The sequence below is a fragment of the Polistes fuscatus genome, unplaced genomic scaffold (genome assembly GCF_010416935.1).
Source record: "Polistes fuscatus isolate 324 unplaced genomic scaffold, CU_Pfus_HIC Scaffold13, whole genome shotgun sequence".
Taxonomy (NCBI): domain Eukaryota; kingdom Metazoa; phylum Arthropoda; class Insecta; order Hymenoptera; family Vespidae; genus Polistes; species Polistes fuscatus.
The window spans coordinates 3,719,228-3,791,316 of record NW_025113031.1 but is presented as its reverse complement, the minus strand read 5'-3'; the positions used below and the strand labels follow the sequence as shown (position 1 = coordinate 3,791,316).

The following is a 72,089-nucleotide window of genomic DNA, read 5'->3' as shown; positions in this document are numbered from 1 at the left end:
GTGCTCGAAAAATAAGAAAAAGGTCTACACGAGGAGAAAGTAACACGTTTGCGATTAGTTAATATTGGAAATGGGTCTGGATGTTTGGGAAGTGAATAGAAAGAGAGAGATAGATAGATAGATAAAATAAGAAATCTCCAAGGATAGGAGAAACGAAGGGACGAAAGCAATCAAGATGTATTTCCATCGTAAAAGAGAGTCTTGGGCTCCTGTTGGCGTGACGGCTAAGAGATTACTTACTTGACCTAATACCTCTTGGCTGGTTGCATCGGTGGGCTCTCGCTCGGTTACACAAGCCCTGCTAATCTATTCTACCCATCGATCCTTCCACCACCACCTGAGACACACGCCTAGAGGATCCTTTCGACGAAGGACAAGGATGAACATCTCCCTCGTCGCGTACTTACAACCCGACTCGTGTCCTCCGTCGGGCCGACGCGTCTTTCGAGATAAAGAAACGTGACTCCTCGTGTCGGACTCGATCTTTAACGGATCCTTCCACTTGAAATTCTAACTTTCAGCAACTTCCAAATGATAGATCATTCTTAGAAACCTAAGATAAGAAGATTTCTCTCTCTCTTGCAAGTTTTTCGAACTTCCTAATTCATCGTGTTCAAATCAAAGAATGTATAATCTAAAACAAATTCAAATGGTATGCGTACTTGAATACATTTATTATATTATATCCTATCACTCGAGACACTAGAGAAAATTTCTATAATCGTCCAGGCAATATCTAATCTCCAAAATTTCTACTTTGGCAAACGCGTCGAGCCAGCCGTGTGACATAGATCATCGTATCTCTTCGTGAAATCTGACCGAGCAACGATGTACATTTGCGTTAGAGAATGAGAGGGAGAAAGAGAGAAAACTGAGAAACGCATATAGAGTCTGTTAAATGCAGGCGACGACGAAAGGTGAATCTCGAAAGAAGAAGAGGAACGAGACGAGAGATAGAGGATGTGTAGAGAGGACTTCGTCGTTGCTAGTAAAGCTAGCGAGGAACTTGCAAAGGGTATTGTTAGTGTGTGCGAAATATATATATATATATATATAGAGAGAGAGAGAGGGACGGAGGACAGTTCAGTGTTATCAGATCGAGGGCGGCTTCCGAGGCATGCTCAAAGTGCTAGACTAACCGACCGACACGACTCTCGACGTTCCAGCGAGTTGCCCAGGTCGGTCTCTGCGAGAACAGCCGATTCTAGCCCGCCTCATTACCGTAATTAGCCCCGGAACCTCGATGCCGATCTCGCTGTAGTATCTTTACAGGCGAGCAACTCCCGTTGGCTACTAAAACTGCATCCTGAAAGAGACAGAATCGCGCTAATCCAGAAAAACACTTGCCCACCTAACAGAGAGAGAGACTTTATTTATAGCTTTCAGACGATCTGTCCAACTGCACACATCTCTTTTCGGTATAATATTCTGAGAAATGATTCCGACATTCGTCGGAATGTAATTCAAAACCAAGGTTTTAGAATTCAAAAAAGAAATATATACATATATATATACATAGTTAGGACATAGTTTGATCGATTAATTTCATAAATATCGAGAACTCGAGCTATTACGAATGTTCTCAAGTTAGCATGATGTCGAGGTCGCCATGCCGATCTGCGAATAGACTTAAACGAACGGTCGTTTCTATTTCCGAGCTGAAGCGAATGAGAAGAGAGACGAGTGGAAAGACGTGCTAGAGAGATGAACGTTACATCACGAGGATGTTCTAACGAGAGAAAAAGATAGAGAGAGAGAGAGAGAGAGAGAGAAAAATAGATGAAGAAAAGAAATACATATACATGCATACGTAAGAACACGAGTAGATCAGCAGATGCAAATAACGACGATGACGATTAGCGTCCGGTGACCCAACGACCCCTTACTCGGTGGTCCAATTTGCGGCTGCTTTGTCCAATTATTCGCCATTAACCACAAGCAATGCTGCTCGCTGGCGCAAGACTCCTACGCTGTGTTTCCCTCCGCCCTCTTACTGAAAGCTTACCAAAGCACCCTTCGCTACTTCTCTCTCTCTCTCTCTCTTTCTCTTTCTTTCTTGAAAAAGTCGAAATCGTCAGATTCTCCTTTCGATAGGTAGTAGCGAGTCGAGATTACGAACGACAGGGCGAACGCGTAATACCGGTCGTTTCGACGTGACCCCTTTGCTTAACCGGCACTCTCGGAGGAAACGTGGCCGGCCGTACGACGGCGATTTGCATGCGAAAATAAGCACTTCGAGAGCTCGAGTAGAGGTAATCGCGATCGATCCTTTTGAAAACTTCTCTCTTTCTCTCTCTCTCTCTCCTTCCTTTCCTCTCACTCTTTATATTCTAGTATAACTTTACTTTTCCCTTTAGTTTCTCTAATCTCGCTTGAAATATTTTGTCCATTCCCCTCTGTAATCTATTTATATATTCTACTCGTAATATCGTATCTAAAGTATAATAATAATTTAACGACACACTCTCTTGACGTTTCTAATCCAACATAGAAATATGGCTAAATTGTAAATTAGAATGTTACAATCCGTTGAACAATTAACAAAAAGATCATGGATAATAAACCGTCATCCCTTAAATCCTATCACAAATTTCAGCCATCCTCTGAGAAAATAAATAAAAGAATAAATAAAGGAAGAAAAAAGAAAGAAAGAAAGGAAGGAAGGAAGGAAGGAAGGGCGGAAGAAAAAAAAGAAATAAAAAGAAAATAGAAGTGGAAAGAGGAGGAGGAGGAGGAGGAGGATGCTGCAGAGATCCACGCTTGGACGGATAACGTCGGAGGTAAGAATTCCGAGAATTCCGGTCAATTTTAACGGCGCAGGCGCCAGGACTCCGTGAGTCTTGAATGAGCGACTGGATATGGTCATGGAGGCCCACTGAGCTAACAAGGTGGGCCCGCCTCGCGTAATGACAGGTTTCGCACGGGGTCCCGCACTTATTGCCTTTTATTTATTTTTAATCTTTCGCCAGCAAAGAGAAACGAAGAGACGAAGACGAACGAAATGGATAGACACTCTCTCTCTCTCTCTTTCTCTCTTTCTCTCTTTCTCCCTGATGGATGGACAGCTCGTAGTGTATCGCAGGAGGCAAGGGAACAACATCCGGGCCTAAGGGCTCACCACGACCATCACCACCACGTGAATGGTGGAACTTTGAGAGACGTTGGCGTGCGCGCGCGCGCGCGAGCGAGAACGCACACACAACTTCGCGATTCATTAATTTTATTGGTTTTGTCGACGACCCGTCGATTAAGGACCCATCTTCGCGATTCCTTCGGATTTATGAGCCTCTCTTTTGTCAGCCTGATTTCTACCATTCGACACTTTCTTCTATCTTTCTTTTTATCTTTTTCTTCCTTTCTTATATATTTTTTTCTTTTTTTTTCCTATTGCATCGTAGTATTTTTCTTTCATCTGAATGTTTATTACTCGTTTATTTACTCGATCAAATTTGAAAAATCTTATTTCCTTTACCACTGCATCACGTCATCTTCATTTTCTTCTTCATCATCATCATCTTCATTTTCTGATGGTTCTTTTTTATTCTTCTTTCTTTCTTTCTTTCTTTCTTTCTTTCTTCTTCTTCTTATTAGACGGCGTCGTCCCGTCGGGTAATTTAAGCATTCAATTTACGAACTCTCTTCGTCTTACGTTAATTGTTCATTTTTATTTTATTTCTTTTTTTTTTTTTTGTTAAGAAAGAAAGAGATTTTAAATCTCTCTTGTGGTAGGTCGGTCATCCTTGCTTATTACAATTATCAACGATCAATGAAATTATATCCACATAATGTCTGAGAGAAGATAGAAGTATATTGAAATTTTGTAGATTAAAAAAAAAAAAAACCCCCCCAAAAAAAAAACAAAAAAAAAACAAAAACAAAAAATTCCAAATAAATTATAAATAATTGACAAAATTATATTCCTATCGTATATAATACGTATTTGAGAAAATGAGTAAAAGAGAGAGAGTAGGAGAGAGAGAGAGAGGATGAGGATCTCCTCACTGACTCGCGTGATTTGAGAAAAGAATAATTAGGATCAAATTGAAAGATGTCCTCGAAATCGATCGATAGTCTTCCTCGCGTTTAACGATTTCGTCGAGTTCGAACGAACGCGTTCTTTAACGACATCACCGTGCTGAGGAACCACCACGAGGTAACGTATAATCAACACATTTTTATGTTCCACGGAGGAGTAGGAGGAAGAGGTAGAGGTAAAAGTTGAGGAGGAGAAGAAATAGGGGGTGGAGGAGGACAACAACAACGAAGGAACTCCGAATGGTTCCGCACGGCTGCTGCTGATGCTGCCGTTTTTTTTCTCGCGAGAAGCGAGAGAGTGAGAAAGAGAATGAAATAAAGATGGAGAGAGACGGGAAAGGAAATTACTCGACCACCTTGGGCGCCAGCACGGCCGTCGCACGCGGAGAAGAGCTCCTCTCGCAATTTGCCAATCCAGGCCCAGCCCAAACCGTGGATCCCTCATTTGCATTTTACGATTTTTCGAAGTGAAATTAACGCGGCGCCTACCTCGTGCGTGCCTATTCCCATTCATCCTTTTTTCTTTTACTTTTTATTTTCTTTATCTTATTTTATTTTACTCTCTCTCTTTCTCTCTCTTTCTATTTTTCTCTTTTTTTTTATCTTATTCGTTCTTTACATTTTTCTCTCTTTTTTACTTCCGGTTATATCCTTTTAACACGACGACTCAACTTTGACTGACAATGAAAGTAAAACGCAAAAAAAAAAAAAAGATCATTATAGTAATAGATTAAATGTATTATTATAATAATTGATTTATTGTGGAAAAGCATTTAGAGAGATATTACTTATTAATAAAATAATTCGATGAATCTATTGTTTTCGAACATTAATATTATCCTGAAACAAGACAAATTTATAAATATATTATAGTAATTAAAGAGCAACCTGTTAAAGGTGTTAAAAAAACAATAGGCGCGAATGCGGTTGCATGGTAGGTCCCACGATGCCCTGAAATATACAGCAGATGTATTAGTGTATGTTATAATTATAAATAATTAATAAAAATGTATAGATGTAAACGTGCTGGCAAATTACATAGAAAATAATGATTATCTTTTGATCGAGAATTATCTCTTTGTCGAAAGACAGATTATTCACTATGCAAAGTTATCGATTCTATTATATTATAATACCATGCCGTTGTAATATACCAGATTATGATACTATCCACACACAATATGTATACCTTTAGAAATGCATTTATATATGCATATATTTTAAAAGGCAACCATATAAGGCGCTCAAATAGAAACAAATCAAAAAGGTTTAATGTTAAATCCAACTGTGACCATCCGTAACAAAAAAATTCATTATACAATCAATCCACAATAACCTAACATATAAACTCTCCAATTCTAAGATGCATTTTTCAATTGAATTCCCTATTTATTTTTATCAAATTACTATTTAACGTTACAATCAAATAAATTTCTTCAAAGATATCTATTAAAAAGCCGTGAAAAAAAATAACAGCCCGCGAACTTACGATTGATATTTAGAAATCGATCGATTTGTTTTTTTTTTCTTTTTCTTTTAGAAGTTTTGGAATTAAAAATTGTGACTTTGTGAAAAATAATTCAAATAACATTATATTATGTTCTTATTTTTTACAAGTAAAGTTAAATGTTTTTCTTAATTATTGAAGTCATAATAATTAGAAATAATCACATAAATATATTTGAATAATCTATCTATTTATATACTTTCTCATTTAGGCTGATATTATTTTTCACTCCTTTTATCGATTAAAAATGATAATAAAATCTCTTAAAAAAAATTCATCTAAGCAGAGAGCTACCGAATCTGTTTAGTTTCGTCAGGCGTCGATTGAGACGTCAGCCTCGAAGCTTGTACAGACGTCTCTTCGTCTTAGCTCTTGCAACAAATGCATCATTTTGAAGTAGTTGTCAGAGCAAGAAAGATCGACCGAAAGAGGAAGATAGAGGGAAAGAGAGAGAGAGAGAAGGGTGTAGAGGATGCGTGACCAACGCGGTTACAGACTCACCAGACACGATTATATTCCCTCTATAATTGTGGAGCACGGAGTAGAGAGATTTCTCGGGGGGTCACGACGAAAAGAGAGAGAGAGTGAGAGAGAAATAGAGAGAGAAGAAGCTGCCTGAAACAGTTCCGTGCACGAGCCTTGTCTCGCGAACTGCACCAAGCAGATTGAGATCTCCTCTCGCGTCCATTTCGAAGAGCTGTGATTACTTTACCCAGCCACGGATCACGATGGGATATTAATAACCCTGCACTAGCCGACCCCTCTGCACTTGGACTCACCAACACCATGACCGTGTACTAACACTAGCATTACCTAGTACCAGTACCAACGTTATCGAAGAGGAGAACTCTCTGGATCAGGCGTAATGGCCCCGCCATTACTACGCTCTCGCTAACGTTCATACTCGATTCTCTTCGTTATTGCATCTACGAGAGAACGTGTATTGGTAAATATCTATAGTGAGAGCTCTGATGATAGCTTGCTAAGCTAGGTGGTCCCATCTCTGTCAAAGTTATTTTTGGATTTTTTTTTTTCATTCATTTGTAGCAACTTTATAAAAATCGTGGAAAAAATTCCTATAAGTGTGAACTAAACTTAAAGAAGACTTGAATCGTCTGAAATCATTTAGAAATGATTATTTTCACGAAGATTTATGCCATTGTCGAAATAATTACCGCGTAACGAGCATGATTCGTATAGATGCCAGTCGTTGGTTTAGTCACGAACAAGCTAAGACTCTCCAGCATCCTCACAAAAGATCATTCTATCTTTTTCTTTATCTTTTTCCTCTCTACTTGCTCTTCCTGATCCCTACTTGCTGGTGGTCCCTCACCGAAGGAGTCGGATCATGGGCAGCTTCAAAGAAAGCAATCCATCGATATCGACTCGAGATCCCATCGATTTCTCTCAGATTATTTATCTTTTAGTAGGAACAAAATGATCTTCCTCGTTACAATGTTTTGTAAAATTATTATGTACAAATACAAGAAACCCAACACTGGGATAAAGTGTTTGTAAATATGCTATTTAAGGCTAATACGCAGGCGAACACGCAGGACTAATAGTAAAATACCGAAAGTAAAGTACCGAAAGTAAAAAATGAGAAAAACGGAAAGAAAGAAGAAGATAAAAAAAGAGAAATAAAAAATGAAATAATATAAGGAAAATAAAAAGAAGAAAAAAGATGCACGGATGAATATTTGCACACATTGCTGTGTTTAAATAATATTTACGAAAAATATAACTGGCGCCAATGCGTCTCTCTCTCTCTCTCTCTGGAATATGACGAAATAACTCTCGAATGTTTGATTCTCATTTTTGCGGTTTGAGGTTTAAATGTGCTCTGTTTGATATTTCTTCAATACGTATCGTTGTCGATCTTATTTCATGTTCAATTCGATCTTTATATATCTTTTGTGCGGATACATATGTATATTCCTGTATGCACATATATGCTTGCACCCCTTGCGCGGTGCAATACCAAGAAATGATTCTATTCGAGAATCGAGAAAAAAATGTCTCGATGGCGTATGTCAATGGTGATTTCGATTCGTATCTATCACCGAGGCAATAAATTATATTCCGGTTTTATGATAGCAAACTAGAACGAATTAGATTCGTTTCGGTTTGTTTCTTTTGTGGATTGTGTAATAATTCGACAGCACAGTGGACAATAACAATGTTTGAATCTCCCTTTTCGAAATATCTTGAATTATCCGACACTGGTTTTATCCGGGATCTATAAATGTCACTATGTGACTATTAATATACAGGATTATATTTTTAATTAGAAATTTAGATAAGTTTATCTTCTATGTGTTCCTATCCGTCGATGATTTCATTTGATATATAATTTTGTATGTTTTATTTATCACATATATAACAATATTTAGATTATACAATTGATTTGGATGATTAAATGTTAATAAATCATTAAAAAATCCATAGACATATACTTGGCTAAAATAGGATAAAAGCTAGAGATAGTTGTTGTTGATGAAAAATCTATGGATAGCTTATCAGAAATAGGAAAACTATGAATTCTGGGTGAATTCATAGACGGATAGGAATGTGCAATATTGCTGGCAGTCTGTCACACATTCGATCCGGTCAGACGAGGGCGCGATACCGAGATCCACCCCAAGCATCCCTTGAAACCACCCCCTCTCGTTTTATTACGTGCATCCTGCTTCGTTGCCGCCATCACCGGTACCCCTACTACCACTACATTGCATTGCTACCACCACTACTAAAAGAAACCCTCTCTCATACTAACCCCCCATAGATGCTATGGTATCAAACAATAAACTACGGGCCGTTTGGGATTTGTCGAGCGCGTATTAATCTCGTCGTATTTATGTCGACGTGGAATAAGAGCTACGTGACCCGCCAACAAAATTCGAATTTCTGGCTCCTGTCTTTTCGAACGTGTACGAAACGTCGATTAGATGAGCAAGATTAGACCTAATCGAAACTATTTCTCGATATTATTTATACGTTTAATCGTATTACAGACTGATAATTACTTAAAATGTAATTAACAAATTCATTTTATTGATTGTTCCGTTGTCTCATTGACTTTCGTTAAATGGATTAATCAAAATTCAATAAAATACATATAATAATTTACTAATATGAATGAAATATGACGCGATCTTCTTGAATTATTTGCACATAGATTTCATTAATAAATTCGTAATGAGCCTGTTTGATTAGCTAATACTGGCGATGCATTCGATTCATGAAAATATAATAGTGCAATTAGATAAAGAGACGTTTAAATAAATAAATGTTCTCATCAGATCGTTTCAATGAGATCGTATATCTTCGAATAGTTGTAACTATAGTTGCAAATAACATTTTTCTAATTTCGTCTATCTCGTATAATTGTGTGTGTTTTTTTTTTTTTTCTAACGAATACTCCAAATTAAAATACAAATCGCGTTTCTCGTTTATCGAATCGTCGTTTGATCTCCGAGTTGTTCGACTTAACGACTAGACGAGGCAAGCATCGGAACTATTCCATCGAAGGACGATCCTGCAAGAAACGTATTTTTACGTGACGAGTTTACTCTTCTTTAAGAAAAAAAAAAAAAACAGAAAAAAGAAACAAAAACCCGAAAAAAGATCTCTTATAAAGCTTAATCGTATCAACTCGAAGAATTCGAAGAAAAAAAAAAATCACGTATAAATACTACTTAGTAAAAAATAATATTGGATTGAAGAAAATTGTACCGTTAATAGAAGAATATGTCTTCTAGAAAAAAAAATAATGTTCGCAAAGAGAAAAATGTATCAAATTTGTATAATATTTAAAACGATCGTCCCCGATCTCATCAGTCTATTCTCGAAAGGATTTTTGAAAGTCAAGGAAGAAACGTGATTCGAGCTCATTCAACGAATGTCCTCGCCAGAAAAAAGCCCTTGGCCGGTTAAAAAAATCACGCATTTGTATTCCGCAGAGATTTTTCAGCGGCGGCTGGACAGTTTTCTCATTTCGTTTATAGCCGGCTATAACATAACTCCGAGACCTACACTACTACCATGACTGCAAACTATACTACCACATAGCCATGAGGAACGGCAACACCAAACCATAGTGTTGTTTTAGGCTTACTATAATATTTGCGTAGAACGTTTTAACCTAATCATATTATATTATTATTTTATTTGTTGGATTAAGGAATACCAGAAGATATTTTTCGATTGAAAACAAAAAAATTAGTTTAATTTAAATCCGATTGGGTAAACCTGAAATTCGATTAAACATTGAATAAAACACTGAAAATAACTTTAATAACGAATGATTATCTAGTGTCTCTGAGGGATATGAGAAATTCTTTTCTTAATTTTTTTATAGAAAAAACGGGTGAACAAGGCAAAGATCAAGATAGTAGACAGGTTCACGCTAAATGGCGGTCAGACGAGGCATGTCGCACGCCGTGGGGTGTCCTCTTCAAAAGTGCCGACTCTTTTGCCCTTCTTCCTTTCTTTTAAACTCTTCTCCGTTCGTTTCTTTTTGCCTTCTTTCTTCCACCTAACGATTCGTCTACCTTCTAACTAGCTTCATAAAAATCCCCGATATTCTAATGTCACTTCTTGTATATTACGTATTATAATTTATAAAATGATCATTAAATTAATCAAATGTGAATTTTTTTTCAATCAATTGTGAATCTCTTCAAATTCGTTATACACTTTAGAAATCATTCCTTTCTTTTTTTTTTTATAGAAAATTAACATTAGCAACTCTCTCTTCAATCACGAAGTAATCATTTATCATCCATTCTTTTTACTAAATAAAGCAGAAAAAAGGATAGTAACAAATAATCCGTAGCCCAATTAAAAGATGCATTATCCATCCGGGTATACTGTCGATGTTAAAACAATGCTAAAACTCTCTACGAATGTACAGAACAGATTATATTCGCAATTAGCAAGGCCAGCAGCCATTTTGGTTACGAAACTATTAAATAATAAACGAGAATAGTATTTTCGATTCGTTCTTTTTACACATATTCTATTTTATTATTTATTTGTTTATCATTAACTTAATCAGAAAGAAAAAAAAAGAAAGAGAGAGAGAGAGAGAGAGAGAGAGAGATGTGTTTAATATTATTTAATAAATATTTCAAATATGTTATTAAGTAACTATAATTAACTACAATAAATAAAATATGCTTAAAAGAGAGGAAATTTAAAGTTTCGAGGAAACAGAATACGCATCGTTTTCTTCTTTTCTCTCGATAAGTTTTTCCTATCTTTCCCTCTCTTGCTCCTCACTTCCGAGTCGTTTAACAAAGTAGCCCTCTTTCTTTCGAATAAGAAAGAGGAGGGTTTCTCTGATCGATCGTTCACGCGAAAGATCCCGAAAGGATAGAAGGACGAAAAGGGAAAAGATGCCGGAAAAAAAGTGTCGGACTAGACGCGTAAAAATGTGATTTCGTTTCTTTCTTAAGCTCGTGCATCGCTTATTATGCGTGCAATTAATTGAGTACAATAATTAATCATAATTAACAATAAATAAACCATAGATTTGTTAGATTAGAATCAAGAGTGTGCGTTTTTCATTTTCTTTTTTATTTTATTCTTATTTAATGATTTAACGAAATTAAAACTGAAACGTATTTGGTAGCACAAGATCGTTCGTTAATTGAACTTAATTTATAACTGACCGTACGTCTAATCTGTCATCATAGGTATTAGAAAAGCAGAAACGAAGCTGGGACTTCTTACGCAAGCGACTACTCCCGCGAGAGAGAGACGGAATAGTAATTAAAACGTAAACGGTAAACGATCAATTAAAAAACGAGGAAGAGATCGGCGAGCTTCGTCTACGTCGACTTCCTTTCGTTACTAACTCAAACTGAATTTCAATTTCCTTTTCGCGATAAAAAAAAAAAAACAAACCAATTAAAATAAAAAAGAAAAAAAAGGAACGAAAAATAGGACGAATAAAAATGTGTTCTCACCGATCAAATTTGGATATTTTTTTTGCGTTTCCTCTTTTTTTTTTTTTGTCATAACTGCGGCAACGCGAGGATTGACGAAAAAAGAGAGAGAGAGAGAAGAAAGTAAAAAAACAAAAATAAAAATATGTATTCTTTCAAAAGAAATAGATAACAACGTTAAATTCTCACAATGGAGAAATTTTCGATGTAACAAAGGTGACACAACGACGATGGTGTGTCTGTCACAAACAAATATAACAACGAAAGAATAAAAAATAAAAAAAAATAGAGTAAAAATATAAATATTAGAAAAAAAAGAGGAAATCTCCATTGTATACGAACGGATAAGCGATATAAAAAAGTTCAAGTAATGCTGCTTCAATCGTTTTTTCAATATCACCGCCGTTACACGAGTTCGAAACTACCTATCGCTATGTGATTTCAATTTTTTGTTTATCCTTTTTTTCTATATTTTTACTCTCTCCTGAATATTTTCCTCTTTTTTTCTTTTTTAAAGAAAACAAAAAAAAAGAAATAATTATAATCCATTCGCGTAAACTAAGAAAATCTACTCACAGAGGTGTAACAGAAGTATCAAAATTAATGATAAAATGAATAGATAAAAGATAGGGGAAGGGGGAAAGGAACGAAGGGAAGCTCGCGAAATTAGGATACCAGAGTAAGATCCGATCGATCTCGATCACGTCTCGTATGTCCTTCCAATCGTTAATTCGACTTGGCCGAGTGGAAGTGGACCCCTTCTTCTATCTTTCTTTCCTATACGCACACATACGCGCATATGCATCCATACGTAGATCCATCAATGCATACACATAAGAAAGAGGGACAGAAACGATGACATTCGAAGAGAAAACGAACTACGATACGTGGAAGGAAGAAGCCTCGAGATACGAGAGAAAAAGAAATAAAGAAAGGAGGAAAGAAAGAGAGGAGAGAAAGAAGGGGTGGCGAAGAAACGAGGGAAGGAACGATTCGGAATCAGATATTATCTTTGACGAGGTTGCTCGGAGGTGGAAGGGAGAAACCGAGGGGTCCTTTCTTGGTGCCTCGCGCCAAGATACGGATCTCCTTGGCGCCACCGTCGGGGCCCTTCCAGAGACCCAACGAGAGAGAGAAAGAGAGAGAGAGAACGGTCCCCTCTCGTAAGTCCTTTCCACGGGGCCTCGTGGTCGGCCTTACTATCGAAAAGACCGCCTTCGAGGGGCCTTAAACGCGGTTTAAGCGTAACCGATACCCCAGCAGGGGGTCACCATTCTCTTTCTCTTTCTTTCTTTCTTTCTTTCTATCTTTCCTTCCTTCCTTCCTTCCTTCCTTTCCTTCCTTCCTTCCTTCCTTCCTTCCTTCCTTTTCTCTCTTTTTCTATCTCTTTCCTACCTTTTTTGTTTTTGGTTTCTCTCTCTTTCTCTTGCTCTCTATTGTTTATTATTTTCTTTACCTTTTTTTTTATTTTCCATTTCATTAATCTTTCCGTCTTCTTTTTATTCGTTTGTTTAATTTTCATTTTCATTTTTCTTGCTGCATTTTCCTCCTCCGTTCTTCCATCTTATACGTTATTTAAATAACACGAGAGAGAGAGAGAGAGAGAGAGAGAAGCTTTGAAAAGCCGCAGGGTTGTTTGTAAAGGAGAAAATATGGACAGAAGAATTGTCTATTGGTTTATAGTGATTAATAGACCCTTAACTTGGACAGGAATAATGTTTCTCGTTGCTTGAAGAAACGTAAGAGAGATTTGTGGGACGAGCTGATCTATGAACGACGTAAGCTCGAATGTTATTTTTTCTTTTCTTTTTTTTTTTTTTAAATTCCCGTCGTCAAAATTGTTCATATAAACCGTTGAGAAAATGAAAGAGGAACGTCTATTTTATTTTTATGATTTTAGATAAAGACGATTAGATGTTCAGATAAATTCGTACGTGAACACGAGAAACACGGAGTTTTACAAAAGGGTCCAGAACGAATTAGAAGCACCGTACTATAGTATTAGAGAGACACTCTCTCTCTCTCTCTCTCTCTCTCTTTCATTCTTAGTTAGATAGATGAAGGTAGCCAAAGGAAGGTGCCAGTCGATGGGTGTAAACCCGAGATAGGAAATCTCTTGTCCTCTTGGAGACGAAATCTACCGACTCCAACGAGTTCTCTCGACGGTCACCGTCTTCTCAAGCGGCTTTTTAATTATCCACAGCCTAAAGACAAAGGTCGTCCGTTCAACAGCGGCACGCGGTCCTCAGGTAACGCCTCGTCAAATCCGTTTCTTTAATTTCTTTCTTTCTTTCTTTCTTTTTATTTTTTATTATTTATTTTTTTTTTCCCCTAAGAGATGAGAGAATGTGAAAAGGCCGACTCTACTTTTTCTCTTTATCTTTGATTATATCTCGAGAAATCAATTTTCATTCCACATTTTTGTCTTTATCTTAAATCAATTTTTCATCTAATAATAATAATAATAATAATACTAATTAATAATCTTTCCTGGAATATAATCAATTTCGGTTTTATATAAAAGAGAGTATTTAAAATGTGAGTATTAATGAAAAGATAAGAAAGAAAAAAAGGGAGAGAGAAAACTGTGACGAATGATTGTCCCAGAAGATACTCTCCGATGAAAAGGGAAAAAGATAAAGAGAAAAAGGTGGAGAATAGACATAGAATGGCCCTAATCTTTACGATCAGTGTCCGATAGCAACCTCTAGTGACACGTTTTTCAAAAGGTACCTAACCCGGTTATTAAGGTAGGAGGGACGAGAGAAACGGTTCTAGAACACGATGGTACGATGACAGGAAATATTTACAACGTCATTCGAAACTAAATCTTCTTTCTCTTTCTCTTTCTCTCTCTCTCTCTCTCTCTCTCTCTCTGAAACTTTAGTCGATAATAGTCACGATTTATTTCATCTCTCATTCATTATCGAGTTTTGATAAGAAAATAATTGCGTATAAATTGTTAAATCGATCGATTAAAAGGAAAAGTAGAGAATAAAAAAAAAAGAAAAAAAAAAGAAAGGACGATATATATATAGTAGACTCATTATATGAATAATTAAAATCTTATTATATAGCGTAATGCCGCTCGTTATCTAACCGGTTCCATTCGATGCGGCCATCTCGCGAGATAAACTTATCCGTCCTGTAAGACCGACCTCGTAACGAATCAATTACACGCCTGAGATACACACGCGTGGTCATCCATTTTGCGCCATAGTATAATTCGTTCGTTCGTACTTTGGTTTGGTCATTGGTTGGTTGGTTGATTGGTTGGTTCGTTCGTTGGTTCGTTCATAGATTCGTTCGTAACGTTCGTTCCAAGTTTGTGTCAAAAGAGAGAGATAGAAATATTTTCGAGATGTTGGAAGATAGGAGAAGGAAAGATATCGAAAGAAAGAAAGAAAGAAAAAAAAGAAATAAATGTCGATGCGCGCTACGACATCTTACGATTCGATATTAATCAAAAGCCCAACAACATCGTACAAACTATCGTCAATGAATTATTCCTTGTTATTTTCATTCACTTTATACATACATATATATCCGTTCTTCCTACGTAAAAGTGGCGACAACGCGCATAAATCTACGACAAATTCTTTCATTTTCTTTCTTTCTTTCATTTTTTCTTTTGATTTAATCCAGCATAGACATCGGTACCGCATTGTAGGAAACATATATACCTATGCATTTATGAATATATGTTGATACGAGTAAAAAAGACAAATAGAGAAAGAGATTGAGAGAGAGAGAAAGGGTTGAAAAGAAGCCAAGTACGCAACGATTCTTACTCGATTGCAGTCGAACGATCTCTCGAACGAGCAACTACGATTTACTCGTTTTCTTATCACCATGAAGCATGATCGGCTATCGTCGGTAGCTAATTCGCGTGATTTTCTTTTCTACTTTTATATGCATATAGTTATCCATGTAGATTTATAGAGGAATACATGCAAACTACAGAAGCTTAGAAAGGTTCTTGTAAAGATGTTAATTTAAATATCGAACATTCGAGTTAGAAACTCCTGCTAATCATAGCTAATAGGAGGGACCATGGTACAACGTTAGAAATGATTCTAGAGAAAGGAAAACACGCAGATAAATCAATGAAAAAGATGGATATATCTGTGTATAGATTTTGAGTATAGTTTTAGTTAATGAGAGCATGTTTGTAAGAGAAAGAGTAGTAAAAATTAGAAAAAGAAAGAGTGAAAGAGGGAGAGTAAAGGCGGAAAAGGAAAAAAAGGGGAAAAGAAGGGACTCTCCGTAAATCTTCCATGCGTGTAACTCATCTGACGAGGAAGCCGCGACGCTCTCGTTGCGAGGCCGAGTTGTTTATGCTTTCCTGTGCACCGCTTTCTGAAATATGCAAATCGCGAATTCGCATAATGGCGTTATCGCGGTAGGATGCCGCCGACGGCGACGCCGGCCAACGAGATAGCTGAATTCACCCAGAGCAAATTCCTCTTTCTTTTTTTTTCTCCTCTTCTTCTTCTTCTTCTTATACATTTTCTACATTTTCTATTTTAACATGGACTTCAAACGACGCCATTGGTCTGCCTCCATGCTTCATTGATTCAACCGTGAGAAAATAAGTCGCCATTTTGTACCTTTCCTTCACCTATAAACGTAATTTCTCGATTTTTTTTCCCTCACATTTCTTACAGTTAATTTTACTAATTATTTACGAGGAACGTCATAATTTTTCTTTTCGATCATTTTGTTTGCTTAAATATGAACACGAAAAATTGCATCTCTCGTGCTAGAATCGCGACGATATCTATACCGTGTTTCATCGATAAACATTATGGAACGAAAGATTTTCCGAGTTAAAAAGATTGAAAAATAAAAATCAAATTATTTTCTTACGTAAAACTAACAATAAGCAAAATAGAGTTGAACATTTTGTTACGATTTTATTCGAATGCGCTTTTCCCTGGTCCGTTCGTAATTTTCCGTCCTTCGTCCTTCGCAGCAACGATGCTTGCACAGCTCGGTCTAGGGGATGAATTTAAGGGTGAGTTAGGGGGTGAGTCGGCGCCGCACCCCAAGGCACACTCTTCCTCTCCACGCGAGGTCCTTAAACCGGCAGCGTTGAGCTCGACAGCGAGCGCGACACGGGGACGTTAAAATTTAAGATTTCCGTCGACACGCTGTGTTCCATAAATTTTCTACGCCCGCTCGACAACCATTTTTCTTTCTCTTCCAACAATAACTAACGCAGGAAAATCAATTTTTATTATAATTTATCATTGTTTTATTCAAATAGTTCTCTATTCTTTTAACCTTTACTCTACACCCCCCACCCCTCGTTTTGTATTTAATTTTATTCAGTTAATAAAAATAATTATTTAAATATTAATCTTCCGCGTTTAAATAATTATCCCTTATTATAGATTATCGCTCTCTCAAAAATTTTGCTATAAATATTTCTAAAGAATTTAAAAAAATCATTTTTTTTAAATCTTACTTCACTATAATACTTAATTAATTTAAAAAACAATCTTGGTCGATAAAAAGATCATCAAAGTTACCAGTGCCGCCCTCCTACGTCGATTCCTTAAAAGCAAATAGGCTTTGATTCGGTTTATCAACTAGAAGGTAGATTCCTTTTCTCGATAGTCGAAAAGGAAGATTTTTTTTCTCTAGAATCGGTAAGGAATATTCAATTTTACTTACCAGTAGTAAGTACTGGTGGACCACAAATGAGCGATAGTAGGTACTTAATGCGATGACGGTACAATACTATCAAAGAATACGGTATTCTTTGATAGTATATGTATATTATTGTAATAGAATTTTAAATAATTATATTTAATTTTTAATGTATAAACACATGTGTGTGCCTTCAGAAATGCATTTATTTGAAATAATAGTCATTATAAGGAGCTCAAGTAAAAGGAAATCAAAAGAAGTAGATGACACATCCAACGATGATCACCTGTAACAAAAAGAAAACTATATTAATCATACAATCAAGTGATACAATAGCCTGACATATAAATCGTCCAATTCGCAGATGCACTTTTCAATTGAATTCCCTATTTACTTGTATCAGATCTCTAATTACCGTTGTTGCAATCAAATTAAATTTAAACGCGTGATTTTACATTTACATAAAATAAATAAAAATAAAGAAATAGGAAAAGTAAAAATACTAAGTTACTAAAAAAAATAATATCTATTAATTATTATGAAAGTCTTTTAAACTGCATTATATATGGAGAAAAAAAATTGCAAATTTAATAAAATACGATCACAGTAAAAAATTTTAAAGACGAAAGAAGAAAAGAGAAATTACTGTAATATTTACCGAACGTTATTTAGACTTTAAAATTTAATAATACGAAAATTTTAATATTTTTGACTCTAACTAAACACATATGCATCTTTTTGACGATGTAGACACGAATTTGGTGTCCCAAGGAGATGGAATGGTCCATCATCTCCAATTACAAATACAAATTAATGACGAGCAAAATGTAATATAATAAAATATAAAATATGACTAAAGAGCTATTTTCGAAAAGTTCGAACTATCTGTTGAACTTTGAAAATAACTGAATAGTCTATGTAGTTGCCCTCTTCAGCCACATTTAAGTGGGGGCCTCTTCGGCATTAGCCTCTTCGGCATTTAGCCTCTTCTTTCTTCATCCCTGAAAACTGCATTGGACATTTTCAACGTGCAAGAAAGATAAGATATCTCATATCTTTTTTTGCAAATTAACTTTTATTTCGTTTATGATTCTAATATGGAATTATGAAAAAATTAATTTATATTTATGTTAATTATATTCAAGCTCGTATAACCATGAATGAACTTAGAGTTCATTGCATAATATTACACGAGCACATTTAATCTAACGTCCAAGCAGACAATTTCCCTCGATGACCTAATAACACGTCGCACTTTTAATATCAAATAACAAAATTCAATTGAAATTAAATAATGCAACAAATGTAATGCATTTTCTTGCAATATTTTCATTTCATTCATTTGTTATATTGAACTATATCAAATATTTTTCATTATAAGAGAAAATCGCTATTGTGCGAAGTGCTAATCACATAATACTTAAAACTAAGTATCAAATTCATCAAAGTATTTGCGAATTCGTTCGAGTCTATCTCGTTCGAGATAGAATCGAAATAGAAATGAATCTTTGAAATTGTAGCAAATCCCTTTGAATCATGATACATAATGAAGATTACAGAACAGTCACAAAATAAATTTACAAAGCAAGCATATTAGAATAAATAAAAAAATAAATATTTTTGTAACAGTTCTGTATAAACCAGGCGGCGAAATTTCCACTCCGGAGTGGAAGCGAACCTCGTGCCTTTCCTGGATCCTACCTACTTAAAATTAAAGTTTTCACATTCGCTCAAAGAAGTATGCTACCTGCCTGCCAATTACCCGTATTTAAAAAGAGCAAATACACATACATACCCACCCACACACTCCACGATTCTCTCACATACCACCAGGGTGCAAAAGCCTAAACTAGAGAGCATGCCCCGGGGCACCTCCGACACCCTAGTTCAAACGCGTTTTCTAAACTTATGGGAGTACGTACCAATGCTGTAATCGTCTGCCAAGGCTAGTGATTATTGCATAAAAAACTACAGCAAAAATACAAGTATACACTAGTATATGTGCATACTAGTAATATACGAGTATATTAAAGTTTCCACAAATAAATGCGGTAACTCTACTATGCAAAACGATTGTTAAAAAAAAAAAGTTCGTATCGTACGCGTGACTCTACAAGTTATTTTTATTCAATAACTTTAAAAAATAAAAGCGTAGTACGTATCGCGAAACGATGTACAATGCACACACCTAAACGCACACACAGGTGCAACGTACACCGTGCAATCACTAGCACAATGACAGCCGCCAATAGGGGAAAACTTAAAACTAAACCTATACTAACCGTTTCTCACCTATACGAGTAGCACCTGGGCACAGGCATAGATGAGAACGCAGAAAGTATAGGGGGGAGAAACGGGAGATTAGTATATTAGAAGCTGAAAATCCTGATCTAAAAAATATGATTAAAAACATATATATACATAAGACATAAATACATTTTTATAGAAATTTATCTAAGCGGCTAAGGACTCTACAATTTATTTGATAAATATTATTTTAATATCTTTTAATATCTTTTAATATATTTTAATATATTTAAAAACCTCGGACGACTCCTTTCATTAAGTTGGCTGTTCTAATAAAAGAACTGGGCTTTGAGCCACCACTTAACTGCTAGAATCTATCCGTCGCGAATGAGTTTGTTTCTTGCTCATTTATTTTAATATCGAAGTATCGATATATCAAAATTAATCGCGATTAGATAAACTAAGTACGAAGCAATGCATGTAAGACATTTATTACATGCTTTTCTGGACGAAAACGAGTAAATAAATGCTCGATTTCACACTACTAACCACGAACAAAACACGTAATAAAAAGAAAGTGCATTAATTATTGCACTGTTAATTAAATGAATTTAACCGATGAGACAAGAAAACCTATCCTGAACTAATATAAAATATACAATACAATATACAATATAATATACAATTTTCATGAGTAACTCCTAGAAAGGAATTACTCATGTGCTCGTCACTAATTTATTTAAATAATTACAACCAGTAACTCGTGCCGATTAGGACCTTTCATCCTCGACATGATTGAGCACCGGAGGGACTTTAAATTTTAACTCACGGCATAAGAAGTTCTACGATGGCTCCAAAACACTCCTACTTCGCAGCAAGTATTGTAGAATGCGAGTATCGAAGATCCATCGAAGATCCATCGAAGATCCATCGAAGATCCATCGAAGATCCATCGAAGATCCATCGAAGATCCATCGAAGATCCATCGAAGATCCATCGAAGATCCATCGAAGAATTCATTCCACATCTTTGATAAGGTAGAAAGTCCGTCGTCATATCTGTAAAATAAAATAGAACAAAACGATAAGTTATCTGCAATATAATCCAAAATCATATAAAATAAAATCGAATAAAATGTAAATAAAAATAGATACTTACAATGCATTCCAATGGGATGAAATTCAATTGCACCATGGCGATGCACCTCGCGTGAATCTAAAAACGCGGTATAAACGAAAATAAGAAACTATAGATGAGTTTCTTATCGCGAAACCGAAATTTTATTATACGACGAACAACACTGATTCTAATTCGCGTTTGATTTTAATTTTTTTACGCCCGATCACTGATTCTACAACTTTCAAAGACTGCTTTGCACACAGTCAATGCAAGTAGAAAAATCTTCATTGATGCACTGATTCTAATACGCGAACAGTCTGTGCGACTGTTTAAAGATAAAAATACAACTTTACTCGAACAAACTCTAATGCAATTACTGCATTGGTCGCAGTTAATTTAATATATAAATTTCAAAAATAGTTCGCGAACGCGACGGAATTGAAAGAAAACGAACGAACGTGCTTCTAATCCGTGATTTTAATTATATTTAACGATACAACACTCCCGTATATTGCTTCGCGCACGATAGCAATGCACGAACACTTGCAACACTTCACAAACACAATTCACAAACACTTCCAACACTGATATATTCCCATGATGATCTGAAACAGAAATAAAAACAAAATTATAAATATCATTGTTGTAAGTAAAAAAATTATTATAATTATTGAGAAAGTGTTTAAAATAAAAATTGACTTACGTTTATTCTTCATTGATGAATGCACGATGGGTATCCTACCCTTAGGATGACGATGAGCACACGTTTAAACCGAATAAAAGAAACTTACGGAGTTTCTTAACCGAGCAAACGAAACTTTAACATGCGACGATCAACACTGACTTTACTTTCCGATTCTTTTGTATTTTATTTTTACGATGCAACACACGAGTACCTCATTGCCTACGCGCTCGATTGCAATGATGTTCTGAAACAGAAAAAGAAAAAGAACAATTAATATCATCGTTATAATAAAAAACCATTAAAGTTATCATAGAAACGTTTAATAGGAAAATATACTTACTTTTAGTCTTCATTGATGACTGCAGGATGGGTATCCTACCCTTAGGATGACGATGAATAAAATAAAATTAAATAAAACTCTGAAAAGCTGAAACATACTAAAAAGATTATAGAACAATATATCCTGTGAATCATTCCTGAAGGCATTGCACACTTTTAAAGATATTTTATCATAAAGAATCAATATAAATTCAAGCAATATTAATTGCCTTTATCTCACTACTTGTATAAAATTACATATAAAGTATTTAATATCAGTAAAAATTGTTAATAAAAATCGATAACGTTATATATATAATAGTTTAATACGTCACGTCGTTAGATCTTATTGTTAGCTCGTTGAAGGACGATCTGGAATGAACACGTAATCGCGTCCTTCATGTCGAACGTTCGGCTGTCTTCGTTTTGTTTTCGGCTGTCTTCGTTTCTTCTGTTCTCACTTCGAGAAATTCCTGGAATATACGTACACATTCGTTATTGCCCGTAGATAGAATATTTTGTTTTCTTATTCTTCTCTCTCTCTCTCTCTCTCTCTCTCTCTCTCTCTCTCTCACTTTCGTTCTCATCTTTGTATACATTTCTGTATGGTTTAAAAAAAAGAATAACGCTTACCTCGATGAATATGAAGATAAAAAAGAGTAAACACAATTGTTAGACTGAGTATATGTATTCCTGCTGGACTCTCCTAATGCTCGGTACCTAAAAAAGGAAAAAAAAAGATTACATTAGTATAACATAAAGAAAATCAAATATATGAGTGTATGTGTACGAGCTACCTATACTTATGCATATATGCCTGTATGTGTGTGTATGTGACAGGAATCGAATTTAATACGAAATACGATCTTTGAATACATAATTATGAAAAATAATTAATTAGAGCATCATTAGAGATGGTAGTAAGTATCGATACCATGAAAAAAGCTGGAAATTAGAAGAAATATTGTTAAGTAACATTGGTGAGATTTGGCGGCACGTCGAGATATATCGATGTTACATTCTCACAGATATCTATCGAACTTTTTAATATTTCGTTTTGAAAACACTCACGTATGAAAATCTTGTGTGTAGCTATCGTTTGATATGTAATAGAAAGGTGTAAAATACTTTTCAATTACCTGAATTAAACGAGATGACGCAGTACGCTGGAACATATACAGCTGACAGAAAACTGGCGTTTCCCTCTACCTTTCCCCTGCGCCCCCTTCCGTTGCCACTGCGTTGCCTCTGGTGCGCATCTGCTGCGCGCGGTAGTATGCGCGGGTAGTCAATTTCAAAAAAGTAGCGAAATCGACATTATCGTAATCTTTCGATTATATCATTGGAAGTCATTTGCTAGAAGAATCTATTAGTATATAGGAAGATTATTTACGTTAGAACAAATATTTGTTGTAATTACCTGAGATTAACGGGACGACGTAGCATCCGTCTGATCTCCAGCACCGACGCCGCGAAAAGAAGAGGAATGATAAGCAAAGAGATTTGGCTGATAATTATTGCAAGAGAAAAAGATGACCAATCAGAATTCCCAATTACCATATAGAAATGTATTTTACGCACACGTACGTAACCCTTCTTCATGACCACGCTCGTCAAGCTAGATATGATTAATTTTATTTATTAAATAAATAAAAAATTATTCTATTTTTCTATTCAAGGACAGGTATCTTGTTAATATTTAAAAAAATACACGCAATAAATAAAGAAAATATGCACTATAAACCTTATCACACCGCAAAAAAAACACACATAATTATTTATTAAATAAATCAAAAATCCATTTTATTCTTAATTTAATTACCTAATTTATAATTATTATTATATATATCCAATTAATAATTCTTATTTCTTCTAATTTATTTTTCTTTAGGTGTATACACACCGCAAAAAAAACACACATAATTTATTTATAAATAAATAAAAATCCATTTTATTATTAATTATAATTACCTAATTTATAATTATTATTATATATATCCAATTAATAATTATTATTTCTAATTTATTTTTTCTATTAGGTGTATACTTGTTATATTGGTTATCCTTGTTAATATTTAAAAAATAACAAGTAAAATAAAGACCACATAGACTAAAACTTTATCTCATTGTACAGAAAAACACAATCGTATAGAAAAGAAACCCTTGCAGATATTTTTAAAACAATTGACATAAAGCACGTAGCCATCCTTAAAGAATTAAATAATTGAAACAAAAAAATTGACATCTTTCATGCCAACTATGAAAGTATAATTCCCATATTCTGTATTGATATTGGAAAAATTCTTGTTATTTTAATTCTGGAGGATGGCTACAGTGCCTTATGTCATTTGTTTCAAGATTTCTAAACGATGTTTCATTTCTATACAATTGTATTTTCCTCTGGCATGCGATGTCAATTGTTTTAAAATATCTACAACGTGGTTTTATTTATATGATTGTGTTTTTCGTGCAATGTGACAAAGTTTTTAGTGTATATTGTCTTTATCTACACGTTATTCTTTAAATATCAACAAGGAACGTGTTACAGATACACAACACTCATAATTTATTTTTCGTTATATTATACCAATGCTATGTTACTTTATACTCTTTTTAGGTTTCCAAAAAGTGGTAGAATTGAGCAGAATACATACTCATTGTCAGTATACTAACTGTTGTACTCTTCATTCTTGATATGTGTGTGGTAGGTTATCTCTTTCTTTTAAAACATAAAGAAGAGTAATATAAAAGTATAAGAAGAGGATAAATAAATAGAAAAGAAGAAAGAGAGAGAAAGAGCGTGACCTCTTATACCATGTCCGACTTTACTTTACTTTACTATACTGTTACATTACTTTACTCTAACTTTACTTTACTTTTACATTACTGTCTTTAAGTTTCCAAACATTGAGAGATAACAGCATGATTACATATACATAATCGTTATAATTATTTACATTTTTATCTTTTTCATTTTCATATTTATTCATATCATACATATATAGACTCTGTAGTTTTACTGATACTTTACTAATACAATCTTATGATTTGCAGATTTGCAAGTATTTGAAGATTTGAAATTGCACAGCATCAATTAGGACTTTTCCTTTTTATGTATCAAGTACATACATAAATGAAGAACTTACAAGATTTTAAAATGAATCCAGGAATATTTTTGATATTTAAACGAGCAAACACCTCAGCTTTTTCTATCATAATGGTAAACTTTAATAATTCACATTTTCCATTGTATATTGTTTATATTGTTTTAATATATTGGTTGTATAATGTGTTTAGAAATGTAATCTCATTTTCATTTCCATATACGTGTACATACGTATTAATTAACAATTATTTTAATGCACTAATGCACTTTTCTTATATTGCCAGCTAAATTTTACCCTCGAAGTCACCACTGCGCAGAAGCATTATAATAATTACTTTAAAATAGATAAAAATACGAAAATCATAACGTTTTTAATCTTAAAGATTATGTATTAGAGGTATGACACCCTTTATACACATGCGCATCGTTTGGAAGGTCTTGTAAACAACATTTAATAAAGTACTTTCATAAGACAAGACCCATTTCAACGGTAGATTTCGAAGGGACAGTGCATAGATCAAATATTCCAAACTTTTTAACAACAATAGACATTTTTATCAATTAGTTAACAATTATTTTAATACTTTAATACACTCTCTTTATATTTCATATTATTTAGACACATATATGTACTAGTATCAGCATTATTATAAATATTAACATATTTTTTATAAAAACAATTTTAATTTAATATTCTTTTAGATAAAAATTTCCCCCTCAAAAGTCACCACAGCACGGAAATGTTTAAAAATGTACATTAGTTTAAACAATTACATAAAATTAAAAAGAATATTAAAAAGAGAACGTTAAAATTTTAATTTAATTTTATTAGAATTAATTTTCTCGTTACATACATAAGAAACTTTCGTAAAGCCATGTAAACAACATTCAACGAAAAAAACTTTTTTATATAATAACGTGTCAGTCTTGCAGTAGATTTCGAAGAGGAAGGTACAGAAGAAGCTACATCCCTATTATTAGATTAGAATATACATTTCTACGATTTAATTAACAAATTTTTACTTTTTAACTACACTCTCTATATTTCAATTATTTAGACACATATATGTACTAGTATAGGTATTACATACTTATTAATCATTTTAAATATTAAAAAAATTCGATCCGATATTTTATTAAATGAAAATTTTACCCCACCTTCTCGAAGTCATCACTGCGCAAAAACGTAATAACAAATGTACATTAGTTTAAACAATTATACAAAAAAAATAAAAGAATATTAAAACGAGAACGTTATAATGTTAAATTTTATTGATTAATTTTATTAATTTTCTTTTATACACATGCGCAATTTTCGGAAAGTCACATAAACAACTTTCACCAAAAAAAACTTAACAGAAGATAATTACTCAGATCAACGGTGGATTTCGAGGAGGAGGGATCACAGAACATATACATCGAGCTTTTAGACAACATAGACACTTACCTTGATTAATTAACAATAATTTAATATTTTAATGAATTCTTATTATAATTAAGATTGTTTAAACGCATATATATTTTTTAAATATTACCTAACTTTGACGTACTTTGAATATTAATTAATTGCGATTTTATGTTTTAATAAATGAAAATTTTACCCCACCTCCTCGAAGTCATCACTGCGCAAGAACATTACAACAAATGTACATTAGTTTAAACAATTATACAAAAATAAAAGAATATTAAAACGAGAACGTTATAATGTTAAATTTTATTGATTAATTTTATTGATTTTCTTTATACACATGCGCAATTTTCGGAAAGTCACATAAACAACTTTCACCAAAAAAACTTTAACAGCGATAATTACTCAGATCAACGGTGGATTTCGAGGAGGAGGGATCACAGAACATATACATCGAGCTTTTAGACAACAATAGACACTTGCATTGATTAATTAACAATAATTTTTAATTTTAATGAATTCTTATTATACTTAAGATTGTTTAAACGCAAATAAATTTATTTAAATATTACATAATTTTTGACGTACTTTGAATATTAATTATTTGCGATTTTATGTTTTAATAAATGAAATTTTATCCCACTCCTCGAAGTCATCACTGCGCAAGAACATTACAACAAATGTACATTAGTTTAAACAATTATACAAAAAATAAAAGAATATTAAAACGAGAACGTTATAATATTAAATTTTATTCATTAATTTATTGATTTTCTTTTATACACATGCGCAATTTTCGGAAAGTCACATAAACAACTTTCACCAAAAAAAAACCTTTACAGAGGATAATTACTCAGATCAACGGTGAATTTCGAGAAGGAGGGATCATAGAACATACTCCGAGTTTTTAAGCTACAATAGACACTTGCATCGATTAATTAACAATTATTTTAATATTCTAATACACTCTACTTATATTTACGATTAGTTTAAACGCATATACATTGGTTTTAACATTACATACCTATTAAAGTATTTTGAATAGAAAAAAATTTTTATACGTTATTAATTTATGATTTTTCTATATGACAGTTTTTACTTTCTGCGTGTTAAAATCGATTTGTATTATTGGCTAGTCAAATTTAATGAATATTTATTGAAATTTGGGTCTTCGGAAGCGGTTACCTCCTCGTGGTTAGACCCGGGCAATGGTATTTTACTTTCAGTATAATGTTTAACATATTTTATATGTTATACATTCCATTGCAAGTAAAATCCAGCTAAAGACCGCTTACCATTAACATTATATGATAATTAGTTTCTTTCATTTTCCTAATTAATATCATATTACAATTCATTACATTGTTTCCCTTTAATACTACCTTCATATTATATCCCACATTAAAATACTCGATTTATTTTCTAGGAACACTAATCTTGTGCATTCTTTCAGACGTTTTTGACGTGTGCAGTGCGGTCGGTAAAGCACGTCTCGCGTTCGCGTTCGCGATAAAAAACTTTTTTAGTTTTTATTTTCGTTACCGTCCACCCATCGTCATCCTAAGGGTAGGAGACCCATCGGGCATTCATCACTGAAGATTAAAAGTAAGTATAATTTTTCTATGAAACATTTTCTATGATAAATTTTCAATAGTTTTCGATTACGACGAAGATATTAATCGTTCTTTTTCATTTTCTGTTTCAGAACATCATTGCAATCGAGCGCGTAGGCAATGAGGTACTCGAGTGTTTGCATCGTTAAACAAAAATCGGAAATTTTTCGGGTAAAGAAACTCCGAAAGTTTCTTTTATTCGGTTTATACGTGTGCCATCGTCATCCTAAGGGTAGGAGACCCATCGGGCATTCACTGAAGATAAAAGGTAAATTAATTTTTCTATTAAATATTTCTTTAATAATTACTTATAATTTTTAAACGATAACAATGATTCTAATCGTTTTTTTTTCTTTTTCTTTTTCCAGAAGGCTAAGTGTTGTGTGTTAGTTGAACTGCGTGCAATGCAGTTGTAAAAATTAGAATCAGTGTCGTGGTCGCGATAAGAAACACGTAAGTTTCTGATTTTCGTTGGACCGTCTACGGCATCGTCATCTTAAGGGTAGGAGACCCATCGGGCATTCATCAATCAAGATAAGTAAGTATAATTTTTCTATTAAACATTTTTTAATAATTACTTGTAATTTTTAAATGGTAACAATGATACATAGTTTTCTATTTTCTCTCTTTACAGAAAGGTAAGCAAGTGTTGGTGTTTGATTTTTGAACTGCGCGCAATGCAGTTGCAAAAATTAGAGTCAGTGTTTGTGCGAATAATTAAAAATACAATTTTTATCGCGAAGTAGAGTCAGTGTTTGTGCGAATAATTAAAATACAATTTTTATCGCGAAGTAGAGTCAGTGTTTGTCGAATAATTAAAAATACAATTTTTATCGCGAAGTAGAGTCAGTGCATTCGGTCATCGTCACCCTAAGGGTAGGAGACCCATCGTGCATTCATCAATGAAGATTAGAAGTAAGTATATTTTTCTATGAAACATTTTCTATGATAAATTTTAATAGTTTTTGATTACGACACGATATTAATCGTTCTTTTTCATTTTCTGTTTCAGACATCATTGCAATTCGTGCGCGAAGCAATGTAACGGGAGTGTTTGATCGTTTTAATATAATTTAAAATCACGGATTAGAAGCACGTTCGTTCGTTAATAAAAATTCGGTCGCGTTTCGCGTTCGTGTTCGCGTTCGCGTTCGCGTTATTTTTGAGATTTATATTCAATTAACTGCGAGCAATGCAGTTAATTGCATTAGAGTTTGTTCGTATAAAATTATAGTTTTTTAATTTTAAAACAGTCGTACAGACTGTTCGCAGTAGAGAGGAGTCAGTGAAGTGCATCAGTGAGTACGAATAATTAAAGTAACATTTTAATCGCGAAGTAGAGTCAGTGACCGGGCGTAAATTAATTCAAATCTATCGCGTATGTAAGTCAGTTTGTTCGCCGTTTAGAAAAATTTCGGTTTCGCGATAGAAACTCTTTTATAGTTTTTATATATTTTCGTGTTACCGCGATATTAAGTCACGGGAGTGCGAGGAAAAGTGCATCGAGTGATTCAAAAAAGGATTAGTCCTTTGAAATTGCTCATGAAAATGTAATATTGGGATTGTATGTTTATATTAGAGTCAGGATAGGTCTTCTTGTCTCATCGGTAAATTGAAAATTAAGTGCAATTAATTAATGCACTGTTTCTTTTTATTACGTGTTTCGTTCGCGTTTAGTAGTGGGTGAAATCGAGTATTAATTTACTCGATTTCGTCCAAAAAGCATGTAATAAATGTCTTACATGCATTGCTCGTACTTAGTTTATTTAATCGCGATTTATTTTTCGATATAATAAAAAAATGAGCAAGAAGACAAACCCATTCGCGACGGATAGACTCTGGCAATTAAGTGGTGGCTCAAAGCCCAGTTCTTTTAATTAGAACAGCCATTTAACGAAAGAGTCGTCGAGATGTTTTATTTTTTTAATTCTTAAAATCTTTTGAAAGTCATTAAAATGACTTGTAGAGTCATAGCCCGCTTAGATTTATTGAGAACATTTTATATATTAATCAAATTTAGATTAGGCTTTTCAGCAACTAATACTAATCCCCGTTTCTCCCCCCTATACTTTCTGCGTTCTCATTTAGCGTGTGCCCAGGTGTTACACGTATGGGTGAGAAACGGTAGTATAGGTTTTAGTTTTAAGTTTTTCTCCCCCCATTGGGTCGTCATTGTGCTAGTGATTGCACGGTGTACATTGCACATGTGTGTGCGGTTAGGAATGTGCATTGTACTCGTTTCGCGATACGTAATACGCGCTTATTATTTTTAAAGTTATTGAATAAAATAACTTGTAGAGTCACGCGTAAAGATACGAAATTTTCTTTTTAACAATCGTTTTGCATAGTAGAGTTACCACATTTATTTGTGGAAACTATGATATACTCGTATATAACTAGTATGCAATATATACTAGTTTTATACTTGTATTTGCATTAGTCATTTATGCAATAATCACTAGCCTTGACAGACGATTACAGCAATTGGTACGTACTCCCATAAATTTAGAAAAACGCGTTTGAACTAGGGTGTCGGAGGTGCCCCGGGGCATGCTCTCTAGTTTAGGCTTTTGCACCCTGGTGGTATGTGTGAGAACCGTGGAGTGTGTGGGTGGGTATGCATGTGTATTTTTTGAGCGAATGTGAAACTTTAATTATAAGTAGGTAGGACCCCGGAATGGCACGTGGCATACTTGCACTTTTCAGTGCGAGTCCCCACCCGGGTTTTATACGGAATTGTCACAAAATTCTATCTTTTTATTCAGGACTTGCTTGACTTGTAAATCTTTTTTGTGACCTGTAATAGCATTAGTGTTCAGGATTCAAAGGGATTGCAACCATTAAGAAATTCATTTCTATTCGATTCTATCGCGAACGAGATAGAGTCGAAATCAAATCCGCAAAACCTTTGATGAATTGATACTTAGTTTTAAGTATATAACTAGCACTTCGCACTATCGCGATTTAATCTTTGAAATGTTTCATATAATATATAAAGAATAAAAAATAAATGTGCAAAGAAATGCATTGCATTTTTAGTTTATTTTTAGTTCAATTCGATATTACTCGATAGTAAAAGTGCGAAGTGTTATTAGGTCATCGATTAGCATAATTAACTGCTCGGACATTCGATTAAATGTGCTCGTGTAATGTGCACAGTCGATGAACTTTTAAGTTCGTTGATTGTCCACGAGCTAGGATAGCTAACGGGAAACGCGAATGCATTTTGTAATAATTAAATAGAGTCACCCCCTTAACGAACATCGGAATTATTTGCATAAGATGTATGATGAAAGAAAATAAATGGAATTATTTCATATATATTGTAATGTGAAATGTATTTCATTTATATTAGTGTTAAGCAGTTGAGAGTAATTGGGTGAAAATGTCTTTAAGTCGTTTCTAAATTGTACGACCATAATTTGGCATATTATAACGGTTTGGTATTAGAATAGAATCGATACTTTACATGTTAATAATATTCCTTTCGGCGATGAGATATCTCTCGACCAAAAGGTAATAATTATTTTCTGTAAAAAGCTCAGGATGTTTTACTAATCACATTTTTCTTTTCAGGGTTGTGTTAGGGTCGGTTAGGTTTTTTTTTATTATATAGAATCAGGGACGATTCTAATTCTATATCATTAATCGTTGTAAATGCCAAATTATGCGAATACTTTTGGAACGATTGACGTTTTTGGTCAAAGATTCTTTTCATGCTCGCACGTAGGGAATGTCCGACAGTAGGCTTGAAGAAAGAAGAGGCTAAAAGCCGAAGAGGCCCCCACTTAATTGTGGCTCAAGAGGGCAACTACAGACTTAATGAGTTATTTTCAAGTTCGAACAGCATGGTTGAATTTGAAAATAGCTCGTTGGTCATTTGATATTTTTATTGTTATTTTTTTTTGTTTTGCTCGTCAATAATTTATAATGGTTATTAAGAATGGTAATAATTAAAATAGTTTGCTTTTTGTTACAGGTGACCATCGTTGGATTTGCCATGCCACCCACCAAAGACCAAACATAATTTTTCCTAAAATAAATCGAGTATTAAGAAAATTTGATTTATAAATGATATTTCATTTAAAAGATAGAAATACTTTAAAATCAGATAGAGTACATACCATTCCCGAATTCCCGCCCCAATATCATCATTTTCTAATTTCCTATTACACACAATTTCCCCACTTTTTCTGTTTTTTTTTCGTTTTTGTTTTTTTTTGTTTTTGTTCATTTCTTCATTCATTCGTAGAAACTATTATTTATAATGTTTTTAATGTCTCTTTATTGTTTGGTATGATTTATCAATTATATATTAGTGAATTAATTTGCATTTTAATTTTGGTTTCAGGATATGATTAATTCCAATCATTTGTAAGTATTGGATTTTGATCTAGAAAGGAAATATGCTTTCGATGCATTCATTGGTTCTTCGCAAATCTAAACTAATCTTTCTGTTTTCCTGTTTCAGGTTCGTTTCCAGTATTTTTTTAATGGGTAGCGGGTAGATTTTCTTTCCGAAGAAAGGTCTACTTCAGGATGCGACCCTGCCCACAGCGAGCCTTGATTCGATCTTACTTCCCAAGGATAGAATCATGTCCTTACCTAAAATTCCACCCACACCAAACGATCCTTTTTTAATATTTATTGGCGAGGATTTCTTCTTCTTCCATACGTTTTGTTTTGTTTGTGTTGGGGGCAGGACTAGGAGGAGGACCAGCCAAAGACCAGCCGACGACCAGCCGAGGACCACAAGAGGACTTAGTAATAATAAAGTATAATGTTAAGTTATTATTTGTATAATAAAATGTAAAATTAATGTATAATTAAATGTATAATTTTAATCTATGTATTCTTCTCCCCGTAGCATCGCAAGCGTGTGATAATTATTTTAGTATTTTTTTTGTTCGTAGGTTTCATGGAACGACCCATAATTGCATACTTTTTCTATTTTTTACTTTATTTTATTTAGATTTAAAATTATTATTTATGAAATACACAGAAAAATGTAATTTTTATATGCATTCATCGAAATTATACTGAAGTGTGTTAGTTTTTAATTAAAATCATCGATGTTTCTTAAATTCTTTTCAGATGCATTCCTAGTTTTATGTTACTGTGAGAAAAATCATTGTTAATGCACTTCTGTCTTTTTACAGATACCATGGATAGTCAAATTTTTATAGATATCATGGATCATTCATTGCATATATGCAAATCTAAAATAATCTTTTCTTTTTCTTTTCCAGGTTCGTTTTCAGGCCCACTTTTCTTCTTCTTCCCTAACCTTTGTTTCTTTTTGTTGCAGGTTCAATAGGAGGAGGACCAGAGGAGAACCAGACTAGAACTTAGTTATAATAAAATATTAATGTGTAATTTAATGTTTAATTTTATTTGTTACTTTCTTCTCCCCTATATAGTCGCACTCGTGTGATAATTATTTTTAATGTATTTTCAATATATTTCTAATGTATTTATTAGTAATAGGTACTATGTTATTTCGATTTTATTAATGTTTAACACCCCGTTTATCATTTTCATATGGTATTAAAACTTTTCTCTTAATTCTCGATATAATTGTAAGAATTTCGGAAGGCCCCAACCTAAGAGTTCCTCATTAAAGAACGTTCTGATTTTTTTTTTTCTGGGTTCGACTTATGTCGTCGGATGGGGACATCTTCAGGATGCACATCCCGGGTCTTCAGAAGCGGTTACCTCCTCGTGGTTAGACCTGGGCAATGGTATTTTACTTTCAGTATAATGTTTAACATATTTTATATGTTATGCATTCCATTGCAAGTAAAATCTAGCCAAAGACCGCTTGCAACAAACATTATAATTGTAATTAGTTTCTTTTAACTTCCCAATTAATACCATATCTTTTACCCCTTTCCTTAGTTCCTTCTATCCATTTAATATACAGAAACTAATTACTTTATAATGTTTCTTTAATAATTCTTATATTTTTACAGGTATTCCTTACCTTTAATTTCCCCCACCAATCATCATACCTTCCCTATTTCTTTCACTTTCTTTCTTTTCCTTTATATTAAGTATGTTCACGTGAATTAGCATGCATTCAAGTGAGTTTACTTAACTTTTGAGGTGGAACAACTTTTAGATTTCCTTTTTTTTCGCGATTTGATATGCATAAAATATGCATTTAGCATAGGCACCGAAGCGACACATAGTCGATTCGGTCGCTATCCGTTAGTCAGGCCTCACCGGTCCTGCCGTTGGCACGATGGTCGGTCGACTTGTGAAGCCTAGGTTCCTCGTAATATATATTTTTAGGATGCGTTTTTTTTTTATTCGCGATTTGGTATGCATAGATATGCATTTAGCATAGGGACCGAAGCGACACGCGTTGGCGATTCGGTCACTATCCGTTAGTCAGGCCTCAACCGTCTGCTGTTAGAGTAATGGTCGATCGTTGCGTGAAGCCTAGGTTTCTCGTAAAAAAATTAGAGTCAGTGGATTAGTCCGATCGGGGGGAAACCACTTAAAACAAAAATCGCGAAAAGTTCCACCTCAAAAGTTCTACTTTTCCCTATTCTTTTCCTATTCCTTTTAATATTTTCTTTGCAGGATAAACTATGATGCCAAATTCCGTCCAAGAGAAGAAAGAAACGAACCTTAGGAGGACTGAGTTATGGTAAATTGTAGTAGAATATATATATTTCTATAAGTAAATGAACTTTTTTAATTCGTTTATTGTTTCAGATAACAATTCCGACCAAGAGGAAGGGGATGTGGATTAGAAGATGGACCAGAAGTGGACTAAGTTATGGTAAATGGTAGTAAAAAATAATTATTTTATAAGTAAATGAATATTTTTAATCAGTTTATTGTTTCATATAACCATTCCGTCCAAGAGGAGAGGAAAGTGGATTAGAAGATGACTAGAAGAGGACAGAGTAATGGTAAACGGTAAATAAAATAATTATTTCTCAATATAAATGAAGTATTTTAATCCATTTATTGATTTCCTCGTAGCATGCACATGTATGATAGTTATTTTTTAATGTATTTCTTTATTTTTACAGATGCCGTGGATCAACCAAAAATAATGCATTTATTTTTATAACACTATTTAAGTAGATGACATTATTATGTATAAAATATTCATTAATTGTTATCTCCGTATGCGTATTTATCGAAATTATATTAAAGTATATTAGTTTCCAAATAAAATTACCGATGTTACTTGAATTTTATTCAGATGCACTTCCTCGGTTTCATTTTCTTATTCAGTATTTAAACTTTTCTTTTTATTCTCCCATAGTAATTGCAAGGATTTTCCGAATAAAACTCTTAGGGTGGGGCCTAAGATTGGGGCTCCGTAAAAAAGTTCTCAGGGTTTTCATTTTCTATGGGTTTCGACTTAGGTCGTCGGATGGGGACATCTTCAGGATGCACATCTCGGGTCTTCAGAAGCGGTTACCTCCTCGTGGTTAGACCTGGGCAATGGTATTTTACTTCAGTATAATTTAATAATGTTAAAAAAGTAAAGTTTAATAATGTATATAGGTACTATGTTATTTCGATTTTATTAATGTTTAACACCCCGTTTATCATTTTCTTATATGGTATTAAAACTTTTCTCTTAATTCTCGATAGTAATTGTAAGAATTTCCGGAAGGCCCCAACCTAAGAGTTGGCCTCATTAAAGAACGTTCTCGAGGTTTTTATTTTCTATGGGTTTCGACTTATGTCGTCGGATGGGGACATCTTCAGGATGCACATCCCGGGTCTTCAGAAGCGGTTACCTCCGCGTGGTTAGACCTGGGCAATGGTATTTTACTTTCAGTATAATGTTTAACATATTTTATATGTTATGCATTCCATTGCAAGTAAAATCTAGCCAAAGACCGCTTACCATATACATTATAATTGTAATTAGTTTCTTTTAAATCCCTAATTAATATCATATTCCTTTACTCCCCTTTCCTTGGTTCCATTTATCCATTTAATATACAGAATCTAATTACAATATAATGATGGGTTTCGACTTATGTCGTCGGATGGGGACATCTTCAGGATGCACATCCCGGGTCAGAAGCGGTTACCTCGGGTTAGACCTGGGCAATGGTACTTTCAGTATAATGTTTAAGATATATATGTTAGGATTCTGAAGTAAATCTAGCCAAAGAACGCTACCATATACATTATATTGTAATGAGTTTCTTTTAAAATCCCTAATTAATATCATTCCTTTACTCCCCTTTCCTTGGTTCCATTTATCCATTTAATATACAGAATCTAATTACAATATAATTGTTTTGATAACTTTTATGTATTTACAGTCCGAAATCGAGAAATTAAATTTTTGACAAAATTTCAAAGTTTTCTCGAAAATTGAGATTGTTAACAGGATCACATGATGTGCGAGGAGGTATCTCGATTTCGGACTTTTCCAAGAAATGACGTCATCAGAAATTCCAAGAAATGACGTCATTTCCAAGAATTTCAGAAATTCCAAGAAATGACGTCATTTCCAAGAATTTCAGAAATTCCAAGAAATGACGTCATTTCCAAGAATTTCAGATTTTTCCAAGAAATGACGTCATTTCTAAGAATTTCAGATGACGTCATTTCTTGGAAAAGTCCGAAATAAGGATACCTCCTCGCACATCATGTGATCCTGTTAACAATCTCAATTTTCGAGAAAACTTTGAAATTTTGTCGAGAAAACTTTGAAATTTTGTCGAAAATTTAATTTTGTATCAGGATAACATGATGTGCGAGGAGGTATCTCGATTTCGGACTTTTCCAAGAAATGACGTCATTTCCAAGAATTTCAGAATTTCCAAGAAATGACGTCACTTCTAAGAATTTCGGACTTTTCCAAGAAATGACGTCACTTCCAAGATTTCAGATTTTTCCAAGAAAGACGTCATTTCCAAGAATTTCTGATGACGTCATTTCTTGGAAAAGTCCGAAATTTTGGCAATGAGATACCGATTCTTAATTTGGTTTGTTATTTTTTTTTTAAAGTTTAGTAACTAAAAATTACTTACCTTAACGTTGCATTATCCTATATCTTTTTTTTCAGTTCACGTTTGGATTTTTGTTTAGGAATGGTTTTTTCGTAATATAAATAATTCAACAAATTATTTGATTTAATTTAAGTATATTTTATAAATTTCAATCTTGTACAGAAAGTTTCTTTTACATTTCTTTAATGTAGATCTGATTTTTAGGATAAATAAGATATAATTTATAATAATTAATTAAAAAACCGTTGTACGTTGTTCTTAAACTGATGTTGTTGATCCATTGTGTGTGTTGATCCATTGATTGTCTTATGATTATCCTTCCAGTATCAGGAAACCTTAGAAAGAAGATAGAAATAGGTCCCATATTACAAAACTAAATTTCTCTGTGTTTCCTTATCTTCTTATTCTCAGTTTTCTTCTTCTTCTTATGCCAGGAATAATCTTTGTCAGTTTTATTAGCTTTTTACCTAAGACAGAAAAATATAGAAAGATTAGCAAACGAGAAGAAACAAATGCTACAAAGAGAGAATATGGTAATAGAAAATAATTATATCTCAATATAAATGAAGTATCATAGTTTAATCCGTTGCTTTTTGTTTTATTTTAGGATATCGCTTAAGAGTGGGGAGGAAACTGACCAAAAGAGGCCCGAGTAAATGTAAACGCTTGTATGAAATAATTATGTCTACAAATAGGCTTACCATATACATTATAATTGTAATTAGTTTCTTTTAAATCCCTAATTAATATCATATTCCTTTTTTTTTTACTCCCCTTTCCTTGGTTCCATTTATCTATTTAAATTATATTTAATTTATATCGATAACCGCCCCCGTCGTAAACTGCCACCGTCGGTAACTGCCACCGTCGGTAACTGCCACCGTCGGTAACTGCCACCGTCGGTAACTGCCACCGTCGGTAATTGCCACTGTCGGTAACTGCCACCGGTCGGTAACTTTCCTATTTTTAAACATCGACCGTTTTAATGAGAGTTTGTACTTTATATTATGACCGTCAGGAACCTAAATAAATTATTTCCGACGTAGAGTAAAAATTTTAAGTCAACTATTACCGACGGTGGAAGTTACCGACGGTGAGAGTTATCGACGGTGGGAGTTACCGACGGTGGGCAGTTACCGACGCTCGAAAAGATAAAGGTAGAGCACTGCTTTTACCGATATGCGCCTTAGCTGGCCTGCCACTAAAGTGGCTTTTGCGATTATTTTTTCTAGGTCGTTGGGCCACTATAGTGGCTCACGCGAGTAGCTTACTAACTCACCGTTTTAATTAAATAATCGTCTTCATATAAGTCAATCATATTTAAGTGAAATATTAAAGTTTAAGTATGTACAATATATTTTTATGAAAAATTATAATTTAATCATTAAGGAATCTGTACGTAAAACAGACGAACTGATAGATAAAAAAAAAAAGAAATAGTAAAGAAAAAAGGAAAATTTATGAAACGAAATGAGAAAAAAATAAAGAAATCGAAATGGAGATTTGATATACGTATACAGGGTTATACGTAAGTTGTGGTGCTTTGTTATCGATTCTTTGTTAATTTATTCATACTGGGCAGTGGTGAATACAAGGAAAGGACGACATAATGTCGATGACGACGACGCGTACTGGCCACTCTCGGTTGATTCTCTTTCAATTTTCATTGATAAGTTTTCTACGAACGACGCAAACACAAACGACGCCATAGTTAATTAGTTAAAACGCGTTTATTAATCTACGCCATGCTTTAATATCCCTCTTATATTTTTGCTTCCATTTTATTTCCTTTATTTCCTTTCTTTTCTATGAATTCGAAAAAAACTTTATCTAACTTACTTTTCGCCTATAATTCATCGAATTCGATCTATGTCCGACATCGAAGAGGATCTTGCCGAGAGGCGACTCAAAATTGTTCTCCTCGGTGATTCCAGTTCTGGAAAAGTAAGTTTTCAAAAGTTTTTCTTATTCTATATGCATATTTAAAAAATAAAAACATAATAATAAATTCAATATATAATATATAATAATCGTATACATTTAAATTAAAGTTTTTATTTATATATATAATAAAGGAAAAAGAAAATTATTTATTTTAATAACAATAATAATAATAAAAATATTTTATCAACGTAATAAATAAATAAAACATATATGTGAATGGCCAATCGATAAGACCTCCATGTTCATGAACTTTCTTTTATGTCATTAATAATACTTGCATGAAATGTTAAACAACTTGTGGCATTTTTAGATCGAAATAGATAAATAGAAATTATCGATCGGTAATGCAGTCTACACGAGAAATTCTATTGTAAGGAGTAAAGTATTGATTTTTTCAACGGGATAGGATAATCGTAGATAAAATTGATTAGTCTTGTACCTTATCTGATATCTCGGTCGATAAACGTTCTAATTTAATTTAAAATTTCCCGCGTCTGATGAATAAGAATTATCGATCGGTAATGTAGTTTACACGAAATTTAACTTTTTAATTCAAAAAAAGAAAAAAAAGAAAGAGATAGATTAATTTTAAATAAAATTAATTATTCTTTTTATTACTTGTTATCTAAACTAATAAAAATTGTAATTTAATTTTGAATATCACGCGTCAATGGCTTCAACAATTAAGTTAGAAATGAATGTTCACAATTAGTAATATAAATAATTCAATGATATGATATTTTACTCTCGATAATTGAAATTAAAAGATCCCTTTTTAGACGAGCATCGCTTTGAAATTTTGCACCAACGAATTTACGAGACAATATACTCCAACAGCCGGTATTGATTTCTTTTTAAAAAATATCACCGTTGGTTCTTATAAAAATGTTAATCTACACTTATGGGATGTCGGAGGACTTGCTCTTCATGGCACCATGTTAGACAAATACGTGTTTGCAGCTAACGTAAGAATTTGAAATACTATTAAAAATCATTAATAATAATTATTTATTATCTTAATTTACTTGTAAATGTAGATCATTCTTCTGGTATACGATATAACAAACTCTTCGAGTTTTGAAATACTCGACGAATGGATCAATAAGATTCGAGGAATGAGTGAAAGTGTAGAAGAGGCACCATTAATGGCATTAATAGGTAATAAATGTGACATGGAACATCAGAGAACTGTTAAAAAAGATAAATCGCATCGTTATGCAGCAGAAAATGGATTTCCATATTACGAGATATCTGCTAGAACGGGCGAGTCGGTACTTTTATTTTTATATTTTTAAATTTTCGCTCCAAACTTTGACGCGCAACGTTACCCTTTTTCGACGCGTAATTCAAACGTAGATATTTGTGTTTTCAGGTTTCCCTGTGTATCGTAAGTCTGGCTGCACAAGTTTTAGGTGTAAGATTATCAAGAAATCATCAAGATTTTCATAAACCAATAATAATCGCTGAAATAGGAGACACCGTGGAGATGAACACGATTCATAAGGTTTTAAAAAGATTTCCTAATAAGAGACACAATCCAATTTCCTTTCATTCACATTTTCCTGGTTCTAAATCAACAGTTTGCACATTACAATGATTTTTTTGTATTATAATACTTATAAATTAATTTAATATACTAACGAACACATATACATATGTAAAGATAGTTATATATTTATTAAAAAGAAAAAAAAAGAAACATATTCAATGGACTGAAGCTAATAATATAGCTTTTAGATACTTATAGATGCGAATAATTTTTTTTTTTTTTTTTTAATTAAAGAAATCGACATGGAAATTTAATATAAATTAATAAGAATAATTGAAAAACAATTTTTCTTGATAATATTTTCCTAAGAACAATAATAATAATAATAATAATAATAATAATAATAATAATAATAAGATTATTGTAATATGTATGTGTAAATTGTAACAAGATTTGAAAATATTTGTCAATAGTATTGTACTATTACAACAGTATGTTACACATATGAATTTTATGTATGTATGTGTGTATATCTGTCTGTGTTTGTATATATATATAATACAAATTTAATTTATCATAAAATATGCTTTAACATGATTCAACATAGAAATATTTAATAATAATAACAACTAGATAAAAAGAAGGAGTATTTTAATAATCGGATAGGGGAAGGGGGATCATAAGACTTTGATGTTGGAATAAAATTACATTGACTGTTTCAAAATTTCTATGTCTTGCGCTAACAATGAGAATAATTGTAATACGCTTCTTGTACACACCACACACCATGTATACATATTATAACATTTACTGTTAAATTTAGCTTATTTTCAAATGAAAATAATACATAGAAATAATAAATCAACTTTGGTATAGTACATGTTTGCACTTTGATTGTACCACGCACAGAGATTTATCGTATAATTCATTTTACTTTGCGTTTAACACGTTCTTTCGTTTTCGAATAAAATTCAATGAAAGATTTGTATTACTTGTTTAATGTGACGAACGTGATACTTGAAATCACGGACGGCGTAGTTAATCATAGTATCAAGACTTTCATTTAAAACGCTTTGTTTCCAAAATTTAAAAAACATAGTATATATATACATACACATATATATATGTGTGTATAATTAACTTATTACATTGATTATCTATTATTATTATTTGTGAGAACAAAAACGACGTATCTCAATTATTCGATTTTCTTTTCTAATAAATTTTTAATCAGTCTCTTATTATCTATTTCTGTTATCCAGAACTTGGGTTGTATACATTGTTAAAAATAATCGTAGCATTTCAATCAGATTTTTTTAAAGGTCTCCTCTGCCACGAATTCTTTTCAAGAATTTTCTCTTCTGCTTCGTGTAATTGAGTAATTTCTTCGTTTATAGGCGTAACGTATGTTTCTATCCATTCTTGTATTGTATAATTATCATAAATATCTTCCATGGCAGTACGAAAATCTTTCTCAATGTACATAATCTCAACCTTATACCTATTTAAGTCGCCTATTATTCGTTCGATATGACTCGGACTTGAAAACTTGTATTTTATATTGTATGGTTTCAACCACCCTTTATATATGTTATCCTGGTGCATTTTATTTATTTCCTGAATCAAAGAATGTAGTCTTAGAGTAACTGCATATACTGCAGATCCGTGAAAACCACATCTAGTCCATCCGTATTGTGGTTCTGGTATACTCAAAGAGATTATTTTTTCGCATTGTAAAATGTCACCTAATTGATTAGGTACTTCAATAGGAAAACCACTTAGATTAGATGCTTGCAACGCAGCAAGATTAATGGCAAGTGATGGAATGGCTGTCGATAATAATTCACAGAGTACACTGAAATGATCGTATCTTTGCCACCCCGTTAGAATAACACCCTTAAAGTTTATTTGACTTGAATATTTGGTTATTATTTCTAACCACCGTTGATGATTTTTCAAATGATAAGATATATCTGTAAAAAATCTATCCGGTGCAGTTGCACCTTTAAATGCAGTAGCAACCCAAATACTTTTCCAAACAGCGCCATAACTTTCCCATAATTGATCGGTCAAAGTGGAGCCCGGATCCTTTGTATATTTCCAAACGACCGGTTCCACCATTAAATGTAAATCTTTATCTATTATTTCTTGCGGGGATATTTCACGGAACTCATCATCCCACATTAATACAGTTAACCAGGGATACTTATCCTTGATATATCTAGCTACTTTAGATACATGATCAAGGAATAATTGTTTTTTATTCCAATTTTTTTTAATTATTAGATCGATACATCTTGAACAATCTGCTATTTGATATACTTCATCTGCTCCGATATGCAAGTATTTTATGTTGGGATGCGCAGCTACAACTTGATCTATTACTTCATGTATCAATTGTGAAGTTTTATTATAAGTTGGACATATTGCTTGGGGATATCTTGGTACCTCTCTATATTCCTTATACTTATCGAGCTTAAGAATAAATTCCAAATGTCCAAATGTTTGTATCAAAGGAATAACGATAAGATTATTTTCTTCTGCTAAACTTTGAATGATACTTAAGTCGTCTTTGGTATAACAATTATAAGCGCTAATATCTTTTATATTTCCATCAAATGGGAACATATCCTCATATTCTATGAGAATTCCAGTAGCGCCTAACTTTTTCAACAACGGTAAAAGATATTTGTAATAACCTATTTTAGGCGGTGCGCCCTTTAAATCTAAATGTACAATCTTGTGTCCTTTGAACAACGGATTAGTTGATGAATATGAATTGGCATGGAAATTGTCAGAGAATGCTTTATTTCTTAGTATCTCAGAATTTTGATCTATTTGAGCTTCCATTTGTTGCATTCTTGCTATTCTGATAGGACTCTCAGTGAGATCGTTAATAGAATAAACATCTTCAACTTTTAATCTTGGATTTATCTTATCGGATGAAATACTGTCTATTTCGTTACTTAAAATGTGATATATAACTACCAGTAATGTGAACATGATCATTACGATTATCATAAGAGAAGCTCGACCTCTTAGTCGTGTCATGTCAATTAACAATATCACAACGTAGCAGCATTAAAAATTAATCACAACTATTCAACTTTTTATTGTCTAAAAATACTTTCTCTTTTAATTATATCCAAAAACAATGAACCGATATTTCGATTAAATATATGTGTTTCGATTCGTCACTAACAAAACGATTTTATATTCATACTGAATATCTCGATTTGTTTTTATCTTTAATGTACGTGACACATTCTAACATCCTAACATCCGTAAAAATATAATCGCATTGATTAGAAAGGACAGATTATTGTTTATGCGAATGTCCCTTTGTTGAATATTGCAATCATAAAAACATTACTAGAATTTCATTTATATTGGTACATATTTTGCCCGCAGTTCTACCAACTTATACGATCCGAATGGCGCCATTTTTTAAATGACTTATTTTTTATATTAAACATCCAAAATAAGATTTCTTTTTATTTCTTTTTTCTTATAAACAGATCGTATAACAATTTTTATGATCATTTATGATCATTTTATGATCATTATGCATTTATTCGATTTTGATAATAGTTAGAATAATGGGACAAAAAAATTGTAATTAAGTTTTCGACTTTTTTATTTGATTTATAATTTAAAATTAGAATATTGTTTAAATATATATGAGGTTTGATAGAGCAGCTGCGTAGTTTCATTAAAATTATGCATCAATTTCCATGATTCGCCGGAACACCCGTTAGATGGTTAATGAGCATGAGTCATTTCGACGTAGTTATGATCGACTGAGGGGAATAATTCAAGACAATAAGCGACTTAATGATGATGATGGCACACACTGTATTCGAGAACGAGATAACTTTTCGTTCGAGGTCGTATTTCTACCATCGAATTGTATAATATATTTCCTTTTTTTTTTTTTAATATAATAATCATGTAAACCGTTTACTTTTAAAATGTCGTAAGACTTAATTGAATGCAAAAAAAAATGAATGAATGAATAATATCTCTTGTAATTTGATCTGATCTAACTAAAATGAAAATTTAAAAGATCTTGAAATTCGACAAAATTTTAACAAATTACTGACAAATTTTATTACATAATAATAAAAAAAAAAATTAAAAAATAAATAATTTCAATATGGGTGGCGAGAAATCGATTAAATTTAAATTTGCGTTCGTACAAAATAACCCGCGAAACTTAAAAAAGTACAAGTAGAGAACAAAAATAGGTAGAAGAGGGTAAGAATCTATTCGTAGAAAGGAAAACTGCTTAATCGAAACTGATTCCTATTAAGTTCAAGCGAATTTAAACACGGCGATAGAGTCAGCATGTTTTTCGTGGTAAAGCAAAGAAGTAGACAAAGAGTGTTAGTTGCTTGGATGATTATTCAGAACTTTGTGACTCAAGTGTCGAACACACGCATATAGAAACGTTGATCTTTATACATCCTCCCTCCCCTTCGCTCCTCTTCCTTCTTTAAAAGTGATCGCAAGTAACCTTGAACCATCATACACGAGAGACAAGGATTAAATTTTCATGAATTATAGTTGCTTGTCTTCTATTAGTATTGAATAGAAAATAATACGATTTTGCTAGGAGGTAAAGAATTTAACAAAAATTAATTGACATTAATTTTCATGTCTTTTTATTTTGTCTTTGCATATGGTTTAAGGTAATCTTGAAATATTATATAATTTTTAATGAATTATAACTGTGACATTGATTTTTATACTCTTTTCTTATTTCTTTCTTTAGATATGATTCATGTGACCCTGACCCATTGTACGTAAAAGACGAAATGAATTTTTAATGAATTATTGTTGTTCAACTTCTGCTTTTAAATTCTGTTTTTAGATAAATTACATTTTATTTTAATTCCATTTAACTCTTTTGTCTTTTTTTTTTTAATTGGCGTCTATAACGCCAATGTGTTAATTGCAACAGTGATAGGAAAATTCTCATAATTGTTGCTTTTAAATGTGTACAAATAATATGAGTCACATACATACATATATAAGAGCCACCAAAGTATTTGAACGGGCAACGACTGGTAGGTTAACGACGTATCTTCTATCAGTTCTTATCTTCTATTCAATAACACTTGACATAATACGTATTTTTGAATATATTATCTTATAATATTAATTAATTCGTTATTATAAAATTACTAATTAAACTATTTTTTATCGATTTAATTATGTGTGTGCGTACATTATATATAATAAAAGTATTAAATAATACTTTTTTTATTTTTTCTTCCTTTTATTCAAATATTTCATAGGATTTGTTTTTACAATTTCAATTATATGCTATAGAAATAAAATCGAATGTTTTATTATTATTAAGGAATGTGTGTGAAATATGCAAAATTGTAATTATATAATTATAAAACTTAATTTCACATTTTTTTCATTTGTTTCTTTCTTTCTTTCTTTTTTCTTTATAAAGGAATTTACGAAAGTTGTTAAGAGAATAAAAAACTGATTTATAAATTGCAAAATTCTTTTCTTTAATAAACAATAAAAAAAGAATATCAAAGTTACACTTGTGTATACACACTGACATATATATTTTTATACATTCGTATATACAAGTTCTCGAAAGAAGGCAAGTGTGTTACAAACTGTTGACCGGTGAGGTAAACTCATGCTTTGTTTACTTATCACACTCCTTGGAAACGAGAAACATTTTCAAGAACGTTATTCTTACTCAGCATTTTTTTAAAAAAGATCTTTTAATAAAGTAGAAATTATTACTTTCCAAGTTGATTCAATTCAAGCGTGGGTAACGTTTCAAAAAGTGCAACCAAAATGGCGGAAGTCTTAAGAAAAATCACTTTTTTTTTTTTATTTCCCCATATATTTAATAATACTCTTATAATTATGCAATTAAGTTAACTTGAAAGTTCGATCTATTTTTTATTTTTTTTTTATCGATTAAAAAACAACAAACAATTGATTCTATTAAAAAAGATCGAAAGAAAAAAGAAAACCAACGGGTAAAAGTAAGAAAAAATAAATTTCGTTCTCCCTTACGTTACGAGAAATTCCTTGTTCCTTTATTTTTCTTTCCCATTTTTCTTCCTTTTTCTTTTTTTCTTTTTGAATACATAAACATACCACGAGAGTCAACACTCGTGTGGTTTTAAAACTGTGCTGTAATTGAGCGTATCACCGAAGCACAGCTCGATTGAGCAACATTATAGCTAGAAGGTTATTCTTAATGTGTAAACGTTGCACATTCTCTAAAAGGAAAAACCTTCTCGATACGAAGTTGAATCGCACGTGCGTTCGTTTTTAAAACGCTCACGTAAGAAAGAAAAAGAAAGAGAAAGAAAGAGAGAACAAATATAATGATTGACAACTACTACCTGTTACTATTTGACTTTTTCGTTGCCTTCTTAGACCGATGATCATCGATACTCGTGATATTTTTCATTCATACCAACTATTATCGGCTGAGGTTGACAATGTAGGTAATGTAACTATACACCTGTGTAACCCAAACGTGAAAATTTCTAGCGACGTTAACGCGACTACCTGTCGAAACTTCAAACTTTTGTTAAAGAACAAAAAAAAACACGTAATAAGAAAAAGAACTATAATAATAAGTGATAAATCTTATTAGAATAAAACTAATGATCAATATTTCCCTATATTCTCAGCTAAAACATTCTATATACATTTTACATTTTTTTTTTTTTTAATCATTCTTGTTTCGTTTATTCAATTAATAATTAAATATCACAATTTGTACGGAACACGGTGTTCGACGCGTTTATTTTCTATGAGAGAGAAAGAAAGAGAGGGAAAAAGAATGAATGAGAGAGTGAGAAAGAAAATGAGAAAGAAAATAAGCGAGAGAGTAAATGAAAATGAGAGAGAGAGAGAGAGAGAAAGAACAACTCGGTAGGATTAGTTTTAAAAGAACGCATTCTCAACGTCTTCATCGTCATCGTCATCGTCATCGTCATCATCGTCGTCGTCGTCGTCGTTGTCGGCTGGAACGCCCTCGGACAACGTGAAATTAACAGCGAACACACAGTACGAGTTCGAACGTCATTCGAAACGCACGCGACTATTTGCTGCTACTCCTTTGGGGAGAACGAGAAAGAGAGAAATAATAAAAAAAGAAACAAAAAGAAAATAAAAAAAGATTATTATTTCTTGTGATTTTAAATATCTTTTGTCTGTTACAAGTTATCGCAAAAGTGAAAGTTTTTTTAGCACATTGTTATTATTTTTCTTCTGACAAATTTTTACTTTTATTTTACTTGGTTTTTTTGTTGTTGTTGTTGTTGTTTATTTATTTCTTTTATTATTCTTTTTTAAAATATCGGTGTGCACAAGTTAATAGGATACCAAAAAACAACGAAAAAGAGGAATACAAATTCGTGTGCGATTATCATCAACGTGATCGAGAAGGGACACTCAAGATTTCTGTTATTTTCTTCTCATCTTCCTTCCATAATTTTCTTTTTTATTTTTTCCTTCCCATTTTGCAGAGAAGCGATGCGTCAGACTATCGTGAGTGTAAACATATGCGATTAAAAACGCATTTTTAATTATAATAATGCCTTTCATTGTTGGCAGAATTACTTTCCTTTTTTTTCCTTTTCTCTCTTTTACTTTTTATCTTCTTTTCTTTTAAGTCAATCAACGATAAATTTGTTTTATATTTTCTTTTTTTTTTTCGATAACGAAATTTCAACATTTGTCATTTTTTGTTTGTTTTTGATTTATCGGTATTCTTTGCCTTTTTTTTTTTTCTTTTTTTGTCGATAATTAAATTCAGTTAATTGTAATTATAATTAACTTAATAATATATTGTAACATATAATCGCAAATACGTCGTTTATAGAATAGTTTACACATTATTAGAACTAAATGTAAAATTATATAAATGTAATACTATAAATATGAAAAATATTATTAACATTAGCTTTATTTAATTATAATTATAATTAACTAAATATATAGTAATCATATAATATATAAATTCTAATATATGCACAATAGTAATTGCATGTAATTGTATTATAACTATTATATATAAATAATCTTAATATTATAATATAATTAAACATAGTTATCGACAAAAACCATAATCTCGTGTATTATATTTTCTTTTTATTATATAAATTTCATTTATATTGAATTCATTTTTCTGTCAATTGTTAACACGAAAAATGGCGGAATTTCACGATATGTGCCGATCGCTAGATTCGAACTTTTAATCGTCTATAATAACGCAAAATAGAGAAAGTGAAAGGAAGTATATAATAGATTCTTGACTTTAAACGCCAATATGATGTAGATACTATCATTATCCTACAACAAAAGCGAGTTCTCATATCCTTTAACTATGATTTTATAACAATAGAAATAAAATATTCCCATAAAATATAACTTATGAAAAAACAAATACAATAATAATTAAAATTTTATTACTTTCTTTTTATTTATTCTTTCTATATACTCGTTAGAAGTATACATCTACATATATATATATCAAATGGCATAGTTCCAAAGAAAAAAATAATACGAAGTAGGACGATCGATTAGTATAGTGTAAAGGCAAAGCTGCATTAGAACGAAATAGAATAAAATATGATCTCAACAATCGAATTACTTTATCTTTATCATTTTCTTATGTAAACTAATACTTTTTTTTTATATATCAATACAGATTTCTTTAAAATCATAAAAATTCCAAAGATATTTATGACTCATTTTATTCATGCATGCGTATATATATATATGAGTATACACGAGTAGACACATACATATGCAGATTTGAGAATTTAAAAACGTGTAGGATGCGAGACCTATTGTTTCAAGATAATTACCAGCTTAGTAATATCTCTTTGAAAACTGTCACGGAGAAACGAACGTTTTACTTTCCTACAATTTCTCTTATCTTTGTTTTCAATATTTTCTCATTGGAATATCTTAAAAGTTAGATTTTGGGAAAGTAATTATGGTGAGAGAAATGGGGAAGAAATGAAGGAGGATTGTGATCATTAGTCGGTACGTTATTATTATTATTATTTTTATCATTATTATTGATGGTTGAATCTTATATTTAAACCCTTAAATGTTAACGAGTCCTCGAGACGTCGATGTTTCCCGAATGACGTCTCTTCTGTTCCGTTATAATGAACGCGTATGCAACGTATATACATATATACTGGAATAGTGACGCATGAATTCCAACGAATTAACGTTAAAAGGTCTGTGGGAGATGATTATTATCATTTGGCTCTCGTCTAGTAAAATGACACGTGTTTCTCCTACATTTTTTTACTTTCTTTTTTTTAATTTTCCAAGTTACAATCGATATTTTCATCGGATTTTTTTCAAAATCAACATGGCTTCCTTCATAAACACGCGCATCTTCATGCATTTACTTCTTCGATCTATAAATGAAATTTTTTTAAATATATCTTCTATGTGGGTGAATTTATTTATTTATTTATTTATTTATTTATTAAATTTTCTAACTGTATTTATATAGTATGGTTAAAAAAAAAAAAAAAAAAGAGGTAACGAAAGGAAAACTAAAAAAGAAAACTTTGTGACTAACGTAAAATAACACATGATTCTTATCGATTAGGATTCTTCTACAAATGTTTTATCTGCGAGGAAATGTTGCCTTCTTATCTCAATATATATGTTAGCAGTTGTGGAATCGAGATTAGTCACGAGAAGTGCTTTTGACAGTGCTGCTATTTTCAACTTGGCTGAAACACGGGGGTGCGCTTGATATGTATACATATATATACACACATATATATATATGCATGTATATTTTTAGAAAACACAAATGTTATTAACACTTTAGCGGTCATGCACTTTTGCTTGAACTCGATATTACGGTAAACGAACTTTTCATTTCTTTCGAATTAGCCTAATTTCGTTATCTTTTTCTAATCCGATAATTTATGACGATTTTTAGAATTACTTTTTTTTTTCTTTTTCGAAAATATATATCATGCGTTTTGATAATACAGGAAGAAGTTTCTTTTCGTTCTTTTTTTTTTTTCTTATTTTAAATTCAATTTCGGCACATATAGTCCGCCATTTTGAAGTGAAAGTAATCGTAAAAATTCATTGATCTATTTACATTTTTATCTATTAAAAATATATATATATATTTTAATATACATTATAAACGGATAATATTAATTATATTTTTTGTTTTAAAGTAGCGATCATGAACAAGACAGAATTGAACATAGTTCTTAGCACGGAACCTCCGAGGACAACAACAGCAACGAACGTGATTCATTCTCATATTCCTGTACCAAGGATAACTAATGCTCAAATAAAACCGCAAGAAAGATGTTTACCGATAAGAAGAGGTTCTTTCGAAAAACTTGGTAGAACAACTTCGGTAGCTGCACAAAAAGCTAATTTTGAAAAACTCGATGCTTCGGTACAACTCAGATCGAAGCATAACAATTTATCGACGTCTAGCATAGAAATGCGAAATGTCGATGATAAATCTACTAATCCGTTTAAAAAAAATGATTTTATATTTCCGAAATTAAATGGCAATGGTAACAGCAATACCACCAATTGTTTCTTAGAAAACAAATGGAAAAGTAAATACGAGGAATCGGAAAAAAGGAGAAAATTGTTACTTCAAAAAACCGAGATTGGTTAGTTGACATTTATTTTTATTTTTCCTTCATTTTATTTCGTTTGAAATTAAACAAAAGGAAGTACCTTAATTTAGAAAAAAGAAAGAGAAAAAAAAGAATTGCTGAACATTAAAATATAAAATTAAAAAAAACTATATTTATCATTTAATACATTTTCATTAGCTCGTTATTTACTTTCACTGTCAAGATTTTATTGATTAATTCCATGTTGATGGAACAAAAAAAACAAAATAAGAAAGAGTGCAAGATAAATATAGTTTTTTTAATTTCATTTTATTTTTTTAATGTATTAAATGGAAATGAATATGGCGTGACTAATATAAGGTCGTCCCGAGGCAGAGAAATAACGTCATTCGGAATTCAATTAAATATTGGTTTCTCTCGGTGACAAACTTACGTATTATATTTGCAAACGACATTGCATTGATCATGATTATAGTTCACGGTTAAACTGCAACAGTGTATATTGTATATAAAAGTGTGGTATCGTCCGTTGTGATTCACTCTTGCACTCTTGAATTCAAAGCCAATGATGTTTTATTAGTCACACGCCTTTAAAACGTGATCGGGTTGAAAATTAATAAATATAAATATATCCAATCGTTTTGCATGTCAATCAGTTTCCTAGATCGGATCTACAGATCATTCCCTATATATCACTCGAAACGTGATCAAATTTTTTTAATAAGATTTAAATGAATCCTGTTTTTATTATATTTTTGTATTAACAATAAGAATTGTATTCTATTTCTAATTAAATTATTATAAGTTTTATTATATAATAATGCTAGCATTGTGATTCGTTTTTTTTTTAATTTTTTATTATGATATATATACTTATAATTAAATAATTGTTTACAGCAAACAAGGAACATGCAGATTTGGAAAAAAAGTATCAACAATTGCAAAGGCAAAACAGTACCTTGCAATCGCAGGCTCAAGAAAAAGAAGAAAAGTTAAATAAATTACGGACAGGTAAATATTTTTACAACAATCTTGAATACTCTTAATATCGTTAATTAAAAAAATACAAAATAAAAATTAAGTATTTAACAAATAATTATTATTTATAGCAAATTTATTAATAGAAAAAAATAATGTTTCTTTTTTTTCAGTATCCGAAGCAGTATGCAAGGAATACGAACAATTAAAACGTCAGTATGACGTTGAAACAGGTGCAATGCACAAAGCTATGCAACAAGCGTCGGAAGTAAGCTTGTATTTTTTTACCTATAAATTAGTTATTTAAAATATAATCATTAAATTTTAAATATATATATGTGAATTCATTTTCAGTGGTATAAACAAAATCGAGAATTGAAACGAAAATCTCAAATGATAGCGCAAAAATATTTGCAAATTCATCCAGGAGGATCGGTCGATCTCGATATTTCCGACGAAGTTGATTCTAATTTCGAGGATTTAGATCAACTTAGAGAAACGGTCAGAGGTAATTAAAGAACAATGAAAAATAAACAAGAAAATATTATGCGCATCCAAATACAAGGGTTCAATATTTTTCAATGAATAATTATCTTTTTAGAACTCAGTCAAGAGATAGCAAAACTCCAGACCGATTTAAATTCAGCACGATTGCAGGAATTCGAAGCTCAAGAACAAATAACACTCTTGACGACTCAGTTGGAAGAGGAAAGAACGCTCAGACAGAAAGGTATTGTATTTTATACAAGACCGTTCGTTGTATAAAACAATAATGTTATATAAATATAAGTAAGATAAATATTTTTTTCATTTTTCTTATATTATATTTACATAACAATCATAAATAATAGAGAATTTAATTAATTAAATATCTAATTTAATAAATCAAAAAATTCCATGTATTTTTCGTAGCCGATGATAAAATAAACGAAATGAAAATGCAAAAAGAAAATATGGAAAGAGTGACAAAGATGGTAGCAAAAGAGGTTCAAGCATTGAAGACTCAATGCGATCGTGAGAGAGAAACGGCTAAAATAATGAAATTGGAAGCAGACAAGGTAAACGATCCATTTATGTATTTTCTTTTGTATTCTTTTATATCCACTTATTTATTTCCTTAAAAGTCATAATAAATCTCACAAACTGACTCTTCTTCCTATTGATCTATCTAGGCACAGAAAGAACGTAACGTTTTGGCTCATCAAAGTGCTCTCTTAATGGCAGACGTTGGCGATGATCCAAACGGAAGGTTGTTAACTGTCCTTCAAGAAGTAGAATCCTTAAAGAGATTATTAGAGGAGGAACAACAGAATCATGCGTCTCACATTCAAATGCTTCAAGAAAAGTTAGAGGAGAAGGAATCTAATGTAGAGTTTGAAATAGTCGAAGAAAAATTAAAACTAGCTGAATCCGAATTAAACGTAGAACGACAGAGAGCTGAGCGAGCTGAAAGATCGGTTTATGATTTAGAAGATGTTGTTAGAAATATGGAAGAGAAAATAGTTGAATTGGAAGAGAAACTTGCTAGACCTATACCTTCTTTGTTACCACCACCTCCACCTCCACCTCCGCCACCACCACCATTGCCTTCAATATCATCTACTGGAAATGCGACTATAAAATTGTTAACAAAAGAAAAATTACATTCTGAATCTAATGCAGTTAGCGATATGGAGTCTATGCTTGGAATACATAAGAAAAATTCAACTGTCACTCAACAGCCTGGTAGGGAATCGAACAAATAACTTTCTGATAATACTTATACTCATTTTATTATCTTTCATTAATTTTTCTTTTATATTTTTGTATGTTTTAGTCATCGACGATATTATTAATCAAATAAAAGGCGGTCGATTCACATTGAAACAAACGGATGTAAGTAATAATTATAGCACAATAAAGATATACGATTATTATGAATTATGATTGACATATACGAAATGTAATTATTCGTAGAAACAAAGAGAAGAGGAAAGAAAAAGACGACAAGAGGCAGAAACAGCGCCACCGGCTGTATCAGAAATGCTCAATATATTGGGAACAATGAGAAGAAGAGCTAAACCAACAAGACAATTTCTTCAAATCACTGACACAAAGACGTAATTAATGATTTAAAAAAAAGAAAAAAAGAATGTTTAATATATTAAGTAAACAAGATGTTTGTCTTTTAAGTTATAAAAAAGATTATCTGTTAGGAGGGTTGTATTATTTATATTATTATAAAAAGAAAATGTGTATTTTTCTTCTTTTTTATACTTTTGTTATAGATGCGTCTCTAACGAGAAGTTAATGTTTATAAATATACTATAAATAAAATCTAGGCTGAGAAGATATTAATTGTCGAGGGGAAACGATTTATAAGTTTGCAAAGTTTGCAATAAGCGGTAGAAAAAATGTATTATTATATGAAAAGTTACACTTATCAGCATATCACATACATATATATATGTATAACTTATACTTAGTTCTTTTTCATTTTTCTTTCGTAGAAATATACGAAAAAGATCTGTTTTCTTTAAAGGCTAATTATTGTTATGATTATTCTTATAATTATAATTTTAATAATGAAAAGTATGTTAATATAGCCATAAAAGTACAAGCAAGTTTCATGATGTATCGATTGACGATCCTAAGTAAAGATTAAGATATTTGGTTTTTAATTGTATTAATTATAGATAGCAATTTAGAAGCTTCTATCAACAATACTCGTCTGAATGGTTTCATTTCGTCGTCAGTTTCAGTCCACGTTCCCGATAAACCACTATCAGTTTCTTTTTCAACTGAAAATTCAAAACTAACCAGAGCTTTATCAGCAAATATTTCTTCTTCTGGATTGCTCCATACAATTGTTGGCGTTTCGCTGTTATTCTTCTTTTTATTTTTCGTTTTCTTTTCAATCTTTTTATCATCCATTTTGTACAATTTACAAATGAGTATATAATAAGAAAATTCAAATGGCATTTTTCTACTACTAGCGCGTTTCATCTCGGAGATTAAATTTTCGAAAAGAGGTACAGAGATTTGCGCAGGTATGTTAATGAACCTTTCATTAATGAGCAAACCAATTGGCTGTGAGTCGTTCTGAAGTACATTTTTGATCAAAGTGTAAGTTGCATCCGTAGCATGTTCGCTAGATAATTCCATCAATAAATCTCGTAATTGTTGTATGCACGGAAGATGCTATAATTAATATATTAATATATTAATAATTATATAAAATATTAATTTACAATTTAATAGTTAATGCACACTTTCCTTACCTGTTTATCTGATATATTTATTACAGTCGTAATACCAAATACATCGAAAGTATCATCCGCTTCTTCTTCTTCTTCGTCTTCAAAATCGTCTGACTGTTTTACCACTGATCCTACATAATTCTGTGAAACTATTAATTCAGTTAATGCAGCCAAATCTATATGTGCCTTTAAGAATAGTTGCTGCAATAATGTTTTGATTCCATGAAAATCTGGATCTTGCGGGCTGCGTCCTTCAAAATCAACTTGAATTTCCATTCCCTATTTAAAAAGTAAAGATGAATGATAAAGTTCTTCATATTGTAATATCACTTATTCAACGACCATAAGAACTGTTGGCAATTTTGCATCAATAAGTATAATTTTATTAAATAAATTCATTTCAATTATAAAAAGTGAAATATCAAATAAGTGCTTTAATAGATAAATTTGAAAATATTCCTAAAGTGAAGTTAATGTTTTTGGCCTTTGAACAGCTCATTTATAAATAAAATGACATTTTGATTGTTACGAGTATGTCAATAAGTGAACTCACCGAATAATTTAAAATAAATTGCACATATAATAAAATACATTATTTATAACATATAAAAAATGAAATGAATAAATACAGCCTGGTAACAATGATAAATACGATACAAAATAGTAAATTGCACGTGTGACAATTAGGTTATGTTTCTATTTCTAAAATTATTATATATTTTTTAATATTTATTTTCTCACCGATTCTTCAACTTGTTCTTGTTCGTTATCCTCGCTGCCAGACGATTCTTGTTCCTCATCATCGTCCCTATCACCCACATTTTCTTGAATTTCTCGTCTTTTAACCGGAGCCGACATGATTACTCGTTCTGTACGTGGTACTCTGACCACGTGACTAGCAAGTGCATAAATACACTTGACAGATACTCGTAAGTATCTCGATAATTAATCGATAAGTAATCGATAATTTTGCTCTAAAATTAATCATTAAATTTAAAGGGTAATATTTGTTTTAAACACTATTTTTATTCAAATAAAACGAAATATTGTCGATAGATTAATAAATATTAACATTTCCTTTGATTTACCTACGGTCGATAATAAAAAAATTTACTGTACCGGTAATGTCATTTTATAATACGAACGATATCGTTTTGATTATATTTTGATTTCATTTGTATTTAAATTGTTACGTCATTTCTGTAAGATACATTTTTTAAGAAAACTGTCTTTAAATCACAATTTAAATGTCCCGCGCGTAGCAAACGGCAGATGTCGCCAATGCACCGTCCCGGAAAGGAAATCAGTTAAAATCGGGTCAAGAAAAAAAAGTGAGTAAGTGAGGAAACGGTTCGTTAACTCCCAAGTATTTTGCATAAATCCACAAGTGTCTCTTACGTATCTACGTACCACAAAATTGCATCAAAGAAAACAATTAGGAGTACCCAAAGGTAATTCCATGCTTCACATTCTTCATCCTTTTTAAATTAATTCCCGGGGAAAAAAAAAGAAAAAAACGGAGAAAAACAAAACTACACAAAACCAGAAAAATCTCAACTCGAATCGTTTAAAACGCGCTCGAACGATTCAACTATTTCACGATCTTTTCACTTCAATTATCATTTTCATATATAAAAACAAAAAAAAAAAGAAAAAGAAAGGGTTAGGAACGGGTGTGTGGGAGAGGGAGATAGAAAAAGGATAAGAAACGAAAAAAAAAAAGAAAAATGAAGAAGACGAAGTAACGGTCTTTCGACATGCGCCTTTGAAACGTTTCTTTTAACACTCCGTGGCGCCTTTTGAAATTAAACCAAAAAACCCGTAACATTTTGGCGCTAATATTCGTAAGAAACAAGATATTAAAGTATAATAAAATAAGCGGAGGCACAAAAGTGTTTGTTTCGAAAAAAAAAAAAAGATAAAAGTTAATATAAAAGAAGATCATTTAACTTGTCCCTCTTGATCTCTATTAATTTCGAATTAATATTCATTGATTAACAATTATTGTTAATATCATGAATAGTTTTTATTTCTAACGCGAAGACGCGAATAAGAGAGTTGGACGAAGTAAAATTTGAATTGGCTGGTATTGATTCGCGCGTTTGTAAATCGGCCTCTGATTGGTGCTTGGAAGACTCATTGGCGTATATCACGAGTCTCGAAGTCTGTAAACGAAATTCGATTAAAGTAGTTGCGCATGGTTCGAAGGAAGGAAATCTTGTTTTCTCGAATTTCCCGGAGTCTGTCAGGTGGCACCACGTCGTTTTCCTGCCCTATATATATATATTTCCTGCCTCTATATATATATATATATATATATATATATATATATATATATTTCTCTCTCTCTCTTTCTTTCTGTTCATCCATCTACCTTTCTCTTTTTATTCCGGTCTCCTTCGATCTTACTCGTTTGAGGTAGACGACTACTATACAGAGATAGAACGGTACGGCGCAGTACGAGTTGCATTTTCTAGGTTAAACAGACGCGTTTCCTCTTCCATTCGTACGTCGTCCTCGTTGTCATCGTTGTCGTCGTCGTCGTCGTCGTCGTCATCGTCGTTGTCGTCGTCGTCGTCGTCGTCGTTGTTGTCATTTTCGTCGTTGTTATATCGTTATCGTCAGAAGTTTTCGTCGTCGTATTCGACACCCTTTTCCGTTTCTCCTACTTTTTTTATTTTTTTAAAACCACCCTCTCGTTCTATCCAAATGTTCAGAGTTCCGAAAACAATATATTTCTTCTTGAAATGATATTTTTAAATTATATATCGGAGTTATTTTAATATATTACCTATCCATATCTCGTGAATAATGAATAAAAAAATTGATTAATCATACAGTACATCTAACGTGAGATTTCGTGAGTGATTTGACCTGTGGCGGGGGTGGTGAGATGGCAGCCTCTTTCTCTCTCTCTCTCTCTCTCTCTCTGTCTCTCTCTCTCTTTCTTTCTTTCTCACTGTTTTTCTCTTTTTCTTTTTATATCCTCCACCATATTTCCATCTGGTGTTAATATATATATATATTTCTGTTCGTTCATCTCTCTTCTATTTTTCTTAAATGTGTCGTCTGGTCTTAGATGTTTCTCGAATATAAACATTTGTTTGGATCATTTTCTTTTTTATTTTTCCTTCCCCTTCCCCCCACCCCTCAAAAAAAAACATAAAAAAATATCCTCTTACGTCATCGATTTATTTATTGTATTCATCGAAAATGTCGTGTTTCATAAATACACGTTACACATGGGCTCATAACTGTGTCACATGTTTAATACACATTTACTACACATACAATGTGTGTGTGTTATGTGTATTTATATATTTATATCATACATATATATATATATAGAAAGAGAATGCATACGATCGTTTAATAAAACACAAACACGATCGCAAGTGCTTTCCATACTTGGCTGTATTTTCGATGTTTTTTAGCGCTGTTCTACATTACATATACTATATGTGTGTTTAGTATATATATTGCTGTCTCACCTGCCTTGGTCTCTCTCTCTATCTCTCTCTCTTTTTCTCTTTCTCTTTCTTTTTCTTTTTCTCGTTCGTTTTTTGGTCTTTATTTTTGGTTTTTATTTTTGGTTTCTAGTTTTATGTTTCATTCGTTATCATTTCTTGCGCTTTTCATCATGGCGAATTGTATTATTGTTATTAATATTATTATTATTATTATTAATTTTCTTTTGTTTTTTTTCCATCGAACGTAGATGAGAAAAAAAAAGAAGAATGTTTTCTCGTTTATATAACTTCGTTAATTAGAAGAAATATGATATCGAGCACGGGGATCGATAATGCTCTTTTCTTTTTTCAATATTTAGGCGCCATTGTAATCGACTTTATGCGTTTTCTTCTTCCAAGGGTGGTTATTATTTTTTTAATTGGCAAATTAATTATAATATATAAATATATATATATATAAAATATTTTTTTAATATAATATAAAATATCGTAATAGTTTTAATTGCAATCGTTATTTGGTTTTTTTTCCCTAATGTGGTTCGAATTTAATAATTCAATTGTTAATTGGAAAAATATTCGAAAAATTTCGAATTATAATATTATTCTCTTATTCGAGAAAAGAAAAACAACCAAAAATTGTCGTAGGTTTTAATTATTGTACAGTTTACTAATTGGAAAAAAATACTTTTCCGTTATTATATTGTTTGACGATAAATTATTGTCGAAAAATTGTTGCCTAACTTTCTAACGAATTCAAAGAAATGAGAAATCTATTTGACCATCTCTTCTTTTTTCTTGTTCTTTTTTTAAATGAATTATATTTAACAGAAAAGGACAGTCATACGTACTGGTAGTTGCTATCTTAGTTTTTTAAAAGGATTTCAACTTTCTCTAGCTCTATAATAAGAAATGTTGTGTGTCGTTCTTCATTCCGATCGTTTAATTTTGTCATCGATGATTGCTCGATGTTGCTGCTATTGCTGTTGCTGCTGTTGCTGCTGTTCTGTTAATAGCAACAACGACACTTTCGTTATCGTGCCGATAATTAGAGAGAGAGTTACTCTAGTGAACGACTTTGTACTAATTATCTGTTGCATTGTATCTCTGTCGCTTTCTCTGTACTATTTATTATATATATATTGTTCCTCGTTCATTCAAATGACATCACCGAAAAATACGTTTATTAATTTTACATTTGACCAATATATATATATGATTATTTTATATGATGCGTTTAATTATTTCTCTATGAGTGAATAATTTAATACAAAATGTGTCGTTCAACTTTCTTTTCCATACAAAATAATTAACACGTATTTTATATACGAATTGAATATAATCGAAGATAAAGATTTTTCTTGTTCTTTTTTTTTTTTTTTTTAAATTAGATACCATACAAATAATTAATTATTATCAATAGAACGAGGTAAAGAATATTTAAATTCGTATTTCAACGTGACCATTATTAATAATACACAAATAACAATGATACGATTATAAAAATAATCTTGAAAATTTAGAAAATTCGAAAACGAACAGAAACTAAATGGATTACGTAATTCAACAAAATAATAATAAACACCGTTAACACTCGATACAACGAGTCTAAAATATATTGATTTTAATTGATCGATGACATAACGGGGTAGCACTATCAAAACCCAAATCACGAAAACACAGGATCCGTATGAAGATGTATTTTACATTTTTTTTTTTTTTTTGAATTAATAGAAAAATACGTTGCACAGTTTACTCTCTGCTAGGAATTACATTTGTTATTTGTGCAGATTTTTCAAAATCCAATTCAATCGTATTTTTTAATCAAGCAAAAATAAGGGGAAAAAAATATCTTGAAAAAAATAATTGTACAGGTGCGCGTAAACATTTATCCATAAGAAATGATTAATAGAGGTGTCACAGGATTCGTATTCCCAAATATATTAAAAACCCATTGTTTTAAAGATCGCGCGACGTTTTTTCTGGATTTGGAAAATTATCGCGTTTCGATTCGAATGATTAGAATTCGATGTCCGTTATAAGAACATTTTTTGTTCTATTTTTTCTAGTTCTTTTTTTTTCTTTCGGAAAAGTTCTCCCGATCGTAGAATATATATCCGTTCGATTCGGACGAATGAAATTAAGCCATACGGATACATCGTAGGGGCGTTCTAAGGGCTATGCAACCCAGACGCAACTGGTTGATTTATTGGTGCTTTCGCGTGCAGAGAAAACCTAGAGCGAGGATACCCAATTGGATTACGTTCCGCGCACAAATGACTTTATTCAAATGCGATTTTAGAAAGACACCCTATATACCCCCTTCCCATTCCCTCGTTTCACTTCCATCATCCTTCATCCTTTACAACGCACCCTCTCAACCCCTCGCCCTCGACCCTCCCCTTTTCCTCACAATTCTCGCGTTATTCGCAGATTACAAAGAGACTAACTTATATTTAAAATAAATCCGAATTTGTCTCTTTAACGGGAAAGGAATCAAATTTCTGTATACGTATGTATGTGTGTTTAATTTTTTGCTTTTCTTTTCAATATTATTTCTTGATATAATATAGAACGTACGAGTAAGCAAGGAAATGATTAAAACAAAGCAATAGGGGGGGGGTAGGTTACTTTTTTTTCCTACGAATTATTAAGAATAAACATAAATAATCATTTTCTAATATTTTTCTTATTGATTTTACACGAATCGAAAATATATATATATATATTTGAAATAAATATCAATGAAAAGTAATGTACGTGAATTACAACAAAGCATTTTGTTCAATCCCCCCTATGCTTTGGGGGCCTAAACTCACGGGCAAACGATTTAGAATAATCCTACGTAGTAGGAGTTGACGTGTAGGTAGACTTAGCGGAAGCACAAAATTGTGCCTCGTGCTTGGTATTAGTCGTTTACCGGGAAATATCGGGGCCGTTTATATAAATCGCAGCTTAGGCACGGCTCTCTCAGCCCACGCTTGCTAAGATCTCTCTTAAAGGGCTAACTTGAGAAGAAAAAAATAACAAAAAGAAAAGGAAGGAAGGAAGGAAGGAAAGAATAAGACAAAAAAAACAGGGAGAACTTTCTTAAACAAAGCATCGTTAACAAAAAGAATCAATTAAATTGAAAAGAAACCTTACAAATCAAAGAAAAGTTTATTCAAAACGTGTTGTTTTTAAAAACGTCATTTATATAAATATATATATATAATAAATCAATAAATCAATAAATCAATCTCAATCAATTACGGTGAAATATTTTGAAAGAGTCTGTACATATTACTCCCCCCGTAATCTATCTTTAACTTTGAAATAAGAGTCATCGCGTATGGAGTATATTTAACGGATAAAAAGATATATAGCTTTGGGCGTTATCGAAAAAGGTTGGGAGAGCTTCGAGTAAACAGTAAATTCATTTCGATCACCACCCAACGTAGCCGCCCCTGAAGCCATCCCCCGTCATTTTTAAAACCAACTTTTATTCTCCTTCGTTCCTTTAGTTAACTTTATGAGAAAGAGAGAGAGAGAGAGAGAGAATGAGAGGAAAGAGAAAAGAATGAGAAAGAAAAAGAAAACAATTAAAAAGAGAGAGAGAGAGAGAGAGAGAGAGAATGAGAATGAGAATGAACGAGTTAAAGCGAGAAATCAATGAGAAAGAGTGAGAAGAACGATGAATGATTAAAAAGTAGAAAGGGAAAGAATATCAATGGGTAAAAGGGAGATAGACACTGTAAATGTGTAAGTGCGAGAGGGAAAGAGAATATCAATGAGTAAGAGTGAGAAGGGAGAATTAACGAGTGAAAGAGAGAAAAACTATGTGTCAGTAAGAGAGAGAGAGGGAGATAGAGAAAGGGTGAAAGAAAAAAATGAATTATGGAATAGTGAAAATGAGAATGAGAGAGACGGAGAATGTGTGAAAGAGTGAAAGGTATAATGGAGTAGTAAAAATGAGAAAGAAAGAGGAAGAGAAAGAATGAAAATGTTTGAAGGTGGGAGAGGAGAGAAAAACAAAACGAAATAGTACAAATAAAATAGGGAAAGAGAAAAACATAGAAAGAGAGAGAGAGAGATAAAAATATGTCTTCTTTTTTCTCTTTTTAAGATGAAAAAAAATAGAGTGAGAGGGAGAAAAATATTTTTAAAAAATATGAGAAATATAGACAGAGAAATAAAAATATTTTTTAAAAGTAGAAAAGAGAGAGAGGAAGAGAAAGAGATCGAAATGTGATAAAAGTTAGAGAAAAAAAAAAAATATATATATATATATATATATACATATGTATATAAAAACACGAGAGAAAAAGATAATTAAAAATATAAACAAAAATTGAGAAAAAAGAAAGAGATAGAAATATATAAAAAGTGTGGGGGGTATGAGAGAAAGAGAGTAATACTGAAAAAAATTTGATAGAGGAAGAGAGAAAGAAATATAGAAAAAGTTAGTATGAAAGAGAGAGAGAGAGAGAGAGAGGGATGGAATAGGAATAGACGGCCAGGGTATAGAATGAGTGAGAGAGAGAGAGAGAGAGAGAGAGAGATAGGAAGATAGCAGGATTAATTGCATTTGCGAGCCTTCCTTTATCTCGTTTCTAAAGCTTCCGTACTGGATCGAGAATATTGTGCTACTTCTTAACGCGGAAACGTCGTCAGACATTTTTATTCTTCTTCTTCTTCTTCTTCTTCTTCTTTCTTCTTTTTTACTTGGAAAAGGTTTTCTTTCTACGTTTACACTTTGCGCGTTAATTGCGATTAGATCTAGAACTAAATAACGTTTTGAAATGAAAGAGATCCTTCCTAGCGGCCATTTTTATTTATTTTCTCTTTTTTTCCTCCCTCTTCCTTTCATACATATAAAAATAAATAAATAAATAAATGAATAATTATATAGTTTGGTAATTTATTTTTAAGCATTATTATAACAAAATCAAAGACAATCTTTAAAAATAAATTGAGAAAAAAAAAGAAGAAAGAGAGAAGAAAAAATGAAACCCATCGAAAACATATCCATTGATATTTTCACTTCATTAGCTAATCCGCGTAATAGATACACACACACACACACACACACACATATATATATATATATACCCATAAACACAGGACAGACAGACTGACGGACAGACAATTATTATACACACATATTGGGGTTCTATTAGCAAGAAAGTGTATCATCCTTATAGGGATGCACAGAAGAGTGGGATAAAGAAAAGAGTTGTTCGGGATGAGTGTTGGTTGGTGGATGAGAGAAGATCGTGGATGGGCCTTGCAAGGGTTGCATGCGAGGCCATCAGAAGACCGTGTCCTACTTCCGAACGAAACGATACCACGTTTCGTAGTGGTCCTGTACATGCATAAACGCACACATACATCGATATAGGAGTGTGACAGAAGGCACAACTAGCCAGAAGGGGTAGCTACCTACCTAGAACAGGGTGAACAGAGGAAGAGGGGAGAAGGGGGAAGGGGGGTTGGTAGGTAGATAGCTGTTAGGTAGGTAGATAGGTAGGATAAGGGCGGTGAGAAAAACTCAACGCGAGAGAAAACCGAATCAATAAACCTACGATCTCGGCTTCTCCAGCCTCCAACTCCTAACCCTCCCCCACCCTACTACTACCCTCTACTACCACCCCCTGTCTTTACCCCTTGCCCCTGTACCTACTTATGTAACTAGGCGAGCCAGCTATAAGAGTTTTGCACGGTCGAGAACTTGGCTCTGGTCTTCGATGTTGAAAAGCTGACAATAGTCTCTGAGAACCTTAACTTTCTTTTCTATGGTTATATTTTCTCCTTTTTTTCTTCTTCTTCTTCTTCTTCTTCTTCTTCTTTCTTTCTTTCTTTCTTTATTTCTTTTTTTAAGAATTTTCTGATATAATAATAATTATTATTATTATTATTATTTTTGTTTCGTTTTAGAATATTTGTACTTTTGGATTTCGGAATCTCGGTATAAAAAATTGATCAGGAGATTCGCAAAGTTTTTTAAAATGAATTATTCAATAATAGTATTAAAAAAGTAATATATTTGTGGTGTGTATAGATACGTATCTCGTATGTGTTATATTCGATATAAATATACATGTGTCTCAAAATAAGTATATAGATAAATTAAATGTATTGTTGATGTAATTATATGCAACGTATGCGCAAATATGGCCGCTAGGATATGTATGACACACACTACAAATAGGAATAGGTAGGCAGCAGTCTTTCGCGTGTGTACACACGCGGTCTATTATATGAATAACAGTGATCACGTGTCAGCATTACGCCACGAGAAATATCCTGACAGAGGATATTAAACTTTTAACACGATGCACATCTCTCTGACTCTCTCTCTCTCTCTTTTTCTCTCTGTCATCTGCTAGTTAAACGAAACGTCACAAAGCCTGACGCAATAAACAGCCTGTTATTTGATAGAATATATTATAAAGAAATGTGTCGAGTAACGTGCCGTACATACACCCGAGGTTATACGTTTTCTTTTTTATTCTTCTTCCCTTTTTTTTTTTGCTCTTATTTCTTCTTTTTTGTGTGTGTATCTATTTCGTTATTATTATCGTTTTAATTGAATCTAAAAATATTGTAAATGTAGAAAATAAATATCGTAGGAAATATCTTACAATTAGTTTTTACTCTCAACGAGAGGGGATGAAGTGGCGGATGGGGAGTTTCGATGTTTGTTATTTTATTTCAACGTATAAATAAATATTGGTCGAAAGTTATTGAGCGATTTAAAAGAAATATCAAAAAAAGAAAAAAAAAAGAAAAAAGAGAGAAAAAGAGAGAAGAAGGAAGAAAAATGTAATAGTTCGGAAATTTTGTTTAGATTTTATCCTCCTCTGCCGGATTAGATTTATTTAAACGTTCGATATATCGCATCGGTGTTTATATCTTCTTCATTTTTCCAATTTATATTGAAAATCCAAATGTGTTTCGAACTAATGTCCGCGTTTAATTGTAACGAGTATTTTAAATTTGATTTTTAATGATCGGTCATCGTTCGATCGGTTCCGGTGCAAATTGTTTCTAGATTTAGCGTTGAAACAAAAAAAGAAAAAAGGAATAAAATAAAATGAAATTAAACGGGGGTAGGAGGGAGGAAAAGAATCATATAGTGTGATATTAAAAAAGGATTATTATTTATTTCGATGAGTAAACATCATTCTCGGCGTTCAATTCCATCGAATGTAAAATGAATAGAGTTAAATCTCAAGGGGGTTATCTCGAACGATATTCATGAAGCGTAATTATGACCGACATTGGATACCATCGATCTAGTTTTACGTGACCATCAGCAAAGCAGAAGATTCACGTATAGTATCGTATCGTATTTTATTGAATTTTGGATTAATAGAATCGATGTCTTCGTCATTCGTAGGATTCTACGATGATTTATCAGATATTCGTAAGAGGACTTCAAAAGGATACTTCGAGAGTATTCATACATTTTAGTTTTGATAATATATATATATATATATATGTATTTATAATTTGGCACGAATTTTCTGGACGATTCAATATTTGTAGATAAAATGGAGAATCGAGTTATATAAATAAATTAATTATTTAATAACTTCAAGTATTTTGTTTATCATTATAAGAAATATCTGGCAATATAACACAAATAAGAAATTTATGAAATAAATATATGATAAAATAAATATATGATAAAAAAAGAAATATATGATAATTATAATAAAATATATGAATAATGTTACTTGTGTAATTTTGAAAACGATTCGATCGATATGAAGAAATAAGAATCCTAGTTTCGCATTCCTTCGCGTACTCTAAATTCTTATCTCGTTCTTTTGAAATTCTTTTCGCATTTTCTTTCGATCACTAGGTTGTAATACATCTATATCGGTCTATTTTTACGTTATTTCGTGAAAAGATTTATAAGTTCTATCTATATCGGGTCTATTTTTACGTTATTTCGTAAAAAGATTTATAAGTTTGATATGTACGATATGAAATTTCAATGGAAAAAAACATTTAAAGGTTTTTTTCGATAAAATGACAAAAAAACGTCTGTTATATTAAAAATGTATATTTTTCATTTTTAATTCATTATAAGAAATTTGATTTAATATGGCGGCTGACGTCGCCATATTGTACGCCATATTGTACGCAATTAGTTTTACTTTTAAAATATTCTACTTTTAAAGTTAAAAGAAAAAAAGAAAAGAAATAAAAAGAGTATAATAATAAAATCGTAGAAATCATTACGATGGTCGAAATGATTTCGGAATGAGCAGGGAATGCAGGACTGAGGTGTGGAAAGGTGAAAAAATGAAAGCAGAAACGTAGATACGTAATGCGACTCGCGTTATAAAAAGACCGTCTCTCATTTCCTTTGCGAAATATTATTTCAAAATCTGCACTAAGGGGGATGACGACGACACGTTTGCGTCTGCTTCGGATAGTCATTGAGAGATTGAAATGGGCAAAAGAGGAACAGTTGAAACGGATAAAGTAAGAGAGAGAGAGAGAGAGAATATATCAGAGAGAATTTAGATAAATAGATATAGAAAGAGTAAGAAAGAGTAAGGAAAATTGAAAGATAAAAAGAGTGAGAATGAGTAGAAAAAAAGAGAGAGAAAGAAAATGAAAAATAAAAAGAGTGATAATTAAATGCAGCTAAATAGAAAGAGAGAAGAGAAATAGAAAAAGAGGAAAAACAAACAGAAAAGTAAAGAGTGACAACGGTAAAATACAAGAATAAGAAAAACAGAGAGAGAGAGAGAGAGAAAATGTATAGTTGCAAAAAAAAATACATACGCGTACCTACACATGTGCATTCGTATATACATACACGTATAATATATAAAAGGTAAAATAAAAATGAAAGAGACGAAATAAAAAATAAAAAAAAAAAAAGGAGATAGAGAAAAGGAGACGAAATAAATAAGACAAAGAGCAAGAGGGATATTTTTCAATGGGAATAGAAACGTGTAGGAGAAACGCGAAAGCTCCATGTGCCATCTACGTGCTGACAAAAGCACCGTCACGAGATTTTTTTTTAATTGTGTGTCGCCAGCCGGTATCCTCGTCTGTCTCCTTCCCTTCGCCGTTACTCGCGAGCTTTTTATTCGCGAAACGAGTCGAATTTAGCCGAACTAACTCGAACCCAGTCGAATTTTACCGAATTCCTACCGAACGGTACACAAAGTGGGGGAGGAAACGAACCTCTCGCGGAGCTTTCCTGCTTTAATACATTTTTGTCCTTGTCGAGGAAAATTTTGTACAATAGTTAAGGATTAACAGGACATTTTAAGAAGCTTCCCTTGTGCTTCTTTTGAAAATTTCGACAAAAATAGGAATTTATATTGAAGAAAAGAAATTGAAAGAGACTTTAAAAATTCTTTTCTTCTCTTTTTTTCTTCCTTTTTCTTCCTTTTTTTAATGTGCGCGTATTATTCTACCGGGTATTTCTTTTTTATATTTTACACCGATCATTAATTCAATTTTTAATATTCGATATAAAAAAAACAACGTTTGTTTTAAATTAATATAGATAATTTCATAATTATATCAACTGATAAATGTAGATAATAATTAGAAAATTATGAAATTATGTATATCAATGGTTACAAATATTCGGAATGATAAGAAAAGTATAAAAAGAAAACGATGATTTTTCGAATAGGAACTTGTTATAAAGCGATGTTCACTATTACGGTGTTACCTAATGGGAAATTCTCTGTAACGTTTACTTTCTTACATAAGTCCGAGAGAGAGAGAGAGAGAATATTATGTTATTTCTTTGAACACGCAAGAATGAAGTCGCGCACGCGCGACTATGATGAACATTCTCAGAATATAAATGAGAGTGTGCTTTCTCTTTGAGCTCTCGTTTTTCTTTCGATTAAAAAAACGATCAATTTCAAGAGATGGGATAAAAAATTACTAAAGATCGCGCAAAATCATTTTTCTTATTCACTTTCGTTCGGTCAATTTATTTTTCCAAGACACCCCGTACATGAACGAATACAAACATACGTCAGGATACTCGTAACGAGAACACCGGGAGAGGGGGGTGGGTGGGTGGATGGGGGGTAAATTCGAAGGAAGAAGTAGGGGGTGAAATCGACTAATTTGAAATTCAGCTTCGTTCTTCCTGTTGCACGAACGAGCTTTTGCAGAAACCGAATACACTATACATATATACAGAAAAGGAGTAAGAGAGAAAGAAAAAGAAAAGAAGAACGAAGGAAAGAAAGAAAGAGAGAAAAGATAAAAATAGAGAAAGATGCGAAAGAGAGAGAGAGAGAGAGAGAGAGAGAATATATACGGTGTTACAATTTAGCCTAAAAAATATTCAACAAATATTTTCGTTTTATTTTTTGTTATTAGGTATGAAAAAGAAATTAGCAGCATGTCGCAAAATATTTAACAGAATTATAATATTTTTTGTTTCCAAGATTCCACGTTCATCAAAATTTCAGGGTTGCGTTAGGATCCCTGATATCGTATCTTAAATAAATTCATATATTCTTATTATATCGTAGTTTTGTAAAAAGTGTGATGTTATATTAAAATTATACTACATCGATTTGTTTGAATTAAAAATATATCGGTTGTCTTGAAATTTCGTAGGGGTACCGGTTTAAAAAGGGTGGCTTAGAAACGAATTTTCATGAAAATATTGTTAAATCTGACTCATTTGTGCTTTTTTTTCATATTTTTTGGATATAATTAAAAATAAATGATATATATATTAAATAAAAAGTATTATTGGAGATTATAACTGAAAGACACCGTGTATATGGCATTACTTTTACAAGTTGGAAAGGCAATAGGAATAAAGATGATGCAATTTACTCATTTCCTTTGGAAACAAAGTTACGACTCGTGTTTCGTGTTGAGAGAAAAGTGTTTCCCTTCTATTTCAAAGTGGGAACTATCTTATTCTTATTTTTCTTTTTGTTTTCTTTTCTTTTTTTTTCATTTTTTCATTTTTTTTAATGTTATTTCTTCAGTTGTATTAAAAAAAAAAAAAAGAAAGAATCGATCAGACGGATTAAATTTTCGACGGTATAGAGATGATTTGATAATGTTTAAATAAAGAAGAATACTTTGAATGAATATTTGAAGAAGTTAATTATGAAAATTTCGTTGGTGGTTGGAGGAATAATAAATTTATTTGCGAGTTGAATACTAAATCAATTTCTTCAAACCGATATCTTTATAAATATAAAAGTAAATTTTTAGATCTACTCGGTAGAACATTGGTATAGTCAACAATTCGTTTAAATAAAAGAACATTCGAACATTCGAACATTCAAAAATTCGAAAAAAAAAGAAAAATAGAAAAAAACAAATAAAAAAGTAGTAAAATGAATTTGAATATATATTTGACGTTGGAAAATATTGTAAGAAAGATAAACTGTGAGACGTTTACGAACGTTTTTCATTGTGAGTATAAGTATTAAAGTTCTCTTCGATGATTTTCTCTGCTGATCAATCGAACGTAGAAAACATTCGTGGCTGTTCTCCTTCTAATATAATAGACCTATTAGAAGATTCTCTTTCCAAAGGAAACGAGGCTTCGCGATGCTTTTCCAAAAGTTTCAACTTGTTATTGAAGGAATCTCTCTCTCTCTCTGATCGTTTCTAACTATTCATTTACGTTCCAGTCCCATTCACGAGTTTGACGTAGCACAAGCATACAATCGGAAGTCAATAAAACGTTATGAAAGAGAGAAAGAGAAGAAGGAATAATTAATGAGAGAATGGAAAGTGTCGATGAGTAGGTGGGGAAACAAAAATATTTAAAAAAGTATTATAAAAAATATATATATATTTTTTTTTTACATGTATATGCGATTTGTTTGTTTTTTCTTTCCTTTTCTTTTTTTATTTTCATGAAAGTGAAGAGGTGCTATCTGTAGCTCGTTGTTGTTGTTATTATTATTATTATTATTATTATATGTATTTATTAAACAGAAAAGCACGATAAGGGATGATGAAAAGGGTGGGGAGGGGGATGAGAGCGATGGAAATGTTTCATCGATGCATTTTATAGCAAATTTTTGTTAAGTGAAGAACATTGATTATTTATCAAGAAATAAATTGACGTATTTTCGCTATGAGTAGAATAAACGATAAGCCATATATTCGCAGGTACGATATAACGGGTGTTTTATTTAAAATATAAAAAAAAAAATAACATCAAAGTTTTATATTTCAAATCAATGTAATTTTATAAAACAAATATTTTCAATAAAAGTTTTAACAAATCTCGAACACAGAAGAAACGTAATAATTTTGTTTCTCTCCGAAGATTTAACGGGCAACGGTTAGCTTTGTATTCGTTTTTGTTAAAACATCCGGATAACATCCGATTGAAACAGTATAATCCAATTTTTTGTTCATTATTTATTCATTGTTTTGTTTGTTCTTTTTTTTTTTGTATACTTTCTTTTTCATAAATATTCAAGCATGGTGTATTTCGGTAGTCATAAAAAAAAATTAAAAAAAAATAAAACAATATTTCGATTATACAGTTTATCGAACTTCAAAGCCACATAACTCGGTGATATATTGACGAAAAAGCAAACGTTGTTAGTACTCGTTGGATTTATTTTGACATTTTTCTATAAACTTTTTGTTATAGAAAATAAGTACGTCAAATCTATCAAAACAGAGGGTACGATTGAAAAAGCTGTTCTGGTTGGCACTCTCGAATCGCCACTTGGCGTTTATTATACCACGTATACACGCTTTTACAAGCTCGATCTTTCACATTTTGATGTGTATTTTTTTTTTCTCTTCTTTTTTTTTTTTTTTTTTTTTTTTTTTTTATTGATTGATTTATTTATTTTATTTAGCTTGTAGAAATATTCTACTCTTATTTTTTTTATTTCTCCTCCCGCTCTCAACGAGCATCCCCCCCCACCCCACCCCACTCCACGATTTATCCATTTGACCGGATAATTTTTCACGGAAAGGCTGGAAAGAAAGAAAGAAAAAATAAAAAGTATAAAAACGATGAACAACATTTTTGATCAAATTTATATGCAGAAAAAAATGGATCGAGTGTATTATTTTGTGATTTTTATCTTCGGATTATTTGCCATGGGGAGTACAACGAAATAGCCTAATAGGATAGTTCTTATTAATAATCGTATGACATTAATAATACGCGATAGAAAGAAAAGCTCGATTGCAATTTCAAGAAGAAGAAAAAAAAGAAAAAAAAAAGCAAGAAAAGAAGCCTCATTAAATCGATACGAGCAAAATAACTTGTCACGAGATAAGACGATTAATGTAACCGATATAACCGAGTACAATAATAATAAAAAGAAAAAAATACGATTAATAAATTCGCTAGAAAAAAAAAAAAAAAATACATTGGTAACGAAAAAAGCTCCAGAAGAAGAAAAAAGAAAAAGAAAAGTAAAACAAAATGATTAAATATTCTCGACAAATCCGAAAAATAATATTATATCGTATTGACGGATTAAAATCGGATCTAAACAAACACGCGATGTGATGTAACAATTAAAATGAAACCAAAAAAATTGACGAATAATTCGATTGTTATAAAGTAAAATAATTTCCATAGTAAGATGAAACGATGAGATAGATAGTTAGAGAAATGTTAGATATATACATACGTTCATACACACACACACACACACGCACATACGTTCATACATACATATATACTAT

The 72,089-nt window shown here is 32.0% G+C and overlaps 4 protein-coding genes and 1 long non-coding RNA gene across 5 annotated transcripts; 3 read left to right on the top strand and 2 right to left on the bottom strand.

Moving 5' to 3' along the window:
* The first annotated feature begins 33,807 nt into the window (after positions 1-33,807).
* On the top strand, positions 33,808-34,574 carry LOC122513851. The gene is made up of 3 exons (XR_006302903.1): positions 33,808-34,299; positions 34,368-34,441; positions 34,520-34,574. It is a non-coding gene; the product is annotated as an uncharacterized LOC122513851 (long non-coding RNA).
* A 3,415-nt stretch (positions 34,575-37,989) lies between these two features.
* LOC122513850 (ras-related protein Rab-28-like) lies at positions 37,990-40,334 on the top strand. The gene is made up of 4 exons (XM_043630319.1): positions 37,990-38,587; positions 39,367-39,552; positions 39,625-39,858; positions 39,960-40,334. The coding sequence occupies exons 1-4, from the start codon at positions 38,513-38,515 to the stop codon at positions 40,182-40,184; spliced, it is 720 nt and encodes a 239-aa protein (XP_043486254.1). The 5' UTR covers positions 37,990-38,512; the 3' UTR covers positions 40,185-40,334.
* Positions 40,335-41,299: 965 nt separating this feature from the next.
* On the bottom strand, positions 41,300-43,460 carry LOC122513849 (hexosaminidase D-like). Its single transcript, XM_043630318.1, has one exon. It carries the CDS (start codon positions 43,125-43,127, stop codon positions 41,379-41,381), a length of 1,749 nt encoding a protein of 582 aa, XP_043486253.1. The 5' UTR covers positions 43,128-43,460; the 3' UTR covers positions 41,300-41,378.
* Positions 43,461-47,093: 3,633 nt separating this feature from the next.
* Positions 47,094-54,358, top strand: LOC122513846 (shootin-1). Its single transcript, XM_043630316.1, has 10 exons — positions 47,094-47,621; positions 50,303-50,758; positions 51,623-51,736; positions 51,877-51,971; positions 52,058-52,211; positions 52,305-52,433; positions 52,616-52,761; positions 52,876-53,428; positions 53,520-53,578; positions 53,660-54,358. Exons 2-10 carry the CDS (start codon positions 50,311-50,313, stop codon positions 53,804-53,806), a joined length of 1,845 nt encoding a protein of 614 aa, XP_043486251.1. The 5' UTR covers positions 47,094-47,621; positions 50,303-50,310; the 3' UTR covers positions 53,807-54,358.
* LOC122513848 (protein BCCIP homolog) lies at positions 53,937-55,859 on the bottom strand. Its single transcript, XM_043630317.1, has 3 exons — positions 55,684-55,859; positions 54,964-55,221; positions 53,937-54,883 (listed from the first exon to the last, which is right to left on the bottom strand). The coding sequence occupies exons 1-3, from the start codon at positions 55,798-55,800 to the stop codon at positions 54,344-54,346; spliced, it is 915 nt and encodes a 304-aa protein (XP_043486252.1). The 5' UTR covers positions 55,801-55,859; the 3' UTR covers positions 53,937-54,343.
* Between the last annotated feature and the right edge of the window lie 16,230 nt (positions 55,860-72,089).

Excerpts from the sequence above, each read along its gene's own strand:
- LOC122513850 (XM_043630319.1), top strand. The coding sequence starts at position 38,513 with ATGTCCGACATCGAAGAGGATCTTGCCGAGAGGCGACTCAAAATTGTT. Across the intron at positions 38,588-39,366 it reads GTGATTCCAGTTCTGGAAAA|ACGAGCATCGCTTTGAAATT; the intron begins GTAAGTTTTCAA and ends ATCCCTTTTTAG. Across the intron at positions 39,859-39,959 it reads CTGCTAGAACGGGCGAGTCG|GTTTCCCTGTGTATCGTAAG; the intron begins GTACTTTTATTT and ends TTGTGTTTTCAG.
- LOC122513849 (XM_043630318.1), bottom strand. The coding sequence starts at position 43,127 with ATGACACGACTAAGAGGTCGAGCTTCTCTTATGATAATCGTAATGATC.
- LOC122513846 (XM_043630316.1), top strand. The coding sequence starts at position 50,311 with ATGAACAAGACAGAATTGAACATAGTTCTTAGCACGGAACCTCCGAGG. Across the intron at positions 52,762-52,875 it reads TGAAATTGGAAGCAGACAAG|GCACAGAAAGAACGTAACGT; the intron begins GTAAACGATCCA and ends TGATCTATCTAG. Across the intron at positions 53,579-53,659 it reads TCACATTGAAACAAACGGAT|AAACAAAGAGAAGAGGAAAG; the intron begins GTAAGTAATAAT and ends AATTATTCGTAG.
- LOC122513848 (XM_043630317.1), bottom strand. The coding sequence starts at position 55,800 with ATGTCGGCTCCGGTTAAAAGACGAGAAATTCAAGAAAATGTGGGTGAT. Across the intron at positions 55,222-55,683 it reads AAGAACAAGTTGAAGAATCG|GGAATGGAAATTCAAGTTGA; the intron begins GTGAGAAAATAA and ends CTTTTTAAATAG. Across the intron at positions 54,884-54,963 it reads TAAATATATCAGATAAACAG|CATCTTCCGTGCATACAACA; the intron begins GTAAGGAAAGTG and ends TATTAATTATAG.